The sequence below is a fragment of the Agelaius phoeniceus genome, unplaced genomic scaffold (assembly GCF_051311805.1).
Source record: "Agelaius phoeniceus isolate bAgePho1 unplaced genomic scaffold, bAgePho1.hap1 Scaffold_110, whole genome shotgun sequence".
Lineage (NCBI taxonomy): Eukaryota > Metazoa > Chordata > Aves > Passeriformes > Icteridae > Agelaius > Agelaius phoeniceus.
The window spans coordinates 2,133,157-2,203,216 of NW_027509876.1; the positions used below are offsets into that span (position 1 = coordinate 2,133,157).

The 70,060-nt window shown below is 53.5% G+C and overlaps 1 protein-coding gene across 1 annotated transcript; it reads right to left on the bottom strand.

The window, feature by feature from the left end:
• Positions 1–21,624: 21,624 nt before the first annotated feature.
• Positions 21,625–22,557, bottom strand: LOC143692983 (olfactory receptor 14J1-like). The gene has a single exon (XM_077173063.1). The coding sequence runs from the start codon at positions 22,555–22,557 to the stop codon at positions 21,625–21,627; it is 933 nt and encodes a 310-aa protein (XP_077029178.1).
• Positions 22,558–70,060: the final 47,503 nt, after the last annotated feature.

Below are 70,060 nucleotides of genomic sequence, written 5' to 3' on the forward strand. Positions count from 1 at the left end.
GGAGCACTTGGGCAACAAAGGCCTGTGCTCCTGGCCCAGGTAGTTTGGTAATTGCCAAACTCATCATGAGCTTTTGTGCCTGCACTGAATGGATTTCAAAGCTCCTCTAGGTGCACGGGAAGGAAACCACAGAATCACAGGATGATGAGGGTGGGGTGGACCTTAAAGATCATCTAGTGCCAAGGCCCCTGCCATGGGCTGGGACACCTCCCCCTAGACCAGGTAGCTCCAAGCATGAGTACATCCAGCTCAGAGCCAGGGACTAGCACTGAGGCAGCCTGGAAAATCCAGTGTGACAGAGGGAATGATTGTACTGCAATGGACATCTCTCCCCAGGCCGTGAGATCAGGCTGCCCCTGTGCCTCAGAGGGGAAGGCCAAGGACCCCTGGTTGAACTCAGCTCTCCTACGCTGAACCTTGGGAATGTTTTTGTCTCCACCCCCTATGTCTATGAGGTGAGCAGCAGGGCTTGGGATGGATCCTGATGGCTCCTGAGGCAGCAGCAAGCCTGGTGGAGCTGTGGAATTGCTGCCAACCTGGGCAGCTGTGAGCAGGGAATATTTGATGTACTGCTCCAACCTGGGGGGTCAGAAACGTGTGTCTGTTGTTCCTGAAGCCCCAGTCCCTGCTTTTGGGCAGCCTTCCTTAGGGATCAGCTGGGAGGCTTCCTGCAAAACAACCCCTTGCCACATGAAACCAACACTGGGTCAAAAAGCTGCATGTTCAGAGGCTTTTGTGGCAGTGCCAGACACAAGGCACCTTTGGACTGGGCTCTGCAGAAGCAGCTGCAACAAACTGGCTGCCTTTGAGCTTCAGCCCACTGCAAACAGCTTCCAGTCAAGTGTCCCTGCATATTGCTGAAGTCACAGGAAATCCATCCAGCCTCCTGGCTCAGTGCTGGCCATTGCAAAGGGCTTGGGAGTTCTCTCCCTTGCTGACCAGTCCCTCACCACACTTCAGCCTTGGTGCATCTCTGGCTCTGGAAGGAGAAAAGTGTTCCTGGGAATAAAGCAAAGGATTTTTCTACCTATTTGCCTCCCCCCCAACAGTGTCAAGTTTGCAAAAAATTCATGAGGGAGCAACTGAAAGAGGTAGAAAATGAGGCACTACAGCATGCCAGACACTTTCAAAAGCGCGGCTGGGGAAGGGAAAGACACGCTGAGTTTTCTTACCAAAGGATGGTGCTGTCTGTACATTTTGATGCTGATGCCTCATTCTCAATGAATTGTTTCCATGGTATGGGAAAGGTGAATGAGTAGATGGTGCTGTTGGAGCTGTGCTCACTGGGGCAGCAGCAGCTCTGGGGTGATTCACTCCGCAGCTGCAATCACCCCACTCAGGGCTCTCAGGGCCAGCTCCCCATGAGCTTGGTGATGCTGAGCAGAGGTGCACTGCTCTGTGTCCATGGGATAAGCCCAGGGTGACTGCAGGTCTGTGGAGTTGCCACTGCTCTGCATGAAAACCCAAAGGCAGAACTTGTCCTGTTGTATCTTTTGACTTCTGCCATTCAGCAGCACAAAGCATCTTCTGCCTTTGCTGGGTGTTCATTGCATCATTAGACAATAACTCACAAGAAGGGAAGGTTCCACCTGTATTTCCATTTTGCTTTCTTGCTTCTGCAGGTGGAACTGATTAACAAAGGAGCTCTTGATGCTCCCTTCACCTATATCCCTTCAACCACAAATGTGGACTTCTGCTTCATGGTTGAGCCTGAGCGGGGCATGATTGCACCAGGTGGGACCCAGACTGTTCAGATCTCCTTCCATACCACCGTGCTGGGGAGCTTTGAGGAAAAATTCCAGTTCAGTGTGGCTGGATCTCCTACACCTGTGATCCTGACCATCAGGTAAGGACTCTGGGAGCTTGGTGGGCACATCTGTAGCTGTCTCTGGGACATCCCCCACCTACCTCATTTTGGGGTTGAGCAGAGAAAAAAGGTGATGCCTGAGGTCTTAATCTCTGCTGTGATCCTGGCATTGCCTTAGTGTCAGGATGCCTCCTGCCCTGTGTGGTACCCAGGAGCTGCAATGACTCCTCCCTGCAGGGATCTCCCTCTGCCTTGGGCCATGGCAGGCAGTGGGATGGAGCAGCTCTGGGCAGCAGCTGCTCTGGGATGTCCCACCTGAACACCCAGCAAGGCCCCCAGGGCTTTGCAGATGGGCCAGCCTGGGGGATTCTGTAGCAGCAGCAGTGTTTTTAAAAACTTCCATTAATAATCCATGCCAGATGGGCAGCAGCAGCCTCAGCTCCCCTCTCATGGCCATGCTGTGGGGGACAAGCTGTGCTCCCAGCTCCTGTGCACAGAGTGCTCTGGTGCCTCCTTTGCACAGCCAGCAAAGGGCTGATGTGGGAGTCAGGAACTGTGCAGCAGGAACTGTGCCAAGGACTGGGGTACCATCCCATGGGCTGGTGCCATGGCAGGAGACAATCCTGGCCCAGCCAAAGGGAGAAGGGCTGATCACAGGGGAGGCAGAGCTCAGTCCTCAGCACCACAGCAGTGTGAGGCCTTGTCCCTGCCAGCCTGAGCCATGTGCTGCTGGGATAATGCAGTGGAAGCAGGAGAGCTGATGCTGGCTGCTCTGCAGCTTTGGAGCTGGGCTCCTGCTGTTGGGGGGCACTGGCTCAAGGCAGTCAAGAAATGAAAGCAATCTGCACTTGATTGTACCAATAAGATAAGGGAGATGGATAAAAAGGAACAAGGAAGTTATTATTTGGCAAGAGAAAAGTGGTGAGTAGGTCTGCCCATAGTGGAGAAACAATGATGCTGGCTTTGTTTTTGGAGGAAAAGTGCTGCTTTTTTAGTTTGGAAATCAAGAGGGAACATTTCACCAGTCCTTTCCTCTAGGATTCACCTGTCCCCTGGGTAGAACTGTTGCTGCTCTTTTCAGAGGATGTTTGGGGCTCCCCTGGATTCATGTCTCAGAACTGTGTCTGTAATGATTGTGTGGGTCAAACTCTCCTGAGAAAGCTCCTCCATGGGAACAGCAGTTCCAGCTAAGAAGGAGCAAAGCAGGGAACCTGTGGCTGGAAAGGCTGGTTACAGAAGTTTGTGGGGACACCTTGATGTCCATCCCATTGCAGCTGGGGAAACTGAGGCACGGAGCCATGTCTGGGTGTGTGTTCAGGGTCCTTCATGGGACCCCCAGCATCCCAGGGGCTTCTCCTGCCTGCCCATCAGTGGCTGTTGGCTGCTGGCCACTTGGCTTGAGCTGCCCCCTGTGCACAGGGCCCTGTGCTGAGCACACGGTGCTGTGTTGGTTGGAAACCCAGGGTGCCCTGAGCCCAGGTTTTGTGCCCCGAGCCACGACAGCCGGACCTTTGCAATGCCTTTAACCGAGCCCTTTCCTGCTCTGTCCTCGGCCTCCAGGGGCAGCGTCACTGGACCGAATTTACACTTCGACCTCCCTGAGCTCGACTTCGGGGACATCTCCTTTGGTGAGTGTTGCCTGGGCTGGGACACAGCGTCAGGGATCTGTGCCTTCCAACAGAAAAGCATCCCTCACTCCTGGTCTGCCCCAGCAGCCTCTTCAGGCTGTGAACTGCTGCTGCCTCAGGGGGCATTTTGCCATTGTGAGATCAAATAGAACCAAGGAATAGAAAGGCAGTATTTTCTAGTGTCTCTGTCCTGCTTTAAAAGACAGATCCCCACCATGTGTGGCGGTATCTCTGGCTTTGCAGGATGGAAAGCAAATCTCAGAGCCAAAGTGGGGATCCCCTTGCAGGCACAATCACAGTGAGCAGCATGGCTGTGATGTCCCTGTTTGTTGGGTGAGGTGGGACATGGTTCCTAATTGCTAATCTCAAACCAAGGCTGGGGTTTGCCCCCAGTTGAGTGGACTCTGAGCTGTCATGTGCTCAGTCTGTTTGGCCCAAACCAAGAGATGCTTTAAGGGTCCTGCAGAGAGAAACTGCATTAAGGTGCATCACATTCTAGTTCCTGATTCCATCCTCATTTCCTTTTGCTGTAGCTTCTTCTCAATGACAACTCACTGTTTATGTATCGTGAAAACAGTGGGAATGTTGGCAGACTTACCAGGGAATTTTACAGCTTGAATTTTCAGAGTAAATGCTGGGTCATAGTGCACACTCATCACTGAGAGATAACTGGTGCTGGTTTGGGGCAGGGGAGGGAGCTCCTTCCCCTCCCAAAGAGAGAAGCTTGCAGTGTTCAGCAGGGCTAGGAGTGGGCATTTTCAAGGCTGCAGTCTGGAATCAGTGTCAAAGGGAACTCAGTGATGATTAATTCCTCATGCAGCTTCTCGGTGAGCTGTAGTTCAGAAAATAAAGAGCTAAACTCCAATCTCACTTTTATCCTGGCAGGATATTCCCACCAGGATCATGCCATAATGGGTGCCTGAATGGATATTTGTGTCCTTTCCTAGGCTTTCCCTATACCCAGAGATGTCGCCTCACCAACTGCTCCATGGTGCCCGTGACATTCAAGCTCCGCATGTCGGACGATGGCACGCAGCCGGCTGTTGACAGCCTTGATCAAATACGCAAAGAAGGTGACCCATCCTGGAGGAAGGGAATTCATTTCTATGTGGAGCCAAGGGAGTTCACAATGAATCCCAGCCAAGGAACCATCCTCCCCCAGGGACACCAGGACATTGAGGTATGGGAAGAATCCAGCCGTAGATGCTTCAGCACCAGGGCTGAAGCTTCACTGGAGTGTGGGAGGGCTTTAGCTCTGGTGCCAGCTTTGAGCATCGTGGCAGTGAGAGATCTGCACTGCTGGGAGGCCTCTGCTAGCTGGCTTAGCCGGGATGTTCCTCAAGGAGCACTGGTTTGTTTCCAAAATCCTACACTGAGATCAATACCATATGGTCAAGTCCTGAAGCCATTCTTTTGCTTTTGAGAGCGATTTCTTTGATTGCAAGTGGGCAGAGCAAGGATGAAGGCAGAAGGTGGCTGTCAGAGAGATGTCATTGTATAAAGCAGTTAGCTTTTCTTCTTGGTCTCATTTTCCCTCTCCTGAGGAGCAGAAAAATTTGTGTTCACTGCAGGGATCTCCAGTGGAGACAAAAACCTCTGCAGCCATGTGTTGCGGTTCAAATTGATTTTATCGATTCCTTGTTCTGTTGTACACCCATGTTCTCCCTGAGTTGGCTCACGCCTGTGTTTTACCCTCCCTCAATGCTGTCCCTCATGCCGTTCCCTGCCCCTTGTTCCAGCTCTTTTCCCTGCCTGTCTAGGCAACCCAGCCCCTTTTGTTCCCAAACCTTCTTTGCCACTTGAACCTCGGGCCAATCCCTGATTGCAATACCCCTTTGGAATTCCCCTATTCTTGGAGACCCCATTGGCCATGTGACCCATCCTCTTTACCCTCCTACCCCCAGTGGTCCCAGACACTTGATGTAATCCCCTCACTCCTCCCCTGAGGATTCCCTATTGATTTGCTGTTTGTATCCACCCCCTGATTTGTATTTTTACAAAAGCCCTTGCACAGGAGTGTCCAGGGCTCTTGTGCCTCTGATTCCTTTATTTGGAATAAACCCTTCCTTGTGGAACTTCAAGACAGAGAGCCTCCTCCTTTCTCCTCTGCCTGGTCCCTGTGGTGGCTTGTCTCTTGCGCTGTACAGCAAGTGGCTCTGAGGGCTCTGCCTCTGGTAAATGCCCACCCTGGGGCAGTTCCCCACTCCTGGCGTGGTGCCGGAGTTCTAAGAGCCAGCCCAGGCTCTGGGTACCATGGCAGCCATGAACTGCCCAGCACCTGCTGGGCCACACTTTGCCCTCAGCCTTCTGCTGTAAAGCTGAACTCATTGTGTTCAAGTCAGATTTCCTCTGCATTTATGTCATTGTAGTCAGATGAGAAATTGGCCCCTTAATTTGAATACAGTGGTGTGTAGAGCTTTAGTCTAATGTTTTAATGAAGCTGACCGATGCTGTGATAGCAAGGTGTGTTTAACAAATCTGCTATTGCCAGAAGGCTTTTGTTACTCTGAGACTGTGCTCTACACATGGACCAGCAGAAGAATTAAAGCCAAATCCTTCCTCAAGAACTGGAGGATGTCACATGTGGGTAATGAGCTTTTGTAAGGAAGAATTGACTGTTCTTTTTTCTACCAGGTGACCCTGTGTTCCAACACCGTGATGGAATTCTACAGGAGATTGCTGGTGGACCTGGAGGGTTTTGGTGAGGGAGTGGCATCAGTGGTCATCACAGCCAGGTACCAGCCCTTCCTGGCCTCCCCCAGGCACCGCCTTGCACAGGCTTTGCTGGCTGCAGCTGCCAAGGAGAAGAGCTGCTTAATGGCCTCATGTTGTGCCAGCTGGACATGAGAACAGCAGTGCTTGGCAGCAGCCTGTGGTGAAAAGCACCCCTGCTCACAGCCCAGCACAGTCCTGGCCCTTTTCTAAAGGGACCAGGAATGGTATCATTGATTGGCCTGGGTTTTGGTGCTTGAGGTGGAACAAATTTCCCGAGGGCCTCCTCTCCTTCTTCCTGCAAGAGATGGAGTTGTGCTGGTTGTGACCACCCTGCATTGGTTTGGGACACACCAGGCAGCCTGCTGAGAGTCAGGGTCTGGTTCTGTTCATGAGGGCACATAACAGGGGAAAGTGGCTCCCAGCAAGAGTGGGGAGGGCAAGGTCTTATGAGGGGAAAGCAGCCTTGATGTGGCAGGTCAGCTCCAGTTTTTCTCCTTCCCTGTGCTTCCCATTTTGAGCTTTAATGTTCTCAGACTTAAACCAAAAGTCGTTCTTGCTGCAGCAGAATTCCACCCTGCTGTGCTGCTGTGGGTGTCAGTGTGATGCCAGAGGGATGCAGCTCCCTGGTGCTGTTCCCTCTCCCAGGCAGAGCCATCCAGGCAGTGCCTGGGCTGCCATTTTGTCAAGCAAATGGAGCTGGGGCCAGTCAGTGCCTGGAGCTGTGCAGTGAAGGAGCCAGGGAGCTGCAGGGCCTGGCAGGGGGTGGCTGATCAGCCACTCTGTGGGGCAGCTGCTGTCTCGTGCCCTCCAAGGCTGGGGCAAAGAGCTGAGTTGTCAGGCAGGGCAACAGCACCATGGGAGAGAAGGGAGTCATTTTTATAAGACACTAGGGTTGTGTGTTCCTTGAGCCTTAGTGAGCCCTGATCCTTGTTGGGATGGCTCCCCCAGAGCTCGTGGCTCACTGGGACTGTTCCAGGAGTCCTGTCAAGCCTTCTTGGGTAAAGGAGGGGCTGAGGCAGCTGTGGCTCAAAGTGCTCTGCCTGGGGCACTGGGCAGCCTCTGGGTGCTGCCTCTCAGGGTTTGCCCCTCCTTGACAAGACGTGTTGGAGTGCGAAGAGGTAGAAGGCAATTTATCACTGTAGGGCTGTTCAATGTGTGCATTTGACAGTGACCAATGTGTTCTGCTCCATTGCACAATCTTTGGGGGGAAATGTTCTCCATTCTCTCAGTATCTCTGATTGCCCTGGGGTCATCTCTCTGCCCAGATGTCTCGTTCCTGAGCTCCAAGTGTCCTCCCCAGTCCTGTTGTATGATGAGTGCCACCTGAAGGTGCCGTATGAGAGGAAGATCCTCATTAGGAATCCCAGCCACCTTCCTGGCTGCTACGGGCTCATTCCCCAGGTTTGGCATCACATCCACCTCCTTCTGTCAAATATTACTGAGGAGATTATCAGGGGAAAAAAGGGTTTGGATAAGAACTGGTTTCTATTCAGTCTTAGAAACTGCTGGTTTCTATTCAGCCTTAAAGATCTGCTGAGAGCAGGATCCTACCCGACTGTAAACTTTAGGAGGCAGTTGAAGCTCCTGAGGAAACAGTTGATGTTCTGGTCTTCAGGGTGTTTTCATGTGGGAGATCTTAGAGGGTTGTGAAAAGCTGCTGCATCCACAGACACCAATGCCTGTGCTGGCAGCCTCCTTGCAGGTTCCCCTGGGAGTGCTAAGCCTACAATTCTTGCAGCTTGTTTGTGCCTATACCTTGGTGCTGGGGAGTTTGAAACGTGTGTTAAGTTGCTGTTGCGGTGGATGTTAAGGAGTCTAAAGTTTCTCCAGAGGTGCCTCTGAAGTTGCATTTCATTCTGTCCCTTCCAGAAACGCAAGGAGGACTCTGCTGTGCTCTACTCCAGCCCCAAGCCCTGTGGGATTGTGCAGCCCCAGAGCACAGCAGAGATCCCAGTTGTGGTGGAAGTGCAGGCCCTGGGCACTCATCGCACCAACGTTGCCATCGGCGTGTTCGGGGATGAGAGAAACCCACTGGTGAGGGCAAGGGGAGATGTGAGCCTGTGTGCAGCTGCTCCTGGCAGGGTGCACAGGGACAGGGATTCTGCCGGGGAAAACAGGCCCAGGCTGCTGGGGAGAAGGACAGGAGGGATGGGGGGCACAAACAGCTCCTGCCTTAGAGGTGGCAATCTCAGGGTCTGACACAGAATGGAGCTCGGCTGAGCTGGAATCCAGGGGCATTTGAGTTCATTCTTCTTTCAAATGCTGTTAACTTTGGAAACATCTGTTTGAAAATGTCATCCCTCTGAGCACAAAAGAGGACGTCAGAAGACTTCTGGGAACCTTGAGCTTTCTGTAAAAGAAAGGAAAGCTGGCATTTGAAGGGTGGTTGCAAGGACTGAAACTTCTATTAAAACATATGGAAATGGCAATGCCAAATTCCCTGGATGGCACCAGACATCGGAACCTGGGCCATTGTGGCACTGCCTGTAAATCAGTGAACAGGAAGAACAGGCAATGCAGGCTGTGCCAGGGAGCCTGAAGTTTGACAAAACAGTTGCTTTCAACTATCAGGCTGCTTCCCTCAAAGAGGAGAGTTTCTCCCCACCAGAAGGACCAGTTGTTTAACTGTCAGCCTGGTCTTAACTAGAGATTTCTTGAAAAGGTAAAAGCTTTGGGCCAATAATTTTTAGTTGGAAAGGTTCTCTTACCTTAATCCTTTTTGATTTGGAGGTGAACATGTAATTTTCTTTTTCCCCAAAAGCCCAGCATTTCAGCTGGAGAGTGGTAGCTGTCCCTAAAGAAATAACTTGAGCAAGGTTGAGCTGTTGAAGGTTTTTTAGGTTTCCCTGTTGTGGTTTGTTTTGTGTTTTTTTTTTATTTTAAATCTTTCTTGCTTGCTTCCTGGAACAGAGAGCACAACTACGGAGCTCAGGACAGCTGGCAGAAATCTCCCCAAGCCCAAGGCTGGCAGAGCTTGGCAGGATCCCAGCACCACAGCCTGTGTATGTATGGATGGATGGATGGATGGGGAATGCGACCTGAGTCGCCTGGGAGTGTTGGGAAATGTCAACCAAGCCCCCAGCAGTGTCAGGGGAACATTCCTGATAAATCCCTGGTGGAGCTGCAGAGTTTCTGGCCTTGGGCACTGGGGGGGCTCTGCTGGCTGGGCACTGGCTGGGTCTGCCCCTCGGTGCCTCAGATCTCACCTTTTTGCTGCCTTCTCTGTCTTTCCCTCTCCCACTGTGCTTTTTGCATCCCCACCAGGTGTTCATGCCTGTCCTCTGTAGTTGCTCAATGCAAGCAGTTGCAGCTGCTGCAGCACCTCAGTGTCATCCCTGGGCTGCCTTTAGAACCGACCTGCTCCAGCCTGGATTGGGAAGGGCTGGATCAAACCATTTCTCAGGTCAACGTGCCAGCACCCACCCAGGGGCTGCATCCTGGCCAGGAGCTGCTCGTGCAGGTGTCCCTGCCTCCCACTGCAGGTCCCTGTTCATAGTTGTGTTCTTTTCCAGATGTGAGCCTTACCCATCTAAATTCCAACCCCAACCACCAAAGGGGAAGAGACCCAGTTTGGATTCCTCGGCATCTCTAAGGAGACACTTCAGGATTAGAAATGTGGAGGAGGCAGCCACAGCCCTGAAAGAATCGTGGGGTTTTGCCCAATCTCCAGGAGCAGAGGTAGATTTTCTTGTACCGCTACTGCTTGTGCTGCCTCCCCAGCCTGCCAGCACCAAGTCCTGCTCATGCTGAGCTCCCTTTTTGCTGCCTGGCTCTGCTGTGCTGACAGTGGGCTGGGCAGCAGGGCCAGTGGCTGGGTATGGGCTGAGTGGGAGGGAGAAATAGGAGAGTTTTCCTTGGAGAAGCTGACTCAGATCCTACAGACCTGTGCTGAGTGTGGGATTTTTTTTTTGCCTTGTTTCCTTCCCAAAGTAAGATGAGGCTTTTCTCTGCATCATCATGCTAAGACCTCCAGCTTCCTTCCCACAGCCAGCTGGGATGATCCTGATCTCCATGGAGCCTCTTCCCAAGGCAGCCAGACTCCCTGTTTGCAGGGCTCTGCTTTCACCCAGAGCTGCTGCTGCACTGCTGGCCCTGAAGCTGTCTCACAAAGGGAGACTTTGCAAAGTGGCTGTCTCTTCCTCCCAGCACAGAAAATGGCATGTTTTCCAGGTGCCAGCACCAACTCCTGCAAACCCTCACCTGCCACGAGGCTTTGAGGGATTCAGGTGCTCCCTGGACGTGGCGCACGCTCCCCTGGGAGCGGAGAAGGCAGGAGGGAATCTGTCTCACTTGCACATTGTCAGTGTGGCAAGCAGGGCTGGAGCTCCCAGTGCCACTGGTGGGCCTCAGCATTGGCCACAGAGGGGCCTCCCATCCCTGCAGGCCCATCACAAAGTGCTGCTGGAGCAGCTGCTTGTTGGAGAGGCCGTGCAGGACACGTTGTAGGGCTGCCCAAGGACACTTTGCAGCACCTATGGAGGGCACTGCTCCCCCTGGAACTCCTCAGGTGCTCCACAGGAAGTTTTTGCAGGCGCTTTTGCTGTAGCACCTTGAGAAAGCAGCATTTAAATCAGAGAGAGAGGGGAAGAGCCTCAGGAGTCAGATGAGCTGGGCTGAGCTCCTTCCCTCAGCTCCAAGAGCTCTCACTCTGAGTCTCCTCCTTTTCTAAAAGCAGGAAGTTTTGAAACTTTTTAAAGGCAAGTTGTGCATCAGAGAGAATTTCTACTGCCAGGAGACATCCCAGGTCACTTTCATGTAATGTACTAATTAATGCATTGACCCGTGAGGATGGGAGAAGATTTTCCCCATGGTCCCTGCACTGGTCAGTGGCATGGATGCAGGATGAGGTGAGGGTGATTCTGGCAGTGTTTGGGGAATAGGCCCCTCTGGCTACAGCTGCACTTTGCTCCAAGATGCTCTTCTGCATCCATTGCCATGCTCAGCACCTCAATCTCTCCTGTCTTCCACCCAGGCTTTCAGTATCCTGCCCGTGCCAGGTGTGCTGCAGCCAGGACAGAGCCAGCAGGTCTCCTCCACCTTCTCTGGCCACCTCAGCAGCACCTGCAGTGTCCTGGAGCTGTGCCACGTGGAGGGAGGCCCCAGCTACAAGGGGCTGGTGCCCGGGGAGGCCTCACGTGTCAGCTCCTCCCTGAGCCGCCGGGAGATCAACTGTGGCTCTCAGGCCCCTCTGAGGGAGAGGTGAGTCAGCCTTCCATGGGCTCCTGCTCTGCCATGGGTTATTGTCCCTGCAGGGCTTCCCTGCTCCAAGGACTCTGAGCTCAGAGGTGCCGCACAGCAAAGGCAGCAGCAACACAGGCATGGCCACTCTGAGCTCCCTGGCTGCCAAGAGAGGAAGGACCTTCTCCTGTTAAGACACAACATCTTCTTCTCTATTTGAGTGCTGAGCCCTCCTGGCTTAGCTGCTGCCTGCAGGGAGCTGGGCTCTGGGCTTGCCTTGGCACTGCCTCTAGAGGTGTCTTGAAGTGCATGGTGTTGAGTGGCATCTTCTTCATCATCTCCCTTCTTCACCAAAACAGTGGCACTGTGGTATGGGCAGGCGTGGGGCACAGAGCAAACCTTGCTTTGGGTCCTGCTGCTGCCCCAGATGAAGCCCTGGCAATGCTGATCTGCCAGGGCTCTCCTTATGGTGGGACAGCAGCCAGAAAAGCTCATGTCCTTTAGGCTCCCCTGCATCTGCAGCCGTGGGCAAGCACAGGAGAAGCTCAGCTCCAGCAAGGCAGCCCAGCTCAGGACACACAGGCCCAGGGTGGAGCTGGGAGTGGAGGCTGCTTCAAGCCAGCCTGTGCATCAGGACTTCTTCAGGCCAGGCTGAAGTTGGTTTCATGGGGAGGAGAGGGACGAGGCTGCTTCCAATGGTTTCCATGGCAGCCAGCACTGGTTTGCTTGGTCACAGCTGGGTTCCAGCAGGAAATCTGGCTGACAAGAGCCTGCCTTGCAGGAGAGGAGTTCCTGCAGCCTCTGCTTTCTGACTGATAGGATTATTCTCATGAAGGAGCAGGCTAGGAGTCATTAAAACCGAAGGTCACGGACACAGACTCTCTAACTAATTAAAGTTAGACAGTGGTGTGTTTATTAACACCGGCGGGCGGCACCAGAGCCGTCCCTAAAAGGCGCGACCGCGCTGTCCAAGGTTCTTTGCCCTCTCTTTATTGCCCAAGATCTTACATAGAATACATCTGCACAAGCCCAGCACCTCCCATCCCCGCTCTGTATTCAAATGAGCTCATTGGTCCTTCACACCTGTGCAATTCCTCCCTTGAATTGGGTCTCCAATTGGGTCTGTGGTCTTAAGGGATGAAGTCAGGAATGTCTTCATCAGGTCTCTGTGACCCTCTGGCACGATCCAAGGTCCCCTGCTTAGTGACTGATTGACATCAAGCCCAGATGCTAAGCATTGTTCTCCTGGTTTCAAGATGTTCTTATAACAGTTCACTTCCTCCACTTCCTTCTAGAAAGAAGCTCCTCATGGTAAACAATAGAACATTCAGCTCTGGCTTAAGCATCGCATAATCATTAACCTATGGTCTGCCTATCTAACTTACATCCTGATCAATGGGAATTGCTTCTAAGCCTCAGCTGAAATCTGAACTCTTTAAAATCATGCTTCAGCTATGCCAGGGAGGAAGGGGGCTGAATGAGCTGAGTAAGAATTGTAGGAGAGATGAGCAGATGTCAGCAATCTGTGCTCTGCTCTAAACTGGGAAGCCAAGAGACAAAGGGCGTTTTCAGGCAGCAGCACAGAGAGCTGCTGGATCAGCCTTGGGCAGGGGCTGGAGGGGTCTGGCTGTGCCTTCAGAGGGAGCTTGCACAGTCAAGAGCTTATGATGGCAAAGCTGAGGTTTGGCTGGGCCTGGAGGTCCCCTTCCTCCAATGGCCTCACTTGGGATGTTCCCAACCTCTGTGGGTTGAGGAGAATTCACGGAAATGGCCTCAGGGCCAAGGAATGAAGTGCAGGGCCAGCCAGGACTAGGGAGCCCAAGTTTCTGGTAGGGACTCTCAGCCATGTTTTCTATTTTGTCTGCAGAAGGGAGCTGAAGCAGTCAGCTAAAAAGCTTGAGGAGGAGGCAAAAGCCTTAGAGGAGGAAGAGAGGCAGAAGAAGGAAAAGAAGGGTGTCTCTGTGGGAAAGCAACCTCCAAAACCAGAGAAGGGGAAAGCCAAGACCCCAGAGAAGAAGGAAACCAAAATCCCTAAAAAGGAAACCAAATCCTCAGAGAGGAAGAAAACCAAAATCCCAGAGAAGGAAACCAAAATCCCAGAGAAGAAAGAAACCAAGGCCCCAGAGAAGAAGGAAACCAAAATCCCAGAGAAGAAGGAAACCAAGGCCCCAGAGAAGAAGGAAACCAAAGCATCAGAGAGGAAGGAAACCAAAATCTCAGAGAAGGAAACCAAAATCTCAGAGAAGAAGGAAAGCAAAGCATCAGAAAAGAAGGAAAGCAAAGCATCAGAGAGGAAGGAAACCAAAATCCCAGAGAAGAAGGAAAGCAAAGCATCAGAGAAGAAGGACACCAAAGCCCCAGAGAGGAAGGAAAGCAGAATCTCACAGAAGAAGGCAGCCAAAACCTCACAGAAGAAGGAACCCAAAGCCCCAAAGAAGAGGGAACCCAAAGCCCCAAAGAAGGAGGAATCCAAAGCCTCAAAGAAGGGGGGAACTGAAATCCCAGAGGACCCAGCTGAGCTGGAGAACTCTTTATTCTTTATTCATGCAACTCATTTTACACAGTTTAAAAAACCTTGTGTGCAACTTTAGTTAGTTCAGAGATTTCTTATCAGTTATTCTATTATTGGTTAATAAAATAGATTTTACTTGTGCATCAGATCTCTCTATTGTATTGTTTACCTGTTCTCTTCACTGATTCTCATGGGACAAATCCCTTGTTGTTGCAGGTGCATTTGTTTTTCACCCTCAGAACAGATTGCTCACAAAGTCTCATTCTCACAATGGCTTCACATGGGAACTTGTAACTGCTTAGCTGCACTCAAAAGTGATGACAGGCCAGCTATTAACATGGCAGAACAAGGCCTGATTTCATAGGGCCTTTCTTTTATCATTATTCTACCTGTCTATGACATCTCCCCCTTTTCGTTCATTTAAAAAAGGCTCCTATGTTCTGATGTGAAACAGCTCACTCTTATCATCAAGGTTATCACTGGTTATCTGTTAGATATGGGATAAGATAGATAAAAGACCAATTACAATCAACAAAACTTACCAAATTCTATCAAGTCATTGACACAGGGTTTTGCAGCATGAGAAAACAAAAGAATAATGTCCAATGTCTCTTAGGGAAATGGAAAGAAATGACCATTGTTTCCAATGAGTTGAGAAGTATGAGAAAGTCTATGAGCTGGAAATGCTGATCTTTGACATCACTGAATGTCCTCCTGGGTGCTGGAACAGGGAATAACTGAAGAAGGTTCGTAGGAGCTCTGTACCGTGAGGATGCCAGGAGGCATTTGTTGGCAAATTGCCTCTGTCAGTGTCCAGACACAGCCATGTCTGGGCAGTCCTCCTCCTGTTCCTGCCCTGGCCACAAGGGCTGCAAGGAAACCTTTTAAGCAAAGGCTGCAAGGTGATGAGGTTATTTCTCTTTGCACTGGGCCTCATTTTTTCAGAGCTGATCAGTATCTGATGGAATGAACAGGTGACTGCTTTGAACTGCTGCTGATGAAACACAGGCACATCTTCTCCTGAAGTTAATGAATCAATCAGGCTGCACTGTGGTACACTCAATTGGGATTTAGATGTGATGATCTTTTTTCCAAATTTCTCATGTAAATATTGCATTATTCAAAATGATTAGTCGTCCAAATTTCTCATGTACATATTGCAGTATTTGAACGTTCTTACGGCATTCATTCCTTTTCTTTATTGTTTTTTAAGAATGAGATGCATGTCTTTTGTTATGAGTATGAAGAAACATCATAGCAAAATAATACATGCAGTGGACAAGAAACTTAGAGCAATTAGGAATAATATGGATACAACAATCAGGAATATTTCAAATAGCAGACAAAGCTAACAACATAGGTGGAATTAGGAAAATAGCAATCTCTGCAATAACGTACCATCATCCCAGAGTCTGCAAACAGCTGACAAACCTCGATTCAGGGGGGACTTGGAGAATTATTTCCAGATAATAATTCCCAAGCTGCCTTTAAAAAGAGTTCAACTGTCATATCTAGAGAGTCAAATTGCCAAGTCAAAACAACTCAAATCTAGAAATTTAATTTCTTAACAGAAATTAAATCTACAAAATTTAACAAAAAAACCCCTTTGCCTTATTTAATTTAACAGAATGTAACTGAGCATTACAATATTGGGCTTTAATTTACCGGAATTAAAATGAACATCCCTAAAAGTTACAGATAATGGCATGATGTAATTTTGTCCAAGGTTATTAACACAAAAAACCTACTTAAAGGTGAATAAGCCATAAGTGAAATAACAGCATGATGGTGCACTGGAGGGATTCAAGTTGTAACAAGCATGTTAGAATTATAAGTAAATCAGTTATGAGAAAAACCCACGGTAACTGCAAATTCCATGGAAACAGAAATTCAGTAAGACTTTTTGAAGCGCCGGGTTACTGGAAAATAAATATAATAATGTGCAATTTAGCATATTGCTGAACAACCCAACAGCTTTTTGTGACTGTATCTGGCATCATTTTATATGGCACATTTGTTAGCATTCTTGTTAAAGAAATCAGACCATGTTAAAATTTGAGAGGCAATAAGGCGTTGCATTTTCAATATAGTTGATAGTTTTCAATATAGTTGATAGTTATCCCAAGGGATAGTCACAGGCTTTGTTAATTGCTGATTTGTCTTTTTGGTGTGTGTTTTTGTTCCGGTCAGTTTCTGGCCAATTGTTTTTCAGGCATCTAAAGTAAAATTTGACACAGCATGTGGCCTTGGAGGACCCCAACAGGTCCAATTCTTGGGGTTCCTCTAGAGCATTGGGCAGCATTTTTGTCCACCTGTCCCAAGTATCTGCCAGGTTGGGTCTCTTACCTGTGGTGCAGAGGAGCTCTGAGTTATAGACGGGCCAATCATCTGCTACAAAGGTGTCACGGTTTGACACTGGCGCAATGCCAGTGCCCCCATGAAAATACATTCTCCCTGGTGTCTGCTGTGAGATGTGACCAGGAATAGGGCAAAGCTGGCTCCAGCTGAGGAATAAAAGGGGAAAAAAACCCCAACTTTATTAACTTTCAATATATAAAAGAAACACAGAGAACTCAGGATGAAAACCTTCCAAACATTCCTCCTCCCCCCACCAAATTCCCAATACACCACAGTAAGACAAAACCTTGGATTCTCAATTCAGTTACCACCCCTCAGATCACCAACTCTCAGTCCATCACCACCCTTTAGATAATCAGTACTCAGTTCATCAAGAAGAGAGGAGTCCCTCTTGTGCCATAGGCTTCCCCTGGAAACACAGTTGAGACCTTTGTGTTTCCATGTCACACGTGGCACTGCCTGGAGATCATTTGCCATCGTGACATCTTCCTTTCATGCCCAGTGCTCTCACCACTGCACATGGACCAGAGCTGCTTCTAGGGCTCCCCTTTTAAGGATGCTTTGCCCAGTTCCAAAAAAAGCACAGTCTCACTTTTGGGACACCTGTCCCTCCCAAATTCAGCCCCTGGGGCCGAGGGGTCTCAAGAACAGAGATCTTCTTCTTCTTCCCTGAAGATGGAGAGCACCACCACCCTCCTCACCCGTTGTCTCTGTTCACGCACTCCTTCACATAACATCACTGCACTCTCTTGGCTCCAAGCCATTGCCTCCCCCTAGATGCAGTCTCTGTGTCACAGGAAAAAAATGGTTCTGTTCATGACTATACAAGAAAAGTCCAGCCAAAGGCCATTCCATCACCTCCTCTCAACGAAGATTCTTCTCAACTTCTCTCGTGGCCCATTTCCTCTTCTCTCATCTCTATCTCTCTTCTCATTCAACTCCAGGAGGATCAGTAAGGTTTCCATCATCCAAGAAAAGGGTTAAAAATCTCAGGTTCTGCCTGTCCAGAACTCCCATGGCTGCCCTGCCAGGCACCTTCTCGCTGCACCCCCCTTCTCCTTTATGGCTGGCTGTGCTGCCTGCATGTGATACCGAATTTCAAGCTGGCACAAGCACAGGCACAGGCTCACTCTCTTTCTCTCTCTCTTTCTCTCTTTCTCTCTGGGGGGCTGGCTGCCCGATGACTCTCCAATGTTCCTCCACCCTTCCATCCTGCAGGGGCCTTCACCTCCCCTCTCTGTCCAAGGCCCGGCCTACCTCACGCGGCCGCATGGCTTCCCCTCCCCTGCCAGCCCGCAGCCGGGCAGGGCAGCTCTGACCTCTTTCACAGACAGAACCCAAGAGAGCTCCCCCTGGGAGTTCCCTGCTTTTAACCCCCTGTGTTCTCAGAGGCGTATCCATGTCCTCAGTGGCCACACCAGGTGCCAATATTCAAATCTGAGCACCTATTGGTTTGACAACAGCATCCCAAAAAGCTCGCGTCCTTTTCAAACCAGGACACTGGCAGAAAAATATTGCCATTTCTTGAAAGTACTCTAATGACCCAGATAATAAAGATTTGCTTGTGTATTATGAAACCAACAGGTATTAACACCTGTGCCAATTTCGAGGCAGACATCAGCTGTGTGCCCATGAACAGGCAGTGCCACTTGTGCCCTGAGGTGCCCTGAGCTGGGGTTGGATCTCTCCCAGAGCACCTGAGGGAGAGCAGAGCACCTTGCAAGCTGCAGGTCCCTGACAGCCCCACAGGGCTCCTGTCCCATCAACATCTGCTCTGCTCCAGGCTGAAACAGGGCCCAGCATGGTGCTGGGATCATCAGAGAGCTGAGGTGTGTGCTGGAATTCAATGGCCTCCCCATCCCGCAGCAGCCCTGCATTTCCCTGCTGCAGCCTTGGTCTCCAGCCCAGCCATGGAGGCTCTTTGGTCTCTGGAGTGTTGCTGCAGCCCCCAAGGGCAGCTGAGCTCTGCCTTTGGCACAGTCAGGCCTGGCCAGCGCAGGCCATGCTCAGCAATTGCTTGTGTGTGCCTGGCCTTGCTGTCAGCCCCGGCAGCGGCTGCGTGGCCCCTTTGTGGCCCTGTGCTGGCCCAGCCATGGTGGCCCAGCCCCTGTGCAGGCCCAGCCCAGGCCAGGAGCATTGCGGCTGGGAACGGCCCCTGTGCCGTGGTGCCCACAGCAGCCTTGGGGCTCTGTGCCCCATGGCCTCCCTGCTGGGCAGCCTCTGCCAGCTCCTGCAGAGCCCCTGGCACCTGTGGGGCTGCACAGACAGCCCTGCCCCGGGCTCTGCCCGCCTCTGGGCCAGCAGAGAGGCAGCCAGGGCTGGCAATGGCTGGGAACAGGCCCTGAGCCCTGCAGGAGGATGGAGCTGGGCCACAGCCAAACTCAGCCCAGGCCAAAGCTGGGCTCAGCAGCCAGGGCTGCCAACACATGGGCACAGAGGCTGGCGCTGACAAATGTCCTGGGCCCCCTCCCTGCTCTGTCCGTGCCACCAAGGGCACAGAGCAGCCTCCTCTCTGGGCCACTTGCCTGTTTGCAATGCCTTGCACAGGCGCTGGCCCTGCCCCACAAGGCCTGGCCTGAGTCCTGCCCCTGCACGCTCAGCCAGGCTGAGATGGACACTGATGGTTTCTGGGCCAGGCTCTCGGAGCCCAGCCCAGCTCCCTGCAAGCTCTGCCAGCTGCCCTGAGCTCTGGGCAGCACCAAGGGCCTCTCTGAGCCCAGCCCAGCCCAGCCGGCTCTGGCCCCACAGCTCTGCTCAGCCCAGGCTGCTCTGGCCACTGGCCCCACGGCCTCAGCCCCTGCCAAGGGCACAGCAGCAGCTGCAGCTGCCACAGGATTCAGCCCCAGCCATGGGGGAAGGTGCTGGGCCAAGGCCAAAGGAGGCTCCCTGGCTGCCCTGCTCCCCTTGGGCTGAGGTGCTGAGAGCTCTGCAGCCCCTGCTGCCATCCCATCTGCCCAGGGCAGCACCAGAGCCCCAGCCATGGGGCCCTCAAGAGCTGCTCCTGCTCCAGGCCCAGGGCCCATGCCAAAGCTGGGACAGCAGCCACAAAGCTGTGCCCATTTCTGTTCATTGCTGCCCTGATAGGGATGGATCCTCAGCCACTTGGAGGGTACTCATGAATGTTACAAGTCTTGAGGCCTCTTCTTTCTTGCGCTTTTCAGTTCAGGAATTCAGTGGGAAAAGCTCACAAAAATTTGTTCAAAACACCTGAATGAAAAAAAGCCCTTGGGAATAATTCAAATTTTCAATTATTCTGTGGCTAATTAGACAGATTTCAGAATTGTATTCAAATTGAATATACTGGTTTGAAAAAAATGCAGAGAGAACTGTTTTGACCTGTTTTCTTTTCCTGTTTATTGATTGATTATCAGAAATATCCAATTGATATTGACCCCCAGCACCTCCTAATGCTGTCTGAACAGACATGAAAATCAAGACCCTTCATGGCTGACAATCAATAATACTTTGTCCCAACCCCATCCACACCATTTCCCTCATCCAGCCCCTGGCGCTCCTATGGATCAGGAATGGTGTGGCCAGCAGGAACAGGGCAGGGATTCTTCCCCTGTGCTCTCACTGGTTGGGCAGCACCCTGAGTGCTGTGTCCAGTTCTGGGCCCCACAGTTTAGGAAGGATATGGAGGGGCTGGAGCGTGTCCAGAGAAGGGCAACAAGGCTGGGGAGGGGTCTGGAACACAAGTCCTGTGAGGAGCAGCAGAGGCAGCTGGGGTTGTTTATCCTGGAGAAGAGGAGGCTCAGGGGAGACAAGGCAGTGTCAGGGCACAGGTTGGACTTGATGATCTCCAAGGTCTTTTCCAGCCTTGTTGATTCTGTGATTCTCTGAAACCACCCTTGGAGCAGGTGCAGGATGAGCCCTGGGCCTCCTCTTCAGCAGCTCCAGCAGCCCAGGTCCCTCAGCTTCTCCTGGCAGCCCCAAAGCCCATCCTGTCAGTCCTGCAGAGCCTCTGCAGCTCCTCCTCATTGCCCAGAACAGGGAGCCCCAGAGGCAGACACAGCAGCCCAGATGTGCCCCCCTGGCCTGGGGTGCCTCTGGCAAGGGAGCAGCCCCAGGCACTGCAGGAGCCTGCAGACAATTCCTGCAGCACTTGTAGGATGATCCTGCTGCCCAAGGGACGTTCCCATGGGGCCAAGTCAGGAACTGCAATGGGGAGTGGGGCCAGAGAGGAAAGGGCAAACAGGGATGGGCTGTTTGCAGGGGAGGGAACAGGGGTGGGCAAGAGGAAGAAATTTGAAGCAGAAGAGCAAAGAAGGCAAAGGTGAAGGAAAGGAAATACTCAGGGCAGTTTGGGGGTGGCTGCCAGGCAGCCCTGGCTCTGAGCAACAGCGTCTGCAGTGGCACAGGAAACTCCCAGCTGATGGGAACAAACTTTCTGGCTGAGTGCAGAGGCCAGGACAAAGCTGAGTGGTTTCCCTGGTGTCCCGCAGGCCTTGCTGGCCCCAGGGGCTGATGGCATTTGTGCTCCCTCAGGTTCATGTCCCCACAGCAACAGCATGGGGGTGCTGCCCCTGCTGTGTGCAATGCAAACAGGGGCTGCTGAGGCAGTGCTGCCGTGTCTGTGCCTGCAAGGATGGGGCACCTGTGTGAGCTGGGGGAGAGGCCAGGGCTGCAGAGGGGGGATGTTGTTGGCAGCTGCATGAGGACGCTCTGGGACGCTGCCCTGGGCTGTGCAGCGCACTGGGCATGGATCAGCCCCTGCTCTGCTGCTCCTTCCCGTCTGCCCCAGGGCCCTTGCAGAGCCCCAGCCATGCTGTTTGCCCCCAGCCTGCCCACGGCCAGCCTGGGGCTGCTCACGGGGGTTTCTGTGCTGAGCATTGGCCTGGCCGTGTTCTTGAGAGAGCCTGGGCAAGGAGCCTGGAGCCCCCAGGGCCTGGCCTGAGGCGTCAGCGCTGCCCCAGCAGTGCCCATGGCCTGTCCCTGCTGCAGCCCCGGCACTGCCACCCCCAGGGCTGTGCCCGGCCCCGAGAGCACTCAGGCCCTGCAGCAACACCAGGGCCACCAGGGCAGCGGGGCAGGGCCACGGCAGCAGCACTGGCAACACCAAGTGCTGCTGCTGCTGCTGCTGCTGGGCACAGCTGCTGGGCCAGCACTGATCTGCCCCAGCTCTGCACACAGACATTGCTGCTGCAGCTCCAGAGAAGGCAACACAAGGGCATCTCTGCAGAAAACTCTGCTGGGAGATCCTTTAGTTCCCTTAAAGCCACTGAGAGTGCAGCCCCTCATTGACAGAGTGTGTGGGCACAGGGAAGGTGGAGTGAAACAAAATAAGAAATGGCACGAACAATGACATTTCTTTGTGGACAATAAGAAAAAATTAAAGCAAAGGTAAAGAAACTCTAAAATGAAACCAAGAAGAAGTATCAAATATGACTTTTATTAGAAGTGATTTAGAAACACTGTCCAGCAGTTTAATGCTTCTGAAATTTTCCAGTGATCAGGCTCCTCACTGCAGCCTTGATCTCCTGGTTCCTCAGGCTGTAGATGATGGGGTTCAGGGCTGGGGACACCACTGAGTACAGAAGTGACACTGACAGATCCAGGGATGGAGAGGTGATTAAGGGGGGCTTCAGGTAGGCAAACATGACAGTGCTGACAAACAGGGAGACCACGGCCAGGTGAGGGAGGCAGGTGGAAAAGGCTTTGTGCCGTCCCTGCTCAGAGGGGATCCTCAGCACAGCCCTGAAGATCTGCACATAAGAGAAAACTATGAACACAAAGCAACCAAATACCAAAGACACACTAACAGCAAGAAGTCCCAGTTCCCTGAGGTGGGATTTGGAGCAGGAGAGCTTGAGGATCTGTGGGATTTCACAGAAGAACTGGCCCAGGGCATTGCCATGGCACAGGGGCAGGGAAAATGTATTGGCTGTGTGCATGAGAGCATTGAGAAAGGCACTGGCCCAGGCAGCTGCTGCCATGTGGGCACAAGCTCTGCTGCCCAGGAGGGTCCCGTAGTGCAGGGGTTTGCAGATGGACACGTAGCGGTCATAGCACATCACGGTCAGAAGGGAAAATTCTGCTGCCATGAAATATCCAAAAAAAAAGACCTGTGCAGCACATCCAGTGTAGGAGATGTTGCTGGTGTCCCAGAGGGAATTGTGCATGGCTTTGGGGACAGTGGTGCAGATGGAGCCCAGGTCAGCGAGGGCCAGGTTGAGCAGGAAGAAGAACATGGGCGTGTGCAGGTGGTGGCCGCAGGCTACGGCGCTGATGATGAGGCCGTTGCCCAGGAGGGCAGCCAGGGAGATGCCCAGCAAGAGGCAGAAGTGCAGGAGCTGCAGCTGCCGTGTGTCTGCCAATGCCAGCAGCAGGAAGTGCCTGATGGAGCTGCTGTTGGACATTTGCTGGGGCTGCACATGGGGACCTGTAAAAAAAGTAATCATGGAATAGTTGGGTTTGGAGAGGACTTGAAATATCGCAGCACAGGCTGGGGGCACTTTCCCCCCACTGCCTGCCCAGGGCTCTGCTGCCTGGAGCTGTCCCTGCCAGCAGCTGCTTCCCTGTGCCCAGGGCTGGGCCCTGCCAGTGCTGCCAGAGCCCAGCCCAGCCCTGGGGGCTCAGCTCTGCCCTGCAGAGCCCTCCCAGCTCAGGCCCTGCCCAGGGGCAGCTCTGGCTCTGCAGGCTCTGATGGCAAGGTCAGAGCAACCCTGAGGAGGCTGGAAAAAGGACACTGATGCTGCCTCTGTGGGGCCCCGTGCTGATTTCTGTCACTGCCTGCTTTATTCAGATTGGAGAGAAATTTGGTTTTTTTCCACCTGAACTGAGACATGAATATCTGCGGGCAATTTCCCATCCAGGCAACCCAGAGCAGTAGAATAAAAAAGCAGGATTTTCCCTTTTATGCAGCCCCTGCCTTGCTGTGCTCCCTGTATGAACTACTTGGAAATGTTCTGCAGTTCAATGCCATGCTGGGAGCAGCCCTGAACAATGCAGCATCCTCCCCACACAAGGAGAACACTCCCAAGCCTCACCAGCTGTCTCCTGCCATCCAGATCTTGTCCCCCAGTGCTGGGAGCAGCTGCCAGGGCTGGCTGAGAGCTGTCCCTGGCAGGCAGCAGAGTCCCTGCCCCAGCACAGCGCCCTGGGCTGCAGGACCCTGCTCTGCAGGACAGCCCTGGGCACCCCTGGCTGCTCTGCACAAGAGACAAGCAGAGAATGCACTCACAGGCTCTGCAGGCATTGGCATGTTCCAGCTGCAGGAGATGGCTCCAGGAGCTGCAGCTGCACTGTCCTGCAGCCAGAGGTTCCTGTGCCAAGGGCTGGCAGTGATTGTGCCCCAGGCACTTCTCAGCCCCTTCCCAGCCCTGACTGATTGAAGCTCTCTGTGCCTCTGTGCTGTGCCCGGGCTGGCTGCAGGCAGTGCCCCAGCCCTGCTGGGCTGGCACAAGAGCTGCTCATCAAGAGAAATGTGCTTTTGAAGCTCTTCTTGGTGACCAGGAGCTGCCTCTGAGCCAGGAGCCCAGCCCAGCTCAGCAGCACAGACACAGCACAAGGACTTTAATCAGCCTCTGGGGCTTTGTGCTCAGGCCCTGGACATCAGTCCCTGAGAGGGAGCTGAAGAAACATCTCCAGAACTCCAAGGCAGAATCCAACTCCAAACTTTCTTGCACTTTTAATGGGTCCCAGTGAGGGACACGACTGAGCAAGTGTCCCCAGGCCCCAGGCAGAGCAGAGAACTGCAGGCAGTGATGACAGGTGGGGACAAAGAGAAGCCAAGTCTTGGTGCCCTGGGCCACAGCAGGGTCTGTGCCAGCAAGGGCTGGGAGGAGACACCTTGTGCTGAGGCCCTGGGGCCTCCTGGCCCAGCCCCAGCCAGGCTGGGCACTGTCAGCCCCTTGTGCTGCCCTCAGCATCCCCCCCTAGCCCACATCCCAGTGGCCTCAAGGATCTGCTGCAAGGAGTCCCTGGGGAGCCTTGCTCAGCAATGGCCCTGGGGGCTCCTGAATGCTCCCTGCAGGGACTGCAGGTTTTTCAAAGGACTTGGGGTTTGGCTTTTGCCTTGGAGTCTCTGAGAGGTTTGTGCAATCATGGCCTCCAATTATCTGCTGTAATTAGTCCCTGGAGAGGCTTTGTCAGTAAGGAGACTCAGTGGGGCTCATTAATACTTCAGGGTACTTCAGTATTTGAAGGTACTTGGTGTTTCCCTTTTGATCCAGACTCTGTGAGAGGTTTGTGCATGATGGCCCCAATTATCTGCTTTAACGAGTCCCTGGAGAGGCTTTGCATGGACACTTAGTGGGGCTCATTAATACTTTGAGGTACCCAAGTTTTTTAAGGTAGTTTGGATTTTCTTTTCCACTCTGAATCTCGGAGAGGTTTTTTTGCAATCCTGGCCTTCAGTTCTCTCCTCCAAGGACTCCATGAGGAGCCTGTGTTGGAGATGGACCTCAGTGGGGCCCATTCATGCCTTGAGACACTTTGAGTTTTTCCTCTGACTTTGACTCCTGGAAAGGTTTGTGCAATCTCCTCCTGAGCCCTGAGGTTCCAGACTCAGCTCCAAACGCACCTCAGGGCTCATTAGGATCAAGCAAGTCCTGACAAACCATGGCTCTGCCTTGATTTCCTCTGGTCTGGAGCAGTTCATCAGGAAGATTTCCTTCTACAGTTATGGAGAAATATTTCAAAGAGCTTCTTAGTAATATGTATTCCTATCTCAAAGGGTGTCTTTTATTGTTCTTCCTATTATACAAAAGGTGATTGCAGCATTGTGTGATTGATATTGATCCAAGGTCTCTCCTAAGGAGGTCTGGGCAGATCATTGAAGTTGTACCTTGGAGCTGACCCCGTGTGGACAACCTTGGCCCACATTCCCCAACCCCATGTGAGAAACCATTTTTACTTTCAAAAGTTTAAATGCTTTATTTAGACCTTATAAAAATACAACAGAAGACTGAATCAAGAAAGGAAAGGATACCACATTGGGAACAAAGGATTCATTCACCATGTGCTCATCTACAGAATGGATGTTCTGCCTTTTATACCTCCAGCCCCTCCCAAAGTCTTGTCAATCAACTCCTTCTTCTTTGTCCAGTGGTGGAGATCACTGTCTCACACCTTGATTGGAGGTCAGGTGCTGCCATAGGAACAAGCCAACCCTCCCAAATGCCCCAGCTACTGAGGCCATCCTGTGATAGCAATGCAAGGGGGAGGGGAAGGATAACTGTACATCTACAAAACTTCTCTTAACATATATTTAACATTCACCCCTTAATTGTGAGAGTCAACCATAGGATTACTCATCTATAACAAACCCCCTTTTCATTTTCTATAAGTCATTTTGCTTGAACAATTAAGTGAAAAAATTTCTGTCTCTTGAATGAGTCATACCAGCATCTGTTGATGTGGGCAAGGACAGTGGGAACAGGAAAATAAAATCTCAGGTTTTCCTTAGACACACTTATTTGGAATGGACAAAAGGGCATCCCAGAGGTCCAGTGTGGCTTTGACTCCCATCTACCATGCCTATGTGGCTGCTGCCCATAGTTGGTGCATCTTAGGGGTGAGCACAGAGGCCAACTCAGTCTTGCCCTCCAGTCCCTGTTGAATTAAAAGACAACTGAGGAATGACAGAGGTCTGGAATGGCCTTTTGTCCCTACCTTACCATGCCCATGGGGTTGCTACCCACGGCAGGGCTATGGAGCCTTCTTGGTAGCAAACAAAGGGGCCAACCCGGCCTTGCCCTCCTTCCTTTGTCTGATTTTCTTAAAGAAGCTGTCCCATTACCTTTTACAATCCCTTGTGTACTTCCCCTCAACAGCTGCTGGTAATTCTCACCCATTGAAACAGGAAGACAGTTCTCGAGCTGGCTGGTGGAAGCTTGACTCTGCTTTTTGGGCATCTTGGTGTTTTCCTGGTTGTCTTTGAGTCTCTGCTTGAGAGTCAATCTTGTTTCACCCAGCCTGGATGTTACAGTCCACTCTTTGGGTTCTTCTCCTGGGCCTTTGACTCTGTTGCCATGAGTCCATCCCCGCTCTGCAGCTCGCACGGCCGATTCGGTGGTGAGCAGTGCCTGAAAGGGACCTTCCCACTGAGGAGTTAGAGGCTGATCTCTCCATGGCTTAATCATCACCCAATCCCCGGGATTAATATTATGGATTCTGAAATCCAGGGTGGTAGTTTGAGGAATTGCCCCTTTATGTCTTAGCCCTTTTAATGTTTGTGCTATAGACATCACTTATTTCTTGGCATTGGCTTCCCCTTCCTCATAGGTGGCAGCCTTCTGGGGTGAGGTCAGGAAGGGAAACCCAAACATCATTTCGTAGGGTGACACCCCCAGATCTGACTGGGGTTGGGTTCTAATTCTTAATAAGGCCAAAGGGAGACATTTTATCCATGACATTTGGGTTTCAATCATTACCTTCACTAGAGCTCTTTTAAGAGTTTGATTCATTCTCTCTACATGACCAGAACTCTGTGGATGCCATGGAGTGTCTAATTCCAATTTTACTCCCGGGCCTGAACAATTTTCTGCAATATCTTTAATGTGAAGTGAGTTCCCCAGTCTGAATCAATCCTGTTTGCCATCCCATATCGGGCAATGATTGATTCTAGAAATGTTTTATTCACACCATTGGCATTGGCTTTCGCATTGGCTTTCACAGTGGGTACCACCTCAACCCAATGAGTGAAGTGATCTGCTATCACTGGAAAAACTTCCACCATTGTACCTGAGGAAGCTTGTTAAAATCTACTTGGATGTTTTTAAAAATCTGTAAGGCCAGTTCTTGCCCTCCTCTGGGTGTTTTCTTAATGATCTTCTTATTCACTTGTTGGCATATCCCAAGCAGTTCAGTCACCTGATTAGCTATCCCAAAAATTCCTATGCATCCCAAATCCCTTAGAAACTGATCACTTAGCACTTGTGTATTCCAGTGTGTTGTTCCATGTATGCCTTCTAGCATTTTCCTGGCAAAGGGTTTATTCAACATTTGCTCCCATCTGCTAATCTCTACTTCCCTGCGTTATCTTTCTTGGCTCCTATTTTAAGGAGTTCTTCCTCTTCTGTCCCACTGAATGCAGGGACTTTGGGACTTTTTGCATTTCTCTCATGGGGGTTGATACTATTATTAGTTTTTATGTCCCTGATTCAGTTGCATTTTTAGCTTCTAAATTGTCTAAATTGTTCCCTTGGTCTTTTTTTTTATGTCCTTCAACATATACCACCACTACTTCCTCTGGTAATTGTAAGGTTTCTAACTCTTCTAATACAATTCTTTCATGAATCAGTCCCTTTCCCTTTGAATTTATTAGCCCTTTCTCCTCCCAAATTTTTCCAAAGGTATGCACTATTCCAAAAGTGTATTTTGAGTCCTGTATATATTGTTCTCCATTTCCATGCTAATATTTCCAGAGCTCATTCTAGGGCATATAGATCACACGCTTGGGCTTCCCAGTTGGAAGGTAACTTTCTCTTTTCTATGGCCACCATCCCTTCATGCACTATAGCGTACCCTGATACCCTGTGCCCCTTTATTACCCGTTACGATCCATCAATGTACAGTCATTTTCCACCTTGGAGTGGTTGATCTGTTAGGTCCTCTCTTCCTTTAGTTTGATAGTTTATAATCTCTAGGCAGTTATGTATTAGTTCCTCACTTGGTTCTCCATACAAGAACTGGGTAGGGTTGAGTTGGTTACTCACAATTAGCTCTAAATCACTATTTATTAAGATGGTTTTGTACTTTAGCACTTAGGAATCACTGAGTAATTTCTCAGCCTTTTGGCTTAGGATACTTCTAACTGAGTGAGGGGTGTATACTTTCAGTTTTCTCCCAAACATTAATTTTTTGCTTTCTGCTATGAGTAGGGCAGTCACTGCCACAGCCTGAATGCAGGTTGGCCACCCCCGGCTGACAGGGTCTAGTAATTTTGATAAACAGGCCACTGGTTTCCTGGATCCTCCCCAGTCATGGGGTGACACTCCATGTGCTACCCCTTTGTCCTGGTTCAGGGCAAATTTGGGAGAGAACCCCCAAAGGGGCTCCTCTAGGAAAGCAGATTCAATCGGCCCCTCTCCCCAGCCGGTCCGGGAGAAACTATCTCCTTGGAGAAAAGTGGAAAAAAACTGTTTATTAAACAATAGAACTTCTTGCTGCTCCAAAAGAGAGGAGACAAACTTTTCCGACAAACTCAGAAAAGTCCCCTCCCTGGGCTGCAGCTTGGCTGACTCAGTCTCTTATCAGTCCCTCCGGCCCTGGAGATGCCGTGGCCCAGGCCCGACCCGGTGGCCACAGGTGGGGGGTGCCAGTGGTGTTCTGGGTGTTTATTCCAGAGCAGGCTTAAACAGGTCCAAGGAAAAGGGGAAAAAAACACAGTCCAGGGAACTTCTTTGGCTCAGTGAGCTAAAACTAACTGAAGCAAAGGAGAGCTCTGTCCCGCTGTCTGTCCATCTGCAGACAACACAGTCCAGGAGTGGGAATGTGGAGGAGTGAGTGCAGTGCCTGAAAACAAACTGCGCGCTTCTTCTCTCCCCCCTTCACTCTCTGGAACAAGTCTTGAAGGTGCAAAACTTATTATTCAGCATAAACAGAGCAAGACGATTGGGGATAAAACCATCATATAGTCAACCCAGGACACCCCTTATCCACATATCGTCTGCTTACTACTAAAACTAATATATATTCTAACTCTACAAACACATACATTATACATCCAATATACAGCTATAGACAGACAATGGTAGTAACATTCAGCAAACAGTGATATTTACACATAGGTCTCACCCCACAATCAGATCTCCCTGAGGTACACATCGTGTTCTTCCATCTCTTTGCATTATCCACCATGTGCAACCTGGTCCCTGAGCAAAAACAACCCCACAAATGAGTTTGTTTGTACTTGAGGCAGAATTGATCCAAACTGTCTTCCCTAACAAACCTCTGACATGTACCACTGGAATTTTACCTCCATCTATTATATTCAGGGACTCAGACTGGGCAGGACCTGCTCGGTTGCTGGAACCTTGGCTGTTAACTAACCAGATGACCTTTGCTAAATGCTGCTTCCAATTTTTAAAAATTCTCCCACTCAAGGCTTTCTACTGGCTTTTTAGTAGTCCATTGTACCTCTCTACTTTCTCTGCAGCTGGTCCATGGTAGGGGATATGGTACACCCACTCAATGCCATGTTTGCTAGCCCAGGTGTTGATAAGGCTGTTCTTGAAATGGGTCCCATTGTCTGACTCAATCCTCTCAGGGGATCCATGTCTCCACAGGATTTGCTTTTCCAGGCCCAGGATGGTGTTCTGGGCAGTGGTGTGAGATACAGGGTAGGTCTCCAACCATCCAGTGGTGGCTTCCACCACGGTCAGCACGCAGCGCTTGCCCTGGCGTGTCTGGGGCAGTGTGATGGAGTCAATCTGCCAGGCCTCCCCATACTTGTACTTGGACCACTGCCCACCATACCAGAGGGGCTTCACTCGCTTGGCCTGCTTGATGGCAGCACACGTCTCACAGTCATGGATAACCTGAGAAATTCTGTCCATGGTTAAATCCACCCCTCGGTCTTGTGCCCACTTATAGGTGGCATCTCAACCCTGATGGCCTGAGGCATCATGGGCCCATCAAGTTAGGAACAACTCCCCCTTTTGTTGCCAATCTAAGTCTATCTTGGACACCTCTATCTTTGCAGCCTGGTCTACCTGCTCACTGTTTTGGTGCTCCTCATTGGCTCTGCTCTTGGGGACATGGGCATCTACATGGCGGACATTCACAGGCAGCTTCTCCACCCAAATGAGAATGTCTTTCCATTCATCAACAGCCCAAATTGGTTTTCCTCCATGCTGCCAGTTAACCTCTTTCCACCTCTCCAGCCATCCCCACAGAGCATTGGCTACCATCCATGAATCAGTGTAGAGGTAGAGCTTTGGCCACTTCTCTCTTTCTGCGATGTCCAGCGCCAGTTGAATGGCTTTGAGTTCTGCAAGTTGACTTGATCCACCTTCTCCTTCAGTGGCCTCTGTGACCTGTCCTGTGGGGCTCCATACGGCTGCTTTCCACTTCTGGTTCATCCCTAAGATGCGACAGGAACCATCAGTGAAAAGAGCGTAGCGTGTTTCCTCTGGGGGCCGTTGAATATATGGAGGAGCCTCTTCAGCCCGTGTCACTGGTTCTTGTTCTTCATCTGTGACACCAATATGTTCATCTTTGGGCCAATTTGTAATTACCTCCAAAATCCCAGGGCAATTCAGTTTACCTATACGGGCGCACTGTGTGATAAGAGCAATCCACTTGCTCCATGTGGCACTGGTGGCATGGTGGGTGGTGGGAACCTTGCCTTTGAACATCCACCCCAGCACCGGCAGTCGGGGTGCCAGAAGGAGTTGTGCTTCTGTACCAATCACCTCTGAGGCAGCCTGGACTCCTTCATAGGCAGCCAAGATTTCCTTCTCCGTGGGAGTGGAGTTGGCTTCAAACCCTCTGTAGCTTCGACTCCAAAATCCCAGTGGTTGGCCTCAAGTCTCCCCAGGCGCCTTCTGCCAAAGGCTCCAGGACAAGCCATGGTTCCTGGCTGCAGAGTAGAGCACGTTCTTCACCTCTGGTTCTGTCCTGACTGGGCCAAGGGCAACTGCATGAGCGATCTCCTGCTTGATCTGGGCAAAGGCTTGTTGCTGCTCAGGGCCCCAGTGGAAAGTGTTCTTCTTGCGGGTGACCAGGTAGAGAGGGCTCACAATCTTGCTGTACTCAGGAATGTGCATCCTCCAAAAACCTATAGGGCCTAGGAAAGCTTGTGTTTCCTTCTTGCTGGTTGGTAGAGACATTGCTGTGGTCTTGTTGATTACATCGGTGGGAATCTGACACCGTCCATCTTGCCACTTCACACCCAGGAACTGGATCTCTCGGGCAGATCTCTTGACTTTGCTCTTCTTGATAGCGAAGCCAGCTTTTATGAGATTCTGGATGATTTTTTCCCCTTTCTCGAACACTTTGGCTGCTGTCTTCCCCCGCACAATGATGTCATCAATATATTGCAGATGTTCTGGAGCCTCACCCTTTTCCAGTGCAGCCTGGATCAGTCCATGGCAGATGGTGGGGCTGTGCTTCCACCCCTGGGGCAGTCAGTTCCAGGTGTACTGCACGTCCCTCCAGGTGAAAACAAACTGAGGCCTGCATTCTGCTGCCAAAGGAATGTAGAAAAATGCATTGGCAATATCTATAGTGGGTACCACTTTGCTGCCTTGGACTCCAGCTCGTACTGGAGTTCCAGCATGTCCGGCACAGCAGCACCCAGCGGTGGAGTCACTTCATTCAAGCCATGATAGTCCACAGTCAATCTCCATTCTCTGTCAGACTTGTGCACAGGCCAGATGGGGCTGTTGAAGGGTGAGTGGGTTTTGCTGACCACTCCTTGGCTCTCCAGCTCACGGATCTTTTTGTGGATGGGGATCACGGCATCTCAATTTGTTCAATATTGCCGGCGGTGCACTGTCGAGGTGGCAATCTGCACTCGTTGCTCTTCCACCTTCAGGAGAGCTACTGCAGATGGGTTTTCTGATAGTCCAGGCAAAGTGTTCAACTGCTTAATGTCCTCTGCCTCTACAGCAGCTATGCCAAATGCCCAACATAGTCCATTTGGGTCTTTGTGACAGCCATTCTGGAGGAAATCTATGCCCAGAATACACGGGCCCTCTGGGCCAGTCACAATAGTTTCTGCCACTCCTTCCCAGTCAGGCTCACCTAGGCTCCCAACAGGGTCAATTGCTGGGATCCCCCCGTCACCCCGGCAATGGAAACAGGTTCTGCCCCCACATGTCCCGATGGTATCAGGGTACACTGCGCACCAGTATCAACTAAGGCATCGTATTTTTGTGGTTCTGATGCCCCAGGCCATCGGATCCACACTGTCCAGAAAATCCGGTTAATCCCTCGATTAGTGTTTCCCTCCTTGAGCTGATGCATCCGTGCTGCCAGGACAGAAGTGGGTTTCCCATCCCACCTTCCCATGTCTGCCCCATGGTCACGCAGAAAGAACCACAGGTCAGCCTGTGGGCTGTACCCTCTCTCTCTAGCTGGGGAATGTTGGGCTCTGACTCTGGGGCCTGTGACTCACACTGGTGCAATGTGGAAACTGTTCCTCCTCACCTCCTCCCTCATGTCCCTCATCTCCTCTCTGAGTTCTTGGACCACAACAGAGACATGAGCCTGCATTGGGCCATTAATCACACTCTCATAATTTCTAAGTTTGTTGGCAACAGAACCCACTGTCTCTCGTTTGTTATTGGCATTAATCATTGCAATGAAGGTGGTGTATTGAGCTGGCCCCAGATTTGCCAGACTCCACAACATTTGCCCTGTGCACCTGACCTTGTTGGGGTCATTATCATGCTGTCCATCCCTCCCAAAGAGCACCTCCAATACTGCCACTTCTCTTAGCTCTTGGATCCCTTCCTCAAGAGTCTTCCAGAGCACATTCTGTGGTGCTGGTCCTGCATTCTCTCCCTGTGGACAAACCTCTCTCTGACACTCATTAAAAGCCACTCCCAGAGGGAAAGGGACCTTGGCTCCCTTACAAAAATCAGATTCATACCTGAGTCCTGAGTCAAGTGTCCCAAATTCCTTGCCTCACCACCATCCAGCTGGACACCTGTACCCATAAGGTCCCAGACCCAAAGTAGCCAGGTTGTATAAGCCTCACATCCCTGTCATACAATGTCTTTGTGCAGATTACGGAGACTTTCGTACGTCAGGGACTCGGTGATGACCTCAACTGTTGCCTCTCCTGGGCGTTGGGAAGGCTCTCCTTTCATATCCTCATCTGGGTGCTCTGATTTCATCTTAGATCTCCTTGTTTCCACAGGGGCAACTGCTGCTGGCTGTGACTGCCTTTGCAGTTCAGCTGGAACCTGGAACGTTGTAACATCTGTGGGTTCCACTGCTGCACCATCAGACTCTCCCTCTTTGAGGCAGGGGGATGGCTTTTCACCAGCTGTGGAAATGTACTCCTTCAGCACCTGGCCCATCTCTTTCATTAGAACCCTCATCCAGCCTGGGTGGTTCATTTCTGAGGTGGGCTGTGGGGCAGGGTCAGGCTCTGGGGCAGCAGCATCCCTGGTCTCTGGGGTACGTGTCAGCGTGGTTATCCAGGTTAATCTTCCCTTATCTCTGAATGCTAAATGTAACAGGCCTATCAGCAACACCAGCCACTGTATGATACCATTAGCATTTAGAGTGGATCTGAACCCTTTGAAAACTGGTGGGGCAGACCCAAAGAGCTGGGTGAAGGGCTGGGAAAAAATTTGCCCCCGTGTCATTTCCTCACAGTAAGTACCATTATTAAAGTAACCCCAAAACCATACACTTAGTGTGTGATAGCTCTGAATCCATGTGCCTGCCTTCCAGAGGAAGTTAAAGATCCATGAATTCCTCACCTCATTAAGCCATAAAGCAAACTGGATAACAGCCAGGGCAGCCTTAGTTTGGTTAGCCTGTGTTCCCAGGGATTGTCTGGGTGCTCCTGATGGGGCAGAAGGAAGAGCTCCAGGCCCTCCATGAGGGTGATGAGGGCAGTGGGCTGTCAGCAGGGGCTGGCTGGGGGAGCTGCAATGCCTGGGCAGGAGCTGCAATCCCTGCCCCGGCTGCGGTGGGCTTTGCTCCCTGTGTGGACCAGGGGTGGCGTGGGCAGAGCACACAGAGATTTCAGGGATGCGGGCAGGGGGATTCATGGCCGGCACTTTGCAGCTGATCCCCTTGGCCTCTCCTCTCTTGCGGCCATGGCAAGAGCTGGGTGGGATGGCTCTGGCAGGAAGGTCTCCTTGGATTCCTGCACATCCAGGTTCTGACCGTGGCTCTGTTCCTCTCTCTTCCAGCCCTTTGAGCCCTGAGTGAAGACAACAGCCCCTCCTGCATAAGCACATTTGTTCAGGTGATGTTTGAGGGAAGAGCTGCAGAACTTTCATCTGCTGGCTCAGAAGAACCAGTGTCTCTTTAAGACCTCCAGATCCCTTGGAAGGTGAGACCACCTGGAGACCAGAGGGGATCAGCTGGAGTTCCAGGCACAGCTGATGACTGGCACAACTGAGCCTGTGGGAAGCTCCCATGGCTCCTGCCTTCTCCCTCCCTGTTGACAGCTCCCTCCCTCCAGCCCTCAGACCGTGCCCATCCCCTTTCTTCCCTCCCAGCTCATCCCTCTGCTTCGCCTTCCATTAATAAACAGTTTGGCTTCTTTGCTTTACCTGCATCTCTGTGGAGCTGGAGCGATGCAAATCCGGGGCCCTGGGACACACAGGCCCCTCCTGCCTGAGTTCTCTTCCACGCCGTGTTTTGTGCACAGACACAGAGGAATGAGGACAGGTCAGGCTGGAAAGGTCCCTGTGCTGAAGGTGCAGTTCCACAACACTGTGGAGTTACAGATCTTGCTGAGCACCCTGGAGTCCCTTGGTTTTGGAAGAGCCAACCTGAGGATGCTCTGAACCCAGCTGAGAGGGATTCTATGGCAAGGATCCACGGAGGGCAAAGGAGCTTGGAATGCTGGAAGGTTTCAAGAATAGCTTCCTGAAAGCACAGCAGTGCTCCATCCCTGCACTGGATGAGGAAGAGGGCAGAACCAGAGACCATCCGGGCTTAGCAGGGAGCTCTGGGTGTGCCTAAGGGCAAATGAAGCAGCAGCACGGTGCCCGAGACTCGGACACGCGGCCGTGCCGGTGCCCGGAGCGCTGCCAGGCAGTGCCGGGATCCCGGCTGTGGTTCTGGTCCCCACAAGTGAGGAATGGCAGCCCCAGGCTCAGAGCCAGTCAGAAAGCCAACCAAGGGAGAGCAGAGGGAGGGCACCCTTCCAGTCTCTCTTGGGCATGGCTGCAAATCAACCCCTGCTGCTTCTTCCTCTGCCTGTGTTTGGGCTGTGCTGGTGGCAGAGCCAGCCAGGTTGTGCTCTGTGTTCCAAAGCCTGTTGGGAGCAGGCATGAAAAGCGCTGCGTGCACAGCAGAGAGTCCTGGAAGGTGCTGGCAAGAGCGTCCTGTGGGGACAGGGCTCTGGGCTCTGGCTGGGAACAGCCTGGTTTTGGTGCTGTGAGCACAGGCAGGAGCTGAGGCAGGGGAAGAGGCAGCGGGCAGCTTGTGTTTGTAGAGGGCCTGGGGCTGCACCTCTGAACCTCCACCTGGACACACACTTGGGGGAATACGAGCTACAGCTGGAGTGCCTGTCCTGAAAGGACCTGGAATCATTCAGCCTTGCCAGCTTTCCTTAAGAGTGTGTTGGTGTTCCCCAGGAAAGCCACACATTTGGAGAAATGCCTTTGGAGGAAAGGGGCTTGCTTCTCAAGGAAAGTGCTTCCCAGGGAGCTCCCAGTGAGGCAGGTGCGAGTGTCCCCCTTTGTCTCTCTGTGCTCCTTTCAGTCCTTGAGGCCCCTTGCATTTGGCAGAGGAGCAGGGCAAGGGAGAAGTCTGTGAAGAGCAGGTTTGGCATCCGCCTGGACCTGCAGAGACCAAGCCAAGCACCTGCAGCAGGGTGTGTTCCCTCCCTTTGGACAGAGGTGTGAGCAGGAGCATCTCTGTCCAGCCATGAGCCCCAAAGCTCTCTGTGAGAGCTGTGAATTAAAAGGCCTTTGCACACACACTTTTCACATCTTTCCAGTCTGCTGTGTTTCAACTCTTGGCAAAATGCATTTGCCTCCTGCTTGGTGGGAGCTGCTGTGGCCCAGGGCCAGCACAGAGCTGGGCTGTGTGGGCCAGGCAGCGTGGAGAGCCTTGGCTGATCTTGGTGTGTCCCTGGCCTCAGAAAAGGCCTCCCAAGGTGTCCTGCTCATTGGCTCTCCCTGTGCATCTTGGAGAGAACAAGGTGGGCATTTCTGGCAGCTGGGCATCAGCAGGCCTCAAAATGGGGGCGTGTGGTGGAGTGAGCCCAGCTGAGATCCCCTGAGAGGAGCCCAGTGCTCCTTGCTCCTCTCTGCTGACCCGGGAGCGTTTGTCTGCTTTCGGGATGGCCCTGGCTGTGTCAGGGCTGCTCCGTGGACACGAGACAGCTGCTCCTGTCCCGCTGGGTCCCAGCAGTGCCTGGCAGCAGCCCTGCATCCACCTCAGGATGCTGGCCAAGAGAGGCCCTGGAAGCTGAGGCAGCTGATTGGAAGCTTTTGCAGATACACACAGGGCATGGCCAGCAGTGTTCCCTCAGGATACAGCAGTGCTGAGGCGCCTCCCCAGAGCTGCCTGATGCTGCCCACTCCTTGTGGCACCAGTTGCTTTCCTGTGGGATGTTCTAGCTCCCCCAAGAGTGAAGAGGGAGCTGGAGAAAGAGCTGGCCAGGCTGCTCTGGATCCTTTCCCAGCAGCCCTGGCTGAGTGGAGCAGTCCGAGCTGAGCGCAGAGGTGCCCATGGAACAGCCGTGCCCAGGAAGGCTCGCTGGGAAGGGGGATCCAGGAACCACAGGCCTGGCAGCCTGAGCTGCCACCGGGGAAGGCCTTGGAGCAGATCCTCCTGAGTGCCAGCCCACGGCACGTGCAGGGAACCAGGGCGTCTGCTGGAGGCTGGGAAAGCTCTGCAGAGGGACGGGCACAGCTGGGGCTCCTGGTTAGGTGTTGAGGGCTTCTCTGTGGGATTTTGGGGGGTTGGTGTTGGTGGGGTGTTGGGGAAGGAGTTGTCTGGAAGGTGAGAGGTCTGGGCTGGAATTTAAGTCAGTTTGAAGGCAGCATCTATGCTTTGGCACAGCTTTGGTTCTGGAGGGCAGAAAGAATATCTGTGACTATTTCTATTCATGGTCCTGTTTCCCCTGCAGGGAACAAGAGGGGAGAGCTGTACTTTATTGGCCACTTAGATATCTGTACTGGGGGAGGATCAGCCCTTTTGCCATCTCCTCATTTGTTTGGGTTACTCTTGTAACACTGAGTGGTCTTTCATTCCTTGAGAGCTTTTATTCCTTAAGAAAATTAGGCGATTATAATCCCTTCATCAGAATCCATTTGCAAATCAAAGAATGGTCTTCTTTTTGGCTCTCTGTAGTGTTATGTTTTCTAAAGTGACATTCAATGGATGATAAGGCAAATGAGTTGCTGCTTCAGGATGGGACACAAACTTGTAGACCAGTCACATTCTCAGGCCATCCCAATAAATTTGGGAAGTTTGCAAATTTTGGAACGATTTGAGCTGAGCAATGGGAAGTAAAACTTTCCTGAAGTGAGGATTCCTTAATGCCAGATTCTTCTGTGTCTTCATGGCAAAGATGGGTTTGTGGTGCAGGAAATGACTTCAATGAGAAAATAATTCCAGCACGGAGTAAGAGCTTCTGACAGAGACAAAGTGTTGCCAGCAGTTGCTGCAGGTGCTGCTGCCATCAGCCCCCAATGCACGTGGGCTTTGGCTCCCTGTGGCACAGCAGCCCCCCGGGGGCACAGGTCTCTGGGGCAGGAGACGGGCACCAGCGCTGCCAGGGCTCGGGGGTGGCAGCTCTGCTTGGGCAGGGACTCTGCCACAGCTGCTGCTGTCAGCGCTGCCCGGGCCCCAGGGCTCAGAGCAGCATTCGTGCCCTGGCCCACACATTCCTTGTCTGTGTCACACCCGTGGGTTTAGGATGGCCACTGGCCGGGAGGTGTCCCAAGGAGGCCGTGCCAGCTTCCCTGGAAGGCCCCGTGCCCTTCCCAGCGCAGCTGCGTCGGCAGCCCTGGGGCTCCTTCTGCTGCCCTGAGCCCGCAGAGCAGGGCAGCGTTTGCTGATGCTCTGAGCCCTTCCTAAAGATCCTGTGGGGCTGCCTTAGACACCTGGGGCCAGGCATTCCTTCCAGCCTGGGCCACTTTGGCTGGGCTGGGGGCGGCCCCAGGGCAGGGGGCAGTGTGTGCAGGGGCCCTTTGTGACACAGTGCAGCACGGTCACTGTGGCATAGAACGGGTGTCCAAGGGCCCTTTGTGACACGTGGGAAATAGAAGCTTGCCCGGCTGCTGGGAACAGGCAACAGGGCAGAACGGGACAGAGCGGTGCCGTGAGGAGCCCCCGCACAGCGCCCTCGTTCCTTTCCCACCCGGAGCCTTTCCCAGGCGTTATTCCTGCAGGTGACCTCGAGGCCAGACCACAGGACTTGCTGACCCGTGGTCTCCCTGAGGCTTCTCTTCTGCAGGAGCCTTCGAGGCCAGAGCCCAAACCTTGACAGGAGTCTCCTGTCCTTGTGGCAGGAGCCCTTGAGGCCGAGCGCAGGACTTGCCATCCTGCAGCCTTCCTGAGGCTTCTGTCTTGGAGGTGCCTTCCAGGCAGGACTTGGTGACTTGGAACTTTTGCAAGGCATCTCACCAGCATATAGCCACAAATCCAGTCCGAGATATGGAGCAGAGACCCCCGAGAGTGCCCAAGCTGGCCTGGGTGGAGGAGGAGGAAGAAGGCCCTGCAGCTGCCCCAGCACAGGAGACCAAGGAGGTGGTGCCGTTCCAGCCACCGCAGGAGGGTGAGTGACAGAGCTGGGCCACAGGGTTGGCGTCTGCACCAGCTTGACCCCATGCCATGCCATGCCATGCCATGCCATGCCATGCCATGCCATGCCATGCCGTGCCATCCTATCCCCTGGGGAAATGCCCATGGACAGGACGGAAGAGGGCCTGGGCAGACACCCTGCAGTGGCCGTGCTCCATCCCCTGGGCCATCCCGGGGCTCTCCCTGCCTGGGCAGCACAGGGTTGGGCTGTGTTCTCCGGCCTCTCCCGCAGCCCCTCAGCTCTGGCTGCGCTCGCTCTTTGCCAGATGCAGCCCTGGACAAGACACAAGAGCAGGAATCCAGCCATGGCCGCTTGCGTGGCACAGCGCAGGTACCTGCAGCCACCCCCACCTGGGCTGGGCCTGCTGTCCCTGCTCAGCCCAGCACCGTGTGTGCAGCACTCCATGCAACATCCCCAGCTTCCTGCCCTTCTCCTACAGTTCATCTGCAAATTCATGAGGAGAATGCAGGAGGAAGAGACCATGGCCATCGACACTGGGCTCAGACCATACTCGCCCATCTTCAAAACCAAGCCCAGCGCTGCCCTCCTGTGTATGCTTATAGAGGAAAGTTTTTACTATCCAAACCAAGTAAGCAGCCTGTGGGCAGGGTTTGATCCTCCCAGGAATTGCTTGGCCTCCCAAGCCACGCATGCTGGTTGCGGTGAGCCTTTGAGGCCACATGGCAGTGCGCTGGGAAGGGAAGCACTTCTCTGGGCAAGCTGGGAACATTGCTCCCCCTGGCAGCTTCCCAAGTCTCCCTGTGCCTTCTCCAGGTGCCCGCCATGGTGAGGTTCATCCACCAGTGGCTCGTGGCCAATGATTGTGCTGAACCCAGGCTGGACGAGGCCCTGCTGGATCTGATGGAAGCACAGCCAGATGACGCAGTCCTGACGCTGCTGCGTGTGGCCCCGTCCTGTGACAGGTATGGGGCCCACCTGCCCAGAGGGCTCAGGCCTCCCCAGCCCATCAGCCTGTACAGCCTGCCGCAGGTGTCTGAGCAACAGAGACTTCCAGGGCCCTCTGGCTGCTGCCTTTCCCAGCCCTGGCACGTCAGCCCCTGAGCCTGCTGCCATGCTCCTTCCCTGCCCCTCAGGGCTCTGTCCCCACAGGCCTGGGCTGCCTGGCTGCTGCTGGCCAGGGCCAGTGGGCAGAGGCAGAGCTGGCAGCCAGCTCAGCTCCCCACGCTGCTGTGGCTGAGACCCCCCTGAGACAGAGCTCTGACCCCCCAGAGCTGCCATGGCCATGTGGAAGACCATCATGGGCTCAGCCAGGACTGCCGAGCTGGCACAGCTGATCCTCCTGGATGTGCTGGGGAGCTGGCCAGAGCACAGCACGTGCACCTCCGATGGGGACCAAACGGCTGTCTTTAACCTGGCTGTGAGTTTCTGCAAGTGGCCTTTGCTGGCCCCAAGGCCGCCTCTCCAGCAGCTCTCCATCCTCCTTCCCCCACTGCATCTGCCTGCCTCAGGCGCTGGCCTGAAACCTGGCCCAGGGGCAGCTTCATGCCCAGCAGGCCCCGTGCTCCCCCTGCCAAGGTCTCTGCGGGCCTCTCCCTGCCACGCTCGGGCCCTGCCACACGGACGCCTGGGCACTGAGCGCTGTCTCGGGGGCCTTTGTCCCTTGCAGGCAACCATGGTGATGTGGAAGATCCTGCAGGTGCCCTGTCTGCCACGGATTTTGAAGGTGTATTTCCCCCGCCTATTTGTGCATCTGCTCTTCCAAGTGTTCTCCAGCACCTTGGAGATGCCAGAGGAGGTCGATGCCTTCTGGAAGCGATGCCAGCAAGAGCACGGCCTTGCCACCAGCCCCAACAGGTGCTCCATCCCACTCCTCCTGTCCCTGCCACGTGGCCTGGCCTTTGCTGCCAGCGTCACCTGGCCTTTGCTGTGCACACAGGTTTGCAGTGCGCACCCTGAAGTCCCTGCTCTGCCTTCTCCGCTGTGAGGATGTGGTGGTGGCAATGGAACGCAGGTGTGGCTGGGACACGCTGCTCTCTCTTGACACCCACCACTTTGCCGTGGCTCTGCTGGCCAGGTGAGAGCCCCTTCTCCCCACTGCCTCTGACATTTGTGCTCTGTGCCTGGGGTGTCCTGCAAAGTTTCCATGGTCATGGGCCAGAGGGCCTTGTCAGTGTGGGACAGCCAAGCAGACTGGAAAAGGCTGGGAGAGGAGGGTGCCCATGAGAAAGCAACTCCCGAGTAGCCCAGGTCCCCTTGCTGGAAGGGTGGTGGGGAAAGATGAGAACTCTGTGAGTCACTCCTGGGAGAGATTTGCCCCACTGGCTCAGGGTCTTGTTTCCTTTTTCCTCTTTTTAGAGAAATTTCCCATTCAGCCCTACACTTTTGTTCCGGGATTGCATTCTACCTGCTCGCCATGCTGGGCCAAGAGATGCCATACTGGGATTTCCCTGCCCTGGCATTCCTTGTGGAGGTGAGCCTCAAGGCCAGCGCTGCCTCCCAGCTCTCTGCCCTCTCGTAGGCACAGCTGCCAGAACGGTGCCCGTGCCCTGTGCTGCTGCCTGGGCCCGGCCCTGTGCAGCTCCGGGCTCCTGCCGGCCGGCTCCCTGTCACTGCCCTGTGCCTTTCAGGTCCTCGAGTGCCTGGACTTGAGGGAATGCAGTGACACTGTTCTGCAGATCATGGCACAGAACCTGCAGAGCCAGCACAGGGCCAGGCGTTACTTGGCACTCAGAGGCCTGGTAGTGCTGGGCAAGAATCCCTTGATGGTGAGAAGGGGGCAGTGGCTGAAGCCGTGCAGGCAGCGTGGGGCCGGGCAAGGCAGTCGCTTGGCCTTGCCTGGGCTTGGGGCACTGGGGCAGCTGCTCCCAGCTCTCCTGCCTCCCGCTTCAGCTGCCCCAGTGCTTTGGGACAGGCCTTTGGCCTCTGGGCCCTGCGGCAGCAGACTGGCCTTTCACAAACTTGTGTTCTGCACAGGCTGAAAAAATGGGGAGCCTGACCCAAAGTCTTGTGGAGCTCCTGCAGGAAAATGATAGCCACATGATCAGGATGACCATTCTTCTACTCCGATATTTGCTCCTGGATATTGGGGGTGCCCCAATAGCCACCCCCATTGCCCTGCAGCTGGCTGAGGCGCTCCTGCCACTCTTTGACCACGTAAGGCTCTGTGCCCACAGCCACGGCCGCCGGCTGCTGCCCGCACACTTGGTGCCCTGTGCAGATGCAGGCCTGTGCCCTGGAAGGCCTGAAGCAGCTGATGCTGAGGTCTTTTGCCCTTCCTCTCCTACAGGATGATATCCGGGTGCAGCTGAGCTCCATGTGTGTCTTTCAAGAGATGCTGGACTTTTTAAGAGAAGATGGAAGAAAGGCCCTGAAGTCCCACGTGCGCCAGAGCCTGGTCCCACTCTACGTCCACTGCCATGATGAGAATCAGATTGTTGCTCAGGTGAGGACCTGTGGCCACCTGCTGTCCCCCTGGCAGGGGACTGGGCTGCCTCCTGCCCTGGCACCTTGCGGGCTGCAGCCTCCTCCAGGCTGTGGCACTGGGATGCTCCTGTGCCCTGGCCTGTGGGGCCAACACCGCGTCTCTGCTGCTCTCCAGGCCTCCCGGGAAACGCTGCATTCTGCAGCCAGATTCCTGAAGAGGCGGAATCTCGAACAAATGCCCCAGGTGGATCAGACATGGAGGTTTGGCGAGTGCTTGGTAAGAGAAGCCGAGAACGCCCAGGCCCGGCCTGGAGAAGGCCCCTGAGGGCGGTGCTCAGTGTGCGGGGCCGGGCAGCTGTGCCCCTGCCCGCTGCTGCAGCTAGAGGCCGCGGGGGCTCTTCTCCAGGCTCCCGTGGGCCCGAGCTGGGTGCCCATGGAGCCCCGGCCCGGCGGGGCTGCGGGCCGGCACCGCAGCTCCCCGGGCAGCAGCCGGCCCTCTGCCCCCTGCCCTCGGGAGCCCTTGGCCAGCGGCTGCTGTGGCCGCGCCTCAGGGCTGTGCGGCCAGGGGAGGCCGGGGCTGGGCGCAGGCAGCGCCCGGCCCAGGGGCTGAGCCCGCGCCAACCCTTCCCTCCTGCCGCTCTCTGCAGCTGGCCGAGGACAGGAGCCGAGCGGCCGAGCACCTGCGCCGGGCCCTGCGTTACCTGCAGAGCCCACAGAAGCCCCTGCGAGAGGCGGCCATCAGGTTTATGGGTGAGCCACGAGCCCGGGCTCCCTCCCCATCCCGCCGCAGCTCGGCCCCGGCCCCGCCTGCTGCCCCGGCAGCGCCAGCCGGGCCCAGCGTCGTGGAGCCCCGCCTGGGCTGGGCATTGCTGCTGCCGCCCTCTGGCAGCCGTGCCCTGGGGCGGCAGCGTGCGCCAAGGGCCGGGCTGAGCCCTGCCGGGCCAGCAGCCCGTGTGGCCACAGCGCCGGCAGCGCCGCTGGCAGGGAGCTGTGCCGCTGGCGCCGTGACAGGCTCTGTGTTCACAGGCATGGCCGGGCGGCACCTGAGGGGGCAGCAGCAAGAGCTGCAGCTGATCTGCACTGGTGAGTGAGGCCAGCGGGCTGGCAGCAGGGGCTGCCGGGGGTAAAGCTGCAAGCCCTGCCCCGGCTGCGGAGGGCTCTGCTCCTGGGGGTAGAGCACACTGAGATTTCAGGGCCACGTGGGCCATTGGTGGCCAGCAGCTTCAGGCTGATCCCCTTGCTCCCTGCTCCCTCCTGGCCATGGCAAGAGCCGGCTGCGATGGCCCTGGCAGGGGGCTCTCCTCGGCTCCCCGCAGAGCTGGCATCTGACCATGGCTCTGTTCCTCTCTCTTGCAGCCCTGGAACGCCTGACGGAGGACATGAGCAGTGCCGTGTCAGAGCTGGCACTTGAAACACTGCATGTCCTCCGAGCAACAGCCAGTGGGCGATATTCCATCTTCCAGAGGCTGCACGACCAGCTGCACAGGGCATGGATCACTCGGCCTCGTCTCTCACGGCTCAGCTGGCTGCACTGCTGGAGCTCTGAGGACAGCTGATCCGGGAGGCTCTCTTTGCTGGGGCCGCCTGAGCCAGTGGAGATTTTTACTTTTCTTTAAGATTTTTCTTTTCTTCCATTCTATCTTTTACCCTATGTAAATATATACCATGTTATAATATACACACTCTCAGGAGATTTTCTTTGCTGCCCAGGGTCCGTAGGGCATAGGGAAAGTGGAGAAAAGCGTGCTTCTACTTAGCATGCTGCCCATGCATGCAGTGCTGCAGGGAAAATGGCCAGAAGCCCCTTGGCCTGTGGTGGTTCTGCGGAAGCCTTTGTGCTGCCCACAGAGCGGCTGGGCAGGGGCCGGAGCTGCGGGGATCCCTGCCAGAGCGGTGCCTGGAGATGGCCACAAGGCCTGTGCCAGGCAGGAAGCGCCATCTGTGCCCTCCTGCCCGTCTGCTGCTGCCTGCCTTGCTGAGGGCTCCCAGGTGCCTCTGGCTGGGGCTGCTCTGGAGCTGCTGTGGGGCTGCGGCGCTGCTGCCGGGCAGCTTGGCCGGGCTGGGGCAGGGCCTGAGGGGCTGGGGCGCTGGCAAGCCCTGAGCAATGGGGCTGTCAGAGGCCACAAGCAGCCCCCTGGCAGCCGCCTTCTTCCTGCCAGAGTTGACTTGCAAGACAGATCCCGGGCACTCTGCAACTAACAGTGTTGTTGGAAAGCCAAATGCAGGGAAATGTCAGACCTTTGGTCTTGTCAGCAAAGCTCAGAATTAAACCCAGGATTTGATCTGAGACCTTGGAAAGGGCTTCCGAACTCAGGTGCTAGAAGCCAGAATGCGGATTTCTAGTTTCTAGCAGAGACACGGGGAGGAAAGTTAAGTGGAGGAATGTTTAGAGTTTTAGTGTTCAAGATCTAGAAAAAATCAAAGTAGTTACAACAGTAAAGAAGAAGTTTAGGATGCAGTGCTGTAGGTTTGTTGCATCATGGCATGATTGGCTAAGGAAGCTTCCACTGTAGCATGATGTGGGAAGCCAGGAAATTCCTCGGGCTGCCCTGCAGGACTCGAGACCCTGTCAGAGGGCTCAGAGACCTTGGCACAGAGCCCAAGACCCCTGTGCCTTTGATTTAGCCCTTGGAAAAAACAATTCCCAACCTTGTATGAAGAATGACAAGCCACAAAATGAAAGGGAATTTATCACAGAGTGGAAAAATAGATTTTGGGGCTTTTTAGAATGGGGCTTCAGAGGGCAAGATGGAGGAATCTGGGCATGTCCAGCCTTTCTCCTTCTTCTTCTTGGCCTCCATTTCTGCTGTGATGTTGGCACTTTTAGATTGGTTTAGAGTAGAAGCTCACTGTCTAACATAGATGATAGGTATGGGAAAGTAATTGTAAATATTGTACAGGTAGTTGTTTTTAGTAGAAAAAGATAACACTGCCCCGGGGGAGGCAGAGTGCCTTAGACTGTCTTGCTGAGCCGACCTCGGCAGGACAGGAGAAAGAATTTTCTAGATAAGATACAAGAAACAACCTTGAGACCGAGAAATGAAGAGCTCTTACTCCTTCTTTGACCACCGGGCTGGGAAAAGAGACTTTCTAACTTATCTCGGGGTCACTCTGAGCAGCTAGAGACGCCGAGAGCATGAGTCCCTAAGAGGAAATATTGAAGGATTGGCTCCAAAACATAAATATCCTTGTTGGCCGTGTCTTCTTGGCCAAGAAATCCTTCAAAGCTCTTGGAACTACAAGTCTTGCGGACCTGTGAGCCATATGGTGGAGATGGGAGCCAAACTCACTCTTCCTGTCTATGTAGAAGAGAAGAAAAAGCAACGGCATCATCTTAAAAATTCAGAGGTCCGCTCTCTAGCTCATTCCAAACTCCTTCAACTCGCCCAAAGTGGGATTTAGCTACAAACACATGACAAGGACTTTTAGGGCTGGCTCTTTGACTCCAGAGCGGCTGCTTTAGAATCTTTCCCATAACCCTGTGTAGTTGTGTGCCAGCAAGGTCTCCTTTGAAGAAACTTTCCCAACTGACTTGCATGGAGGTTTGTTTGAAGGGTCTTTGAGGAGAAAGGCTCCCAGCAGATGTCTGGGCTTTGGCCTAGCTGTGTCTCCTGCTGATTGTGAAGTGTGCCATCAGCTGCAGGGCTTTCTGGGCTAAAAATACCATCAAGTCACTTGGACTTTCTCATTTTGGCCTCTAAAAGCTGGACCCACTTTCGGGGCAAATTTGGAGACCTCATCTATGGGTGGATGGAGCACCTAGGATTTTCCCAATTGCTGGGAATGGTTCTCCAGGTCCCTGGAGTATCCAGGGCCCTGGTAAGTTCCAGCTCCACACATGCCTTGGCAATGAGAAGCAGAGGAGCCCAGACCTTTTTGTGCTGCCTGTGTCACTGCACCGGGGCCATGGGATGGGCACACGCAGCCCTTGTGCTGGAGCTGAGCTGCTCTGCCCAGCCCTGGTGGCCGCCATCCAAGCTGGTTTTGCTTGTCCTGGTTCCCTGACAGCTGGGGCCCTGGGCAGAGCCCTGAGAGCCTGGTCTCCCCCCAGGGAAGGAGCAGGAGCCCCTGGAGAAGCTGTACTGGGTGGGGATGCTGCTGCTGCTGCTGCTGCTGGAGACAGCCAGGATAACATCAAGGATGACAAGCTCTTCCTCAGCCTGGCCCCTGGAGGCTGAAGGTGATGGACTTTGATTCTGGCACCTTCTTCAAAGCCAAACTCCACAGGGAATTTGCAGATGAGTCCCCACCTGGGGAAATTCTGCCAGATTTGGGCACGGCCCAGCCTGGCTGGGAAGCAAAGGTTCCCCCTTTGCTGGGGCAGATGCAGCTCATCCTTCAGTCGCTGCCCAGCTGCTTTTTGGCAGGGCTGTGGGGATGGGCTGGGCTGGGTACGAAATGGGAGTGGGCTCCTGGCCCTGCCAACAGCCCCCAGCACCCACCGTGCCCCAGGCTGGGGCTGGGGCTGGGGCTGGGGCAGCCAGCCCGACACAAACAAAGCCCCATGGTGGGAGCAGAGGTGGGACTCCAGAACCTGTGCAGGGGCTGCTTTGCTGTGCAGGCAAGGAAGGGCTTGGGCTGCTCAGCTGCCCTTATTTGCTTTGGGATCACGGTGATTTTGGGGGCAGTGCAGGGGGGAAGAGAGAAAGTGTGGGCTTCCCTCAGCCATGGCTGGGTTTTTCCCTACCATGTAGGAGTTGGGCCTTCCTCAAGGCCCTGACAGAGATAAGAGTTTTTACCGTTTTTCTTGCTTTCCCTTTTTTGCATCTAATCTCTTTTCAAGAATGTGTTGTTTGTTTTTCCAGAGGAAGCGTTCTAGGTGGTCCAGTGTGGATGGGGAAGTGCTTGGGAGCAGCTGTGACGTGGATGGGCCGTGGCCTTGGAGAAGGCTGAGGCCATGGTTTGGGAGCAGCTTTTCTTGCAGCCGTGGCTGGCGTGAGGTGGGTCCCTGTGTGCTTGGCAGGGTGGGATCAGAGCTTTTGGGAGATGGCAGCGAGCACAGGAGCATCCTGCTCTGGGCAGCTGCTGAGGGCTGGATGTGCCGTGGCTGGCTGCAGGCTGGGCACATGTCCTGCCCTCCTGCTCTGCTGCCAAAGGCAGCAGGGATGGGCAGCTCTGGGCACAGCTCTGGGCCCAGCCAGCACGGCCTGGGCACCGCAGGCCTTGGCACAAGGGCACAGGAGCCCTCAGCTGACGGGCGGTTTCTGCTTTCTCTCCTTGCAGCCGGGCTCTGCGACTGCTGAGGCTGCTCTGGGCTCTGCCAGGGCTCAGCTGGGCTGGCTCTGCCCTCACATTGCTCTGACAGCTCTGCATCAGACGAGCCCATTGCGAGCACAGCGCCTGAGCTTTCTGCTTTGGCAGGCGAGTGAGACTCTGCTGCAGGCCCAGAGATTGCAGCTGGGGACACACATCCAATTGGCAAGGACCCAAACTCTCCACAGTCCCAGCTGAACGCCTGGATCTGCACAGGATGTCCTGTCTCTCCCACTCTTCCTTCTTGATTGGCTGGAATGGTGCAGTTGCACTTTCTTCCTCCTCTAGAAGTGCCACAAGTGGGCCAAAGCTGGCGAGTGGGCCGTGCTCCTGAGGCAGTGCAGTCTGGAGGTGATGGATGGAGAATTGCCCTTCTGCACTGCCAAACCAGAGCAAAAAGCTGTCAGTGGGACTTTGTGTCTTTAAGAAATCCCTGACAGTTTCAAAGGGACTGTGCAGCTCATTTCCAGGTTGAGAAGGAAGGGCATCTTCTAAAGGATTTGGGGTTTGACAGAGTTTCCATTCCCAGTCCTGCTTGGAGCTGGAAGGGCACAAAGCAATTTCCTCTTGCTTCGAGCACAATCAAAAATAGCAATGTTGGAAACAAAGCCCAAAACCTTTTAAAAGGCTGCTGAGGTCAGTAAGATGGATCCATGGCATCAGAACATTTACAATGTAAATAACTGAGTTCTCTTTTTCAAAAGATCATTTACCTCTTAATGCAAAGAATGTAACTTTGCATTTATGTTTTGTTTTTTTCACTAACATTATGTTATGTGTTTTCACTAACACTTGGATTTTATTCGTATCTTCTATAATTTACCTATTTTTTTTCCTTTTTCCTTTTGTTTTCCTTTAAATAGAAAACATGTCCTATAAAAGGAATGTCCTCTGCTCCTGGTTCCCGTGTGGAGCAGCTCCCTTCCTGCTGGCTGAGCTGCTCAGGCAGAGCCCAGCAGCTCCTGGCCCTGCAGGGCTGAGGCTTTTCCCCGTTGCTGGGCACAGACTGATGGAGCAGCACTGCTGAACACGGGCACACAGAGGGACCAGGAGCAGCTGCCTCTGCCCACCTGAGGCTCCAAGGCCCAAACTCTGAGCAGCCAGGGCTGGAAGAGACTGGCAGGATCTGATCCCTGACTCTGGGCCAGGGCTGCACAAATGACCCCACAGCAGCAGCAGCAGCAGCAGCAGCAGCAGCAGCAGCAGCAGCAGATGGAGCTGACTTTCAGCACATCCCTGCCCCTGTTCCCTCCCGTGTGCAGCGGTGTCACAGCAGCCTGAGGCACCTGGGAGCCCCCAGTGCCAGCAGGGACTTGAGATGGCAGCCCTGGGCTCCTGGAGGCTGTGCAAGGAACGCAGCTGGGCACTCCCTGTCCATGGGGAGCTTCCAGGTGGAAAAGGCTGCTGTGCCCAGGCAGCTCCAAGGGCACAGAAAGGAGGCTCTGGAGCACTGGATCTGTGCCAGTGCCACAGTCCTGGGCAGCAGCCAGCCAGCCCTGGGGGAACAGAGGGCACAGCACGAGGGACAGAAGCAGGCAAGGGCAGAGACTGGAGAGAGCCAGAGCCAGGAGCAGGAACAGCTGCTCCATTGCACTCTTGGAGAAAGCTCTGGGCTGGTTCAAAGCGCTGAAAGGCGTGAAGGGCAGAGAGGAGGCCACAGCAAACAATGCTCCTGTTTGCACAGCCTCCCCTCTCCGTGTCCCAGAAGGAATTGCATGGACTGTGTTCTTCTCTCCGAGTCGTCTCATTCAGCATGAGCAGCTCAGCACCAGGAGCTGAAGGAGCTGAAGCCTCAGGCCACAGGAACTGGGCAAGAGGGAACTTTTGGAGCAAAGGAATGCTGCTAAACTAGCCCCAGCTGAATGCAGTGGATAGAATCATGGAATCACAGAATCCTTTCTGTTGGAAAAGCCCTCTGAGCTCACCCAGTGCAGCCGCTCACCCAGCAGTGCCAAGCCCAGCACTAAACCACGTCCCTGGAGTGCCAAGGCCTGGACATCAGCCCTGAGTGAGGCCTGAACAGCAGGCCCTGAGCCAAAGGTGGCCTCTGGATGAACCTTCCAACCAAAGGTTATCTTTGTATCTGCTCCCTAATGAAATATGCATGGTCATTAGCACTGTGATAGATGTAGCCACTCATTAGTGAAACATGTATTGACCTTTGTGTGTTTAGAAGCCGGACAAGGCCATGAAATCTGACATCTGGCCTTGTTTGGGGCTGAATGGTCAAAGTCACCTCCCTTGGTTCCTCCTGGGGCCCTGGCCAGCCTTTGGGAGGGACCCAAGAGGAGGATGAAAGCAGATGTTGCCACACTAGCAGTGCTGTCAGTTTGTCCATTCAGCACTGTCAGAGCTGGGCCCTCCCCAGCGGGGTTGGAGCCTCACCTGTGGCTGGAGGCACCTGCAGGAATTGCCAGTGCCCAGGAGTGGCTCTGCAGCCCTTGGCTGTGACAGCTTCCCCTGCTGCTGTGTGGGTCTGGGCGATGGTAAAGGCTGAGGGTAACTGGGGCTGGATCTTTCTCAATCACTGCAGGCAATCTTTGGTGGGGATGGTTGGGTGCATTGCTGAGCTGCTCCTGTTGTGATTCTTTGCTGCTTTGAGCTGCAGGAAATGACACTGATTCCTTCAGTTGGTGTCTGTGTCTTTGGTGCTGACCCTGCCCACTGGCAAAACCAAACTGGCACAGTCTGGCCAGATCCCAACAAAATGTCACTTGTTCAGTGTCAATGTGAGGAATCAGTGCCATCAGAAATTCCCAGATGGGAAGCCCTTCCCTGGAGTTCCCTGGCTCTGGAGTGGGCTGAGGTTGGAGCCCCGTGGGAGCAGTGGGGCAGTCGGGTAAAAGAGGCTGCACCCCTGGATGGCTTCAAATGCATCCAAAAATTGCACATGGGAAAGGAAAAGAACTTGTGGGTTTGGGCAGACAAAGATGAATTTGTTAAGAGTACATTGGAAACAGCACCTTCAGAAGGAACAATTATTGTTGGCATGCCCCCACACGGAGCAAGAGAAGAAGGTTTTAATCCTGAGCTCAGATGCATTTGTGCAACTGAAATATCAATATAATAAATAACTATATATATATTTGTAGGAGAATAGGATCTTAATATATATTTATAGATTTATATATATATATATGTCTATATCTATCCAAATCTATATCTATATCAATATTTCTATATCACTCTCTACATATAAAATTATAATAATGTGAAGAAGTGCTGACATTACTAATTTGGTAGCTTTGGCTGCTCAGGGATGTAACACTAAATACCCTACAGAACAGGATTGGCCAGGACCCTGATGTCAGTGGTCAACTTTGTGAGATTTTATACAGTGAAAAAAGGAGGAAGGGAGGAAATTGGCTGTTTTTACAGGGTTTGCTGATACTGTGATGCAGAGTGCTTTGTCTGTTCCTGTGAAAAATTCAGTGATTAAGCCTGCAGGGCTTTTCATGTACCAGACTATGCACAAGCTGCAGGATTGGTTGCATGGGTGAAGGAGTTGTTTAAAAAGCAGTTGAAAAAATGAGGAGATGGGAACCTTTGCCCATGAAGAACCCATCTCCCAGATGTGCTCCATGCCCTTAACAATGGCCCACTGGGGAAATGGAAACCCCCTGGCTGTGCATGGCTGCCCCCAGTTTGCAAATCCAACCATGGGCAGTGAGACTTGAACTGCCTGGGAAATTGTTGTGGCTGTGATGGCCCCTGGCAGGGCCAGCCCAGAGGCTGCAGGGCTGGGCCTTCATGCATTGGAATTAATGAGGAGAAATTCAAAGCAAATGAGAGCTATCAATACTGAAACAGGAATTCAGATTCCTCCAGGACACTTTGGTTTGAAAACTGCTCACTCAAGCTTGGCCTTGCAAAGGGGTCATGTCATGAGAGGAGGAATTATTGTTGCAGATATCAAGGAGAAATTAAAGGAATTGTGTTAAACAATAGTGACCAGGATTGGATTAGTCAACCCCATGACAGGGTAGCACAGTTATCAATATTGCAATTTTAAGAAGGATTGTGAAGAAAGGAGATCCACCTGCAATCACCACCGTTTGTGGAGATAAAGGGTTTGGATCCAGCAGCCCTAATAATGGAGCCAGAGTGTGGGTCCAGAGGCCAAATGGCCCTCCCGAGGCAGCTGAAGGAGCAGCTCCTGGGAAAGACAACTCTGAGTCCTGAAACCTGGGCAGGAACAATGGGAATGTGTCCCTGCAGCCAAGTGTTCTGTGTGAGAACAAGTAGATCTGACAGGATATTGTTTTCCACATGCTGCCAGACCAAATCTCCCTGTTTGCCCCAAGGGCCCCTTTGGGAAATGCTCTGATCCACGGGGCTCCATGGGAAGGCTGCTGTGACACTGAGGGACTTGCACAGGAATTGCATCCAGGAGCCCGGGTGCCCCTCAGGGACTGGGACCCGGCCCCTTCCAGCCCGAGGGGAAAGGGCCCCCCCAGGCCTTGTTAGCCACAGACAGCATGGTAAAGCTGAACAGCAAAGGGCCTGGGGGCATTATTCTGGAATTACCATGGTGCCAGCTCCATGGACAACAGAATTCTTGTTCCTAACTCGAATGAGATTGAGAAAAATGGATGAAGAACGGTGTCACTAAAGTACTACAGGTGTCTGTAAGTTGTACCTTGATAGTCAGCCAGAATCTTTGTCTGCCACAAACACCTCTAGTGTTTCACCAAGGGGTTAGTCATCAAAATGTAATGATGAGTTCTGATGGATTGCTGAGCTTCTTTTGTAATTCTTTGCTAATGATGATGTGCTTTGCTGAGCTTATCCTTTTGTAATTCTTTGCAGCTGTGCATGATATAAATGACACAATTCCTTAAGTTGGTGTCTGTGTCTTTGGTAGTGACCCTGCCCACTGGTGAAACAGGGCCCCCTCTTGCCTAAGTGTTACCTGGCAAGGCAAAAAGCCTCCCTCCAAAATTCCCCCTTCCTCCTTGTTCCCCCCCTTCATACCCTGAGCATGATGTGCTCTGGTCTGGGCTGTGCCCGGGGTCAGTTGGGGTCACCTGTCCTGGCTGTGTCCCCTGCCCAGCTCCCCTGCAGCCCCAGCCCCTCCCCAGCGTGGCTGGACGAGGGGCAGGACAGGCCTTGGCTGTGCTGCAGCTCAGCAAGAACAAAACCATCTCTGCGTGCTCAGCGCTGTGCTCAGCACCCGGCCCAGCAGTGTCTCAGTGCCAGGGGCTGTGCCCTCAGTGCCTGCCAGGGCTTTCCATGGCAGCTGCCAGGACAGGTGACCCAGGTGTCCCCCCAGTGCCGGTTGCCATGGAAACAGTGCCCAGCGCTGCCCCTTTCTGTCTGGCTGACCTGGCCTTTGGCCCTGGCAGTGCCCTTGGCTGCTGGTTCCTGGTGCCCGAGCGGCCAGCGCGGCACAGGGCAGGTGGCCATGGCACAGCCCCCAGCAAGGGATCCCCTCTGGCCCTGGGCACTGACACCAGCCCTGAGCAAGGTCCGGCTCCGGGCATTGGTTGCCTTGGCACCAATCTAAGGAACGGGTCCCTGTGGCCGTTGCCATGGCACCTGGTGGCACCAACGAGTGTCACTGCAATTGTACCTGGAACAGCCCCGGCACCGCTTTGTCCTCAGGGTTGCCATGGCAGCCCAGGGCAGCAACAGCTCTGCAGGCAAGGGGCCATGGAACCTGGCTGCAGAAATGGCTCCTTGGGCTGGTTTCCAAGGAAACCTGAACTGATGGGGGTTGCCATGGCACCCAAAGCCAGCAGTGGGGTCAGTGCAGTGTCCATGGCAACAGCCCCTTGCAATGGCTCAGTGCAGGTTGGGATGATGATCCACCCTCACAGCTGGCCCAGGGCAGGTCTTGAGTGGTCTCGGTGGCACCTTGGGCTTGGCACACACTTGAGGAGGATGTCTGTTTTCAACAGGGAAACTCAGAGTTTTAGATTGCTTGAAAAAATAAAAGAAGCAAAGCCCCTCTTTGGCTTTGTGCAGCCAGTTCTCTGAGCAAAGCAGGTCCCAGGTGAGTGAGGAGAGACAGGATGGGGTTGGGGAATGTGGAGCAAGGTTGTGCACACTGGGTCAGACTTAAAGGCACAGCTTCTCTGACCTGGCTAGACTTCCTTAGGAGAGTCCCTGCATCAATATCAGTCACAGAATGCTGCAATCACCTCTTGTGTAATAGGACAGCAATAAAAGGCACCCTTTCAAATAGAAATATGTATTTTCTAGAAGCTCGTTGAAATATTTCTCCATAGCTGTAGCAAGAAACCTACCTAGTGAACTGCACTAGAGCAGAGGGAAATCCTGGTTCCAGCAGAACCCAAACTGTCAGCATGGACTCCTTGCTTCCATTCAGCCCCACACTGTCACCATGGCCCCTTGGCTCTGTGCTGCCATGTCGCACACAGTGTCACCATGGTCCTCTTAGTGCCACCAGGCCCCACAGTGTCACAATTGCCCCTTGCTTCCCCAGGCCCTGCAGTGTCACAATCATCAGAGAATCAGCCAGGCTGGAAAAGACCTTGAAGAGCATCAAGTCCAACCTGGCACCCAACACCACCTTGTCAGTCAGACCATGGCACTGAGTGCCACATCCAGTCTTTCCTTAAACACCTCCAGGGATGGTGACTCACCCACCTCCCTGGGCAGCCCATTCCAAAGCCCAGAGTTCCAATGTGTGATTCCAATATGAAGAATTGTAAAGAATATTTCCTAATATCTAGCCTAAACATCTCCTGGTGCAGCTGAAGGCTGTGTCATCTTGTCCTGTCCCTGTTCCCTGGGAAAAGAGCCCGACCCCCACCTGGCTGCACCCTCCTGTCAGGGAGTTGTAGAGAGTGATGAGGTCTCCCCTGAGCCTCCTCTTCTCCAGGATAAACAACCCCAGCTCCTTCAGCCACTCATCACAGGACTTGTGTTCCAGAGCCCTCCCCAGCCTTGTTGCCCTTCTCTGGACACGCTCCAGCCCCTCCATGTCCTTCCTAAATTGGGGGGCCCAGAACTGGACACAGCACTCGAGGTGCTGCTCAACCAGTGCCCAGCACAGGGGAAGAATCACTACCCTGGTCCTCTGTGGTGGTGTTTGCAGGGGTCCCAGGACGAGGGAAGAGATGAGAATCTTGACTCCATGTTTCATAAGGCTGATTTATTATTTTATGATATATATTATATTAAAAGAAAATGCTATATTAAAACCATACTAAAAGAATAGAAGAAAGGATTTCATCCAAAGGCTAGGAAGTAAAGGAATGGAATGATGATAAAATCTTGTGACTGACCAGAGTCCCAAATGGGCTGGATGTGTGATTGGTCATCAAGTAGGAACAATTTCACCTGGGGCGTAAACAATTCTCTAAATCACATTCCAAAGTAGCAAAACATGGAAAAGCTGAAGCTTCCCAGCTTCTCCGGAGAAAAGATCCTAGTGTGATGGTCCTGCTGGCCACACCATTCCTGATCCATAGGAGTGCCAGGGGTTGGATGAGGGAAATGGTGGGGAGAGGGTGGGGACAAAGTCTGATTGATTGTCAGCCGTGAAGGGTCCTGATCTTATCTATTCAGACTGCATTAGATGTTGCTGGGGTCAATATCAATTGAAAATTGCTGATACCAAACTATAAACAGGGAAAAAACCAGTATAAAACAGTTCTCTCTACTTTTTTTTTTCAACATAGCAGATTCACTTTGAATACACTTCTGAAATGTGTCTAATTAACCACAGAAGAATTGAAAACTAAAATTATTCAATGGGGCTTTTCTTGTTTGGGTCTTTATAACAAATCTTTCTGAGCCTTTTTCAGTGAACTCCTGAACTGAAGAGCTCAAGAAAGAAGAGGCCTCTGGAGTAGTGAAATTCATCAGCAACCTCCAAGTGGCTGAGGATCCATCCCCATCAGAGCAGTAATGAACAGAAATGGGCACAGCTTTGTAGCTTCCCCAGCTTTGGCATGGGCCCTGGGCCTGGAGCAGGAGCAGCTCTTGAGGGCCCCAAGGCCGGGGCTCTGGTGCTGCCCTGGGCAGATGGGATGGCAGCAGGGGCTGCAGAGCTCTCAGCACCTCAGGCCGAGGGGAGCAGGGCAGCCAGGGAGCCTCCTTTGGCCTTGGCCCAGCACCTTCCCCCATGGCTGGGGCTGAGTCCTGTGGCAGCTGCAGCTGCTGCTGTGCCCTTGGCAGGGGCTGAGGCCGTGGGGCCAGGGCCCAGAGCAGCCTGGCCTGAGCAGAGCTGTGGGGCCAGAGCCGGCTGGGCTGGGCTGGGCTCAGAGAGGCCCTTGGTGCTGCCCAGAGCTCAGGGCAGCTGGCAGAGCTTGCAGGGAGCTGGGCTGGGCTCCGAGAGCCTGGCCCAGAAACCATCAGTGTCCATCTCAGCCTGGCTGAACGTGCAGGGGCAGGACTCAGGCCAGGCCTTGTGGGGCAGGGCCAGCGCCTGTGCAAGGCATTGCAAACAGGCAAGTGGCCCAGAGAGGAGGCTGCTCTGTGCCCTTGGTGGCAGGGACAGAGCAGGGAGGGGGCCCAGGACATTTTTCAGTGCCAGCCTCTGTGCCCATGTGTTGGCAGCCCTGGCTGCTGAGCCCAGCTTTGGCCTGGGCTGAGTTTGGCTGTGGCCCAGCTCCATCCTCCTGCGGGGCTCAGGGCCTGTTCCCGGCCATGGCCAGCCCTGGCTGCCTCTCTGCTGGCCCAGAGGCCGGCAGAGCCCGGGGCAGGGCTGTCTGTGCAGCCCCACAGGTGCCAGGGGCTCTGCAGGAGCTGGCAGAGGCTGCCCAGCAGGGAGGCCATGGGGCACAGAGCCCCAAGGCTGCTGTGGGCACCACGGCACAGGGGCCGTTCCCAGCCGCAATGCTCCTGGCCTGGGCTGGGCCTGCACAGGGGCTGGGCCACCATGGCTGGGCCAGCACAGGGCCACAAAGGGGCCACGCAGCCGCTGCCGGGGCTGACAGCAAGGCCAGGCACACACAAGCAATTGCTGAGCATGGCCTGCGCTGGCCAGGCCTGACTGTGCCAAAGGCAGAGCTCAGCTGCCCTTGGCGGCTGCAGCAACACTCCAGAGCCCAAAGAGCCTCCATGGCTGGGCTGGAGACCAAGGCTGCAGGAGGGAAATGCAGGGCTGCTGCGGGATGGGGAGGCCATTGAATTCCAGCACACACCTCAGCTCTCTGATGATCCCGGCACCATGCTGGGCCCTGTTTCAGACTGGAGCAGAGCAGATGTTGATGGGACAGGAGCCCTGTGGGGCTGTCAGGGACCTGCAGCTTGCAAGGTGCTCTGCTCTCCCTCAGGTGCTCTGGGAGAGATCCAATCCCAGGTGGGCACCTCAGGGCAAAAGTGGCACTGCCTGTTCATGGGCACACAGCTGATGTCTGCCTGGAAAGGGGCACAGGAGTTAATACCTGTTAGTTTCATAATATACAAGCAAATCTTTATTATGTGGGTCACTTGAGTACTTTTAAGAAATAGCGAAGCTTTCCCACCAGCAACGAGCAATTTTTTTGAGGTGTACTGATGGTAGGGGAGAAGAAGTCCTGATCTTGCCTTCTACTGGTGGCTCCAATATTCTGTTCATTGTTTCCTCTCCCTCTTCTTTCAGGTGTTTGCAGCTCTCTTGTTTACATGGCAATGTCAAAGAACATCTCTTCATTTAGAGTAGGTGGATCTATGTGCTTCCTACTGCTCTTTGATTTCCTCTGCCAGGTGCTCTCTGGTCCGTCAAGGGCCTCTAAACTGACTGCTTTCATGCTTTGAGTGGCAGGACATTTCCCAATCTTTCTGAAGGTAAAATAAATATATAATTAGTAATCATGTTATTTGTGTTAATATCTCTCACAGAATAACCTTTTCTTATGTCTTTGTCTTAAACTGTTCCTGTACAGAAACCCCTTGGGAATAGGGGACATGACAGATGCTGCTGGGACATCCCAGAGAGCTGAGGGAAGAACTGTGATGGTTATTAAACTGTTCAAATGTTCAACTTTTGTTTGTTGGCAAAAAACCTTTCTGTGCCTCTGAGTGTCACCAGGTCCTGAGCCCAAAGGACACAAACCTGACACAACTGCCATTGTGCCATGGCAATGCCCCGGGCCAGTTCTTCTGTGAAATCCCACAGATCCTCAAGCTCTCCTGCTCAGACACATACCTGAGGGAATTTGGGCTTCTTGCTTTCAGTGCTATTCTTTTTTTGGGTTGTTTTGTGTTCATTGTTTTCTCCTATGTGCAGATCTTCAGGGCTGTGCTGAGGATCCCCTCTGAGCAGGGACGGCACAAAGCCTTTTCCACCTGCCTCCCTCACCTGGCTGTGCTCTCCCTGTACCTCAGCACTGGCACATTTGCTCATCTCAAGCCCCCCTCCATGTCCTCCCCATCCCTGGATCTGGCCCTGTCGGTTCTGTACTCGGTGGTGCCTCCAGCCCTGAACCCCTTCATCTACAGCCTGAGGAACCAGGAGCTCAAGGATGCCCTGAGGAAAATGATTACTTTATCTTTCAGAAACAATAAATTCTCTCTTTTCTGCTTCAGAACCTTCAGAATGTAATTCTTTACAATCTCAGCCTTTTTTTCCTAGTTGTGCAGTTTTTCACTGGGACCTTTTCTTATTATTTTACTAGTGTTATAATGTTTTTTATAAAATACTGTAGTACTTTGCTGAGCATGTCTACATGAACATCTACTTTTCTTGTGTAACACGAAGACTTGCAGGAGGCTTGTTCCCTGTTCATTTCAATAAAATCCAGTGTCTGCCCTGCCTTGTGTGTCCAAGGCATTTCCTCAGCCCTTCTCTGGCTCTGCAGGGGCAGTGCCTGTGAGCAGAGGCTGAGGGAAGGGGCTCCCAGCACAGCAGCATGGCCAGGGACAATGGCCCTGCCTCTTTGCACATCTGCTCCCCCCAGCTCCACACTCCCCTTCCCAGCCCTGCTGTGGGTGCAAGGCCAGAGTGCTCTGGCAGCTTGGTCCCTGTCCTGCTGCATGTCCATGCTGTGACCTCAGGCGGGGACAGGCCATGGGCACTGCTGGGACACAGCTGGGCTCCAGCACAGCAGCTCCATCAGCAAAGGGCATCTCCTGAGGGCAGGGCAGGGAGGCTTTGCTCCCCTCCAGAGTCACTCTCAGGCCTCTCAAGAGGCTCCTTTTGTTCCTTGCTCTCCCAGGGCTCAGGGGGATGAGATCTGTGGCCTTCAGGGGACTCAGGTCTGGGTCAGGTTTTGCTTGTTGGTGGCCAGTGCCCATCAGATGCTGAATGGTCTGTGCTGAACCTTCCTGGGGCTCTGCAGCTTGTGCCAGGGCTGATGACAGGGGAATGTTTGTCTGGAGGGCCATGGGAGCTGCAGGAGAGCACAGGGGACCTGCAGGGACAGAGTGTGCCAGGGACCAGCAGGGAGTGGAGCTCACTGGGCACTGGCCTGGCCAGGGTGGGGTCACCCTGAGATCAAGGCCTGAATGTCTGCTGTGAGCCAGGAGAGCTCTGCAGCCCAGGGACACAGCAGGCACAGGGAAAGGAGTCTGGGCACTGACTCCTCTGCCCCTCAGGGATCTCCCCCAGGAGGATCCAGGGCAGCCCCGAGCCCCTCTGGCAGCCCTGGAACAAGGCAGGCACCTCTGAGCCCCTCCATGGCCCCGCAGAGCCCACAGAGAGTGTGGGAGGGGGTCAGGGCAGGAGCACCCTCAGCTGCCTCTGTGTCCCAGGCTGAGCAGCAGAGCCCAGCAGAGGCAGCCCAGGGCCCCGGGCAGCACAGCCCCCGTGCTCTGCAGAGCAGCAGCCCCAGCTCGGGGCTCTGGGCAGCAGGGCAGGGCTGCAGCAATGGCTGCTCGGGCCAGCACAGACGTGTTCCCCTGGGAAAGGCTCTGGGGGCAGCTGGCATGGGCCAGGAGCAGGGCAGGAGCCCGTGGGGGTGCAGAGGAGCCCTGGCAAGAGGCTGCCCTGTCCCTGGGCCAGCAGGAGCTGCCTGAGGAGCCCCGGGGCCAACTCTGCTGCTGGGCTGGGCAGCGGGGCTGGCCCTGGGGCTGTAGGAGCTGCCCGAGCTGAGCATCTGCTGAGCATCCCAGACACAGAGTGGCTGTCCCTGACCTCCAGGGCCTCCAGTTCCTGCTGCAGGGCCTGCCCTGACTCTGCTGCTCTGCTGGGCTGGGGCAGGGGCAGGGAGGGGAAAACAATGGACCCTTGTCCTCACGAGTCCCCACAGGGTCAGAATGGTCTCAGTGGTTCCATGGAGCCCCATAGGGTCACCACGGTCCCCTGGTTACAGGAGGCCCTTCAGTGTCACAAGGGCCCCCTTGGTTCTATGGAACCCCACAGGGTCAGTTTTGCCAGTGGGCAGGGTCAGCACCAAAGACACAGACACCAACTGAAGGAATTGTGTAATTTATATAATGTATGTCTGCAAAAAATTACAATAGGAGAGGCTCAGCAAAGCACATAATCATTAGAAAATAATTACAAAAGGAGCAGCTCAGCAATGCACCCAACCATCCCCACCAAAGATTGCCTGCAGTGATTGAGAAAGATCCAGCCCCAATTACCCTCAGCCTTTACCATCGCCCAGACCCACACAGCAGCTGGGGAAGCTGTCACAGCCAAGGGCTGCAGAGCCACTCCTGGGCACTGGCAATTCCTGCAGGTGCCTCCAGCCACAGGTGAGGCTCCAACCCTGCTGGGAGAGGGCCCAGCTCTGACAGTGCTGAATGGACAAACTGACAGCACTGCTAGTGTGGCAACATCTGCTTTCATCCTCCTCTTGGGTCCCTCCCAAAGCCTGGCCAGGGCCCCAGGAGGAACCAAGGGAGGTGACTTTGACCATTCAGCCCCAAACAAAGTCAGATGGGGCCTTTTCTGGTTTCCAAATAGAGAAAAGTAAATCCATATTTCACCAATGAATATGTACAGAGATTATATTGCTAATAATGGTTCATTAATGAGTGGATACAAAAATTTCATTTGGTTGGAAGGTTCATCTGGAGCTCAGCTTTGCCTCAGGGCCTGTTGTTCAGGCCTCAGTCAGGGCCTGGTGAGGCCTCAGTGCTTCAATTAGTGCTTGGACCTATAGATGAACGGCAACCTTCATAACAATTCTTTCAATAACATAGTTTAGATTTAGGTATTAGGCATAAAGGCATCACCTCTTGTTCTTCAATTAAGTACTGCTCAAGTTTATTACTTAGAGCTATAATTTGCATTCATTTTAAAATAGCCCTAATAAGTTGCTATTCTCTGTTCTTTATCAAAGTCCCTTTTTTCTTGAGACTGTGTCTCATTTTAGACAAGTCTCAGTACTCCATTTCCAGCACAAAGTGTCACAGCAACTCTAACATGGAATCATAACACACCAAGTGCTCACACTGCAGTGATGACAGACACTGCCATGAATGCATTTCACAGCAGCTCCAATTTGGCAGTCATGAAGCCAATCCCACCAAGAAGAATTTTCTTCTTGCTGCCACTCTTGTACTGCTTTTTCTGTCAAGGTGATTCCTGACTGTTGGACTTCAAACCCAGCACTGGTAGACATTGCTGCAACATTCCTGTCTTGGAACAGCCCAGGTTCCTCCCTGGCCAGCAAGCAGACAATCCAAGGCCATGTGGTTCTGTGGAGTCCCCATTCCATCCCAGTGGAACTCCTGGGATGTGCTATTGGATATTATAACAGGATCATTTGCTATTTCTTCTAATAATCAATTTATCTCATTACTGTAAACTCCACAGGACCAGGCAGCGCACATGGAGCACAGGGAGAACCAGAATCTTTGGCTTTCTGAAACCCAAGGCACTCCCTGAGGGGAAAATGTTCTCTGGGCCCCAACTCTTCCTTGTGGCTGTTGCTGAAGGACCCGAAATGGTGGCCCTGCAGCCAAGAGTGGTGTGGCACTGACACTGACCAGCTCCAGCACCCCAAGTTCTACTGACATTGGCAGTGATGGTGAAGCACAGAAATCCTCTCACACTGTGGCCTCTGGAACTAGAACAGGCTTTGGTTTCTCCTGAAGGCAAATCTAAGGGAATCCTGTCCAACTGATCATTGCATTCCTGTGCTCCACAGCACAGTTTTCTGTAACTGTCCCTGCACTGACAGTGAGGAGGCAGAGCCCATGGACAGAGTTTTGGCCACCCCACAGGGTGGGCCCTCCAAGGGAACCCCATTCCTCCCAACTCCAGCTGAGAACACACCCAGCAATTGGTGACATTGAGTACTTTGGCTACTTTGATCTTTAACTTTTGAAAACAATTTTGATGACTAATCCCTTAGTGAAACTCTAGAGGTGCTTCTACAAAGAAAGATTCTGGCTGACTGTCAACATACAACTTACAGACATCAGCAGTACTTCAGTGACAAGGTTAATCATTCTCTTTTCTCAATCTCATTTGGGAGAAGAACAACAATTCTGTTGTCCATGGAGCTGGACAATTCCATGTTAATTCCAGAATAATGCCCCCAGGCCCTTTGCTGTTCAGCTTTACCATGCTGTCTGTGGCTAACAAGGCCTGGGGGGGCCCTTTCCCCTCTGGCTGGAAGGGGCCGGGTCCCAGTCCCTGAGGGGCACCCAGGCTCCTGGATGCAATTCCTGTGCAAGTCCCTCAGTGTCACAGCAGCCTTCACATGGAGCCCCGCAGATCAGAGCATTTCCCAAAGGGGCCCTTGGGGCAAACAGGGAGATTTGATCTGGCAGCATGTGGAAAACAATATCCTGTCAGATCTACTTGTTCTCACACAGAATCCTTGGCTGCAGGGACACATTCCCATTGTTCCTGCCCAGGTTTCAGGACTCAGAGTTGTCTTTCCCAGGAGCTGCTCCTTCAGCTGCCTCGGGAGGGCCATTTGGCCTCTGGACCCACACTCTGGTTCCATCGTTAGGGCTGCTGGATCCAAACCCTTTATCTCCACAAACGGTGGTGATTGCAGGTGGATCTCCTTTCTTCACAATCCTTCTTAAAATTGCAATATTGATAATTGTGCTACCCTGTCATGGGGTTGACTAATCCAATCCTGGTCACTATTGTTTAATACAATTCCTTTAATTTCTCCCTTATATCTGCAACAATAATTCCTCCTGCCATGACAGGAACACTTTGCAAGGCCAAGCTCCAAGGGAGCAGTTACCAAACCAAAGTGCCCTGGAGGAATCTGAATTCCTGTTTCAGTATTGATAGCTCTCATTTGCTTTGAATTGCTCCTAATTAATTCCAATGCATGAAGGCCCAGCCCTGCAGCCTCTGGGCTGGCCCTGCCAGGGGCCATCACAGCCAGAACAATTTCCCAGGCAGCCCAAGTCTCACTGCCCATGGTTGGATTTGCAAATTGGGGGCAGCTGTGCACAGCCAGGGGGTTTCCATTTCCCCAGTGGGCCATTGTTAAGGGCATGGAGCACATCTGGGAAATGGGTTCTCCATGGGCAAAGGTTCCCATCTCCTCATTTTTTCAACTGCTTTTTAAACAACCCCTTCACCCGTGCAAAACCTGCAGCTTGTGCATAATCTGGTTTATTAAAAACTCTGCAGGCTTAATCACTGAATTTTTCACAGGAACAGACAAAGCACTCTGCATCACAGTATCAGCAAACCCTGTAAAAACAACCAATTTCCTCCCTTCCTCCTTTTTTCACTGTATACAATCTCACAAAATTGACCACTGACATTAGGGTCCTGGCCAATCCTGTTCTGTAGGGTATTTAGTGTTACATCCCTGAGCAGCCAAAGCTACCAAATTAGCATTGTCAGCACTATTTCACATTATTATAATTTTATATGTAGAGAGTGATATAGAAGTATAGATATAGATATGTAGATATAGACATATAAATATTTAAAAATCTATAAATATAAACATGAAGGTCTTATTATACTATAAATATATATACAGTTATTTATTATATTGATATTTCCCTTGCACCAATGCATCTGAGCTCAGGATTAAAACCTTCTTCTCTTGCTCTGTGTGGGGGCATTCCAACAATAATTGTTCCTTCTGAAGGTGCTGTTTCCAATGTACTCTTAACAAATTCATCTTTGTCTGCCCAAATCCAAAAGGTCTTTTCCTTTTCCATGTGCAATTTTTGGATGCATTTGAAGCCATCCAGGGGTGCAGCCTCTTTTACCCGACTGCCCCACTGCTCCCACGGGGCTCCAACCTCAGCCCACTCCAGAGCCAGGGAACTCCAGGGAAGGGCTTCCCATCTGGGAATTTCTGATGGCACTGATTCCTCACATTGACACTGAACAAGTGACATTTTGTTGGGATCTGGCCAGACTGGGCCAGTTTTGTTTTGCCAGTGGGCAGGGTCAGCACCAAAGACACAGACTCCAACTGAAGGAATCAGTGTCATTTCCTGCAGCTCAAAGCAGCAAAGAATCACAACAGGAGCAGCTCAGCAATGCACCCAACCATCCCCACCAAAGATTGCCTGCAGTGATTGAGAAAGATCCAGCCCCAGTTACCCTCAGCCTTTACCATCGCCCAGACCCACACAGCAGCTGGGGAAGCTGTCACAGCCAAGGGCTGCAGAGCCACTCCTGGGCACTGGCAATTCCTGCAGGTGCCTCCAGCCACAGGTGAGGCTCCAACCCCGCTGGGAGAGAGCCCAGCTCTGACAGTGCTGAATGGACAAACTGACAGCACTGCTAGTGTGGCAACATCTGCTTTCATCCTCCTCTTGGGTCCCTCCCAAAGGCTGGCCAGGGCCCCAGGAGGAACCAAGGGAGGTGACTTTGACCATTCAGCCCCAAACAAGGCCAGATGTCAGATTTCATGGCCTTGTCCGGCTTCTAAATACACAAAGGTCAATACATGTTTCACTAATGAGTGGCTACATCTATCACAGTGCTAATGTCCATGCATATTTCATTAGGGAGCAGATACAAAGATAACCTTTGGCTGGAAGGTTCATCCAGAGGCCACCTTGGGCTCAGGGCCTGCTGTTCAGGCCTCACTCAGGGCTGCTGTCCAGGCCTTGGCAATCCAGGGATGTGGTTTAGTGCTGGGCTTGGCACTGCTGGGTGAGCGGCTGCATTGGGTGAGCTCAGAGGGCTTTTCCAACAGAAAGGATTCTGTGATTCCATGATTCTATCCACTGCATTCAGCTGGTGCTATTTTAGCAGCATTCCTTTGCTCCAAAAGTTCCCTCTTGCCCAGCTCCTGTGGCCTGAGGCTTCAGCTCCTTCAGCTCCTGGTGCTGAGCTGCTCATGCTGAACGAGACGACTCGGAGAGAAGAACACAGTCCATGCAATTCCTTCTGGGACACGGAGAGGGGAGGCTGTGCAAACAGGAGCATTGTTTGCTGTGGCCTCCTCTCTGCCCTTCACGCCTTTCAGCACTTTGAACCAGCCCAGAGCTTTCTCCAAGAGTGCAATGGAGCAGCTGTTCCTGCTCCTGCCTCTGGCTCTCTCCAGTCTCTGCCCTTGCCTGCTTCTGTCCCTCGTGCTGTGCCCTCTGTTCCCCAGGGCTGGCTGGCTGCTGCCCAGGACTGTGGCACTGGCCCAGATCCAGTGCTCCAGAGCCTCCTTTCTGTGCCCTTGGAGCTCCCTGGGCACAGCAGCCTTTTCCATCTGCAAGCTCCCCATGGACAGGGAGTGCCCAGCTCCGTTCCTTGCACAGCCTCCAGGAGCCCAGGGCTGCCATCTCAAGTCCCTGCTGGCACTGGGGGCTCCCAGGTGCCTCAGGCTGCTGTGACACCGCTGCACACGGGAGGGAACAGGGGCAGGGACTGTGCTGAAAGTCAGCTCCATCTGCTGCTGCTGCTGCTGCTGCTGTGGGGTCATTTGTGCAGCCCTGGCCCAGAGTCAGGGATCAGATCCTGCCAGTCTCTTCCAGCCCTGGCTGCTCAGAGTTTGGGCCTTGGAGCCTCAGGTGGGCAGAGGCAGCTGCTCCTGGTCCCTCTGTGTGCCCGTGTTCAGCAGTGCTGCTCCATCAGGCTGTGCCCAGCAATGGGGAAAAGCCTCAGCCCTGCAGGGCCAGGAGCTGCTGGGCTCTGCCTGAGCAGCTCAGCCAGCAGGAATGGAGCTGCTCCACATGGGAACCAGGAGCAGAGGACATTCCTTTTATAGGACATGTTTTCTATTTAAAGGAAAAAAAAGGAAAAAGGAAAAAATAGGTAAATTGTAAAAGATAAGAATAAAATCCAAGTGTTAGTGAAAAAATATAACATAATGTTAGTGAAAAAAACAAAACATAAATCCAAAGTTACATTCTTTGCATTAGGAGGTCAATGATCTTTTGAAAAAGAGAACTCAGTTATTTACATTGTAAATGTGCTGATGCCATGGATCCATCTTGCTGACTTCAGCACCCTTTTTTAAAAGTTTTTGAGGTTGTTTCCAACATTGTTAAATTGTGGGTGAAGCAATGGGAAATTGCTTTGTGCCCTGCCAGCTCCAAGCAGGACTGGGAATGGAAACTCTGTCAAACCCCAAATCCTTTAGAAGATGCCCTTCCTTCTCAGACTGGAAATGAGCTGCACAGTCCCTTTGAAACTGTCAGGGATTTCTTAAAGACACAAAGCTCCACTGACAGCTTTTTGCTCTGTTTTGGCAGTGCAGAAGGGCAATTCTCCATCCACCAGCTCCAGACTGCACTGCCTCAGGAGCATGGCCCACTCGCCAGCTTTGGCCCACTCGTGGCACTTCTAGAGGAGGAAGAAAGTGCAACTGCACAATTCCAGCCAATCAAGAAGGAAGAGTGGGACAGACAAAACTTCCTGGGGAGATCCAGGCATTCAGCTGGGACTGTGGAGAGATTGGGTCCTTGCCAATTGGATGTGTGTCCCCAGCTGCAATCTCTGGGCCTGCAGCAGAGTCTCACTCACCTGCCAAAGCAGAAAGCTCAGGCGCTGTGCTCGCAACGGGCTCGTCTGATGCAGAGCTGTCAGAGCAATGTGAGGGCAGAGCCAGCCCAGCTGGGCCAAGGGCTGAGCCCAGCAGAGCCCTGGCAGAGCCCAGAGCAGCCTCAGCAGCCGCAGAGCCCGGCTGCAAGGAGAGAAAGCAGAAACCGCCCGTCAGCTGAGGGCTCCTGGGCCCTTGTGCCAAGGCCTGCGGTGCCCAGGCCATGCTGGCTGTGCCCAGAGCTGTGCCCAGAGCTGCCCATCCCTGCTGCCTTTGGCAGCAGAGCAGGAGGGCAGCACATGTGCCCAGCCTGCAGCCAGCCACGGCACATCCAGCCCTCAGCAGCTGCCCAGAGCAGGATGCTCCTGTGCTCGCTGCCATCTCCCAAAAGCTCTGATCCCACCCTGCCAAGCACACAGGGACCCACCTCACGCCAGCCACGGCTGCAAGAAAAGCTGCTCCCAAACCATGGCCTCAGCCTTCTCCAAGGGCAGGGCCCATCCACGCCACAGCTGCTCCCAAGCACTGCCCCATCCACACTGGACCACCTAGAACGCTTCCTCTGGAAAAACAAACAACACATTCTTGAAAAGAGATTAGATGCAAAAAAGGGAAAGCAAGAAAAACGGGAAAACTCTTATCTCTGTCAGGGCCTTGAGGAAGGCCCAACTCCTACATGGTAGGGAAAAACCCAGCCATGGCTGAGGGAAGCCCACACTTTCTCTCTTCCCCCCTGCACTGCCCCCAAAATCACGGTTATCCCAAAGCAAACAAGGGCAGCTGAGCAGCCCAAGCCCTTCCTTGCCTGCACAGCAAAGCAGCCCCTGCACAGGTTCTGGAGTCCCACCTCTGCTCCCACCATGGGGCTTTGTTTGTGTCGGGCTGGCTGCCCCAGCCCCAGCCCCAGCCCCAGCCCGGGGCACGGTGGGTGCTGGGGGCTGTTGGCAGGGCCAGGAGCCCACTCCCATTTCATGCCCAGCCCAGCCCATCCCCACAGCCCTGCCAAAAAGCAGCTGGGCAGCGACTGAAGGATGAGTTGCATCTGCCCCAGCAAAGGGGGAATCTTTGCTTCCCAGCCAGGCTGGGCCGTGCCCAAATCTGGCAGAATTTCCCCAGCTGGGGACTCATCTGCAAATTCCCTGTGGAGTTTGGCTTTGAAGAAGGTGCCAGAATCAAAGTCCATCACCTTCAGCCTCCAGGGGCCAGGCTGAGGAAGAGCTTGTCATCCTTGATGTCATCCTGGCTGTCTCCAGCAGCAGCAGCAGCAGCAGCAGCAGCAGCAGCAGCAGCAGCAGCAGCAGCAGCAGCAGCATCCCCACCCGGTACAGCTTCTCCAGGGGCTCCTGCTCCTTCCCTGAGGGGAGACCAGGGTCTCAGGGCTCTGCCCAGGGCCCCAGCTGTCAGGGAACCAGGACAAGCAAAACCAGCTTGGATGGCGGCCACCAGTGCTGGGCAGAGCAGCTCAGCTCCAGCACAAGGGCTGCGTGTGCCCATCCCATGACCCCGGTGCAGTGAAACAGGCAGCACAAAAAGGTCTGGGCTCCTCTGCTTCTCATTGCCAAGACATGTGTGGAGCTGGAACTTACCAGGGCCCTGGATACTCCAGGGACCTGGAGAACCATTCCCAGCAACTGGGAAAATCCTAGGTGCTCCATCCACCCATAGATGAGGTCTCCAAATTTGCCCCGAAAGTGGGTCCAGCTTTTAGAGGCCAAATGAGCAAGTCCAAGTGACTTGATGATATTTTTAGCCCAGAAAGCCCTGCAGCTGATGGCACACTTCACAATCAGCAGGAGACACAGCTAGGCCAAAGCCCAGACCTCTGCTGGGAGCCTTTCCCTTCAAACACCCTTCAAACAAACCTCCATGCAAGTCAGTTGGGAAAGTTTCTTCAGAGGAGACCTTGCTGGCACACAACTACACAGGGTTATGGGAACGATTCTGAAGCAGTGGTTCTGGAGTCAAAGAGGCAGCACTAAAAGTCCCTGTCATCTGTTTGTAGCTAAATCCCACTTTGGGCGAGTTGAAGGAGTTTGGAATGAACTAGAGAGAAGACCTCTGAATTTTTTAGATGATGCCATTGCTTTTTCTTGTCTTCTACATAGACAGGAAGGGTGAGTGTGGCTCACATCTCCACTGCATGGCTCACAAGGCTGCAAGACTTGTAGTTCCAAGAGCTTTGAAGGATTTCTTGGCCAAGAAGACACGGCCAACAAGGATATTTATGTTTTGGAGCCAATCCTTCAATCTTTCTTCTTATGGACTTATGCTACAGTGTAAGCTTCCTTAGCCAATCATGCCATGACGCACAAACCTACAGCACTGCATCCTAAACTTCTGGATTACCATTGTAAACTACTTTGATTTTTTCTAGATCTGGAACTCTAAAACTCTAATCTTTCCTCCACTTCAACTTTCCTCCCCGTGTCTCTGCTAGAAACTAGAAATCCGCATTCTGTCTTCTAGCACCCGAGTTTGGAAGCCCTTTCCAAGGTCTCAGATCAAATCCTGGATTTAATTCTGAGCTTTGCTGACAAGACCAAAGGTCTGACATTTCCCTGCATTTGGCTTTCCAACAACACTGACGCTGTTAGTTGCAGAGTGCCCGGGATCTGTCTTGCAAGTCAACTGTGGCAGGAAGAAGGCGGCTGCCAGGGGGCTGCTTGTGGCCTCTGACAGCCCCATTGCTCAGGGCTTGCCAGCGCCCCAGCCCCTCAGGCCCTGCCCCAGCCCGGCCAAGCTGCCCGGCAGCAGCGCCGCAGCCCCACAGCAGCTCCAGAGCAGCCCCAGCCAGAGGCACCTGGGAGCCCTCAGCAAGGCAGGCAGCAGCAGACGGGCAGGAGGGCACGGATGGCGCTTCCTGCCTGGCACAGGGCTTGTGGCCATCTCCAGGCACCGCTCTGGCAGGGATCCCCGCAGCTCCGGCCCCTGCCCAGCCGCTCTGTGGGCAGCACAAAGGCTTCCGCAGAACCACCACAGGCCAAGGGGCTTCTGGCCATTTTCCCTGCAGCACTGCATGCATGGGCAGCATGCTAAGTAGAAGCAGGCTTTTCTCCACTTTCCCTATGCCCTACGGACCCTGGGCAGCCAAGAAAATCACCAGAGAGTGTGTATATTATAACATGGTATATATTTACATCGGGTAAAAAAAAGAATGGAAGAAAAGAAAAATCTTAAAGAAAAGTAAAAATCCCCACTGGCTCAGGCTGCCCCAGCAAAGAGAGCCTCCCGGATCAGCTGTCCTCAGAGCTCCAGCAGTGCAGCCAGCCGAGCCGTGACAGACGAGGCCGAGTGATCCATGCCCTGTGCAGCTGGTCGTGCAGCCTCTGGAAGATGGAATATCGCCCACTGGCTGTTGCTCGAAGGACATGCAGTGTTTCAAGTGCCAGCTCTGACACGGCACTGCTCATGTCCTCCGTCAGGCGTTCCAGGGCTGCAAGAGAGAGGAACAGAGCCATGGTCAGATGCCGGCTCTGCGGGGAGCCGAGGAGAGCCCCCTGCCAGGGCCATCGCAGCCGGCTCTTGCCATGGCCAGGAGGGAGCAGGGAGCAAGGGGATCAGCCCGAAGCTGCTGGCCACCAATGGCCCACGTGGCCCTGAAATCTCAGGGTGCTCTACCCCCAGGAGCAGAGCCCTCCGCAGCCGGGGCAGGGCTTGCAGCTCTTCCCCCGGCAGCCCCTGCTGCCAGCCCGCTGGCCTCACTCACCAGTGCAGATCAGCTGCAGCTCTTGCTGCTGCCCCCTCAGGTGCCGCCCGGCCATGCCTGTGAACACAGAGCCTGTCACGGCGCCAGCGGCACAGCTCCCTGCCAGCGGCGCTGCCGGCGCTGTGGCCACACGGGCTGCTGGCCCAGCAGGGCTCAGTCCGGCCCTTGGCGCGGCCCAGGGCACGGCTGCCAGAGGGCGGCAGCAGCAATGCCCAGCCCAGGCGGGGCTCCACGGTGCCGGGCCCGGCTGGCGCTGCCGGGGCAGCAGGCGGGGCCGGGGCCGAGCTGCGGCGGGCCGGGGAGGGAGCCCGGGCTCGTGGCTCACCCATGAACCTGATGGCCGCCTCTCG

Excerpts from the sequence above, each read along its gene's own strand:
- LOC143692983 (XM_077173063.1), bottom strand. The coding sequence starts at position 22,557 with ATGTCCAACAGCAGCTCCATCAGGCACTTCCTGCTGCTGGCATTGGCA.